This window comes from Moschus berezovskii, chromosome 14 (genome assembly GCF_049115385.1).
Source record: "Moschus berezovskii isolate FMDL1 chromosome 14, NW_MosBer_1.0, whole genome shotgun sequence".
Taxonomy (NCBI): Eukaryota; Metazoa; Chordata; class Mammalia; order Artiodactyla; family Moschidae; genus Moschus; species Moschus berezovskii.
In genome coordinates, this window is record NC_142473.1 from 84,833,890 (window position 1) to 84,905,978 (window position 72,089).

At 38.5% G+C, this 72,089-nt stretch overlaps 5 protein-coding genes and 3 pseudogenes across 5 annotated transcripts in view; 2 read left to right on the plus strand and 6 right to left on the minus strand.

Annotated features, from left to right (window-relative positions):
- Positions 1-8,167: 8,167 nt before the first annotated feature.
- LOC129553688 (olfactory receptor 8K3-like) lies at positions 8,168-9,142 on the minus strand. Its single transcript, XM_055422445.2, has one exon. The coding sequence runs from the start codon at positions 9,140-9,142 to the stop codon at positions 8,168-8,170; it is 975 nt and encodes a 324-aa protein (XP_055278420.2).
- Positions 9,143-25,943: 16,801 nt separating this feature from the next.
- LOC148775761 (olfactory receptor 8J2-like) lies at positions 25,944-26,905 on the minus strand (annotated as a pseudogene).
- Positions 26,906-34,040: 7,135 nt separating this feature from the next.
- LOC148775762 (olfactory receptor 8J2-like) lies at positions 34,041-35,271 on the minus strand (annotated as a pseudogene).
- Positions 35,272-43,542: 8,271 nt separating this feature from the next.
- On the plus strand, positions 43,543-43,971 carry LOC148775763 (olfactory receptor 5T18-like). Its single transcript, XM_088843427.1, has one exon. It carries the CDS (start codon positions 43,543-43,545, stop codon positions 43,969-43,971), a length of 429 nt encoding a protein of 142 aa, XP_088699553.1.
- A 2,219-nt stretch (positions 43,972-46,190) lies between these two features.
- LOC148775764 (olfactory receptor 8J2-like) lies at positions 46,191-46,895 on the minus strand (annotated as a pseudogene).
- A 1,896-nt stretch (positions 46,896-48,791) lies between these two features.
- Positions 48,792-49,751, minus strand: LOC148775765 (olfactory receptor 5T2-like). The gene has a single exon (XM_088843583.1). The coding sequence runs from the start codon at positions 49,710-49,712 to the stop codon at positions 48,792-48,794; it is 921 nt and encodes a 306-aa protein (XP_088699709.1). The 5' UTR covers positions 49,713-49,751.
- An 8,207-nt stretch (positions 49,752-57,958) lies between these two features.
- Positions 57,959-59,033, minus strand: LOC148775766 (olfactory receptor 5T2-like). The gene has a single exon (XM_088843582.1). The coding sequence runs from the start codon at positions 58,913-58,915 to the stop codon at positions 57,959-57,961; it is 957 nt and encodes a 318-aa protein (XP_088699708.1). The 5' UTR covers positions 58,916-59,033.
- A 12,908-nt stretch (positions 59,034-71,941) lies between these two features.
- Positions 71,942-72,089, plus strand: part of LOC148775767 (olfactory receptor 5T3-like) — a 969-nt gene continuing 821 nt past the window's right edge. The window contains exon 1 of the mRNA XM_088843428.1: positions 71,942-72,089. This exon is cut by the window's right edge and continues 531 nt beyond it. Within this exon, the coding sequence (XP_088699554.1) occupies positions 71,942-72,089 (148 nt within the window).

The following is a 72,089-nucleotide window of genomic DNA, read 5'->3' on the forward strand; positions in this document are numbered from 1 at the left end:
AGACTGAGTAGTTTGATCTCCTTGCTGTCCAAGGGACTCTCGGGAGTTTTCTCCAGCACCACAGTTCTAAGGCATCAATTCTTTGGTGTTCTGTCTTCTTTACGGTCCAGCTCTTACAACCATACATGACCACTGGGAAGACCATAGCCTTGACTATATGGACCTGTGTTGGTAGAGTTATATCTCTGCTTTTCAACATACTGTCTAGGTTTCTCATAGGTTTCCTGCCAAGACGCAATCCTCTTCTGATTTCATGGCTGCAGTCACCATCTGCAGTGATCTTAGAGCCCAAAAAGAGGAAATCTTTCATACGTCCACCTTTCCCCTCCTATCTGCCATGTACAATATCATGGACCTCTGCCCATAGCTCTTCAGGCACATCGTTTACTAGATCTAATGCCTTTAATCTACTCATTATCTCCACTGCATATTCACAGAGGATTTGATTTAAGTCACACCTTAAAAATGAACATTCAGGAAAGTAAGATCATGGCATCTGGTCCCATCACTTCATGGCAAATAGATAGGGAAACAATAGAAACAGTGAGAGACTTAATTTTGGGGGGCTCCAAAATCATTGCAGATGGTGACTGTGGCCATGAAATTAAAAGACGCTTGCTCCTTGGAAGAAAAGTTATGACCAACCTAGACAGCATGTTAAAAAGCAGAGACATCACTTTGCCAACAAAAGTCCATCTAGTCAAGGCTATGGTTTTTCCAGTAGTCATGTATGGATGTGAGAGTTGGACTATAAAGAAAACTGAACACAGAAGAATTGATGTTTTTGAACTGTGGCGTTGGAGAAGATAGTTGGGAATCCCTCGGACTGCAAGGAGATCCAACCAGTCCATCCTAAAGGAAATCAGTCCTGAATATTCATTGAAAGGACTGATGCTGAAGCTGAAACTTCAATATTTTGGCCACCTGATGCAAAGAACTGACTGATTGGAAAAGACCCTGATTCTGGGAAAGATTGAGGGCAGGAGGAGAAGGGGATGACAGAGGATTAGATGGTTGGATGGCATCACCGACTTGATGAACATGAGTTTGAACAAGCTCTAGGAGTTGGTGATGGACAGGGAGTCCTGGCGTGTTGCAGTCCATGGGGCTGCAAAGAGTCGGACTTGACTTAGGGACTGAACTGAACTGATACCTGGCTGGCCTAGTGGTTTTCCCAGCTTTCTTTAGTTTAAGCCTGAATTTTGCTATGAGAAGCTGATGATCTGAGTCACAGTCGGTTCCAGGTCTTGTTTTTGCTAACTGTAAACAGCTTCTCCATCTTTGGCTACAAAGAATGTAATCCATTCTAAAACCAAAAAAAAAAAAAAAAAAGATGTTCTACTCATCATTGGGGATTGGAATGCAAAAGTAGTAAGTCAAAAGAACCTGGAGTAACAGGCAAATTTGTCTTTGAAGAATAAAATGAAGCAGGGCAAAGGCTAACTGAATTCTGCCAAAAGAATGCACTGGTCATAGCGAACACCCTTTGTCAACCACACAGGAGACGACTTTACACATGGACATCAACAAATGGTCAATACCAAAATCAAAGATGTTTACAACAGGGTTAGCCCAGAAACTTCAGTTATCAAAACAGACTGTTAAAGCTATGGCTGAATCACCAAGGTGGGGTATTACGAAATAAAGTTCAAGTCATTGATGAGGCCATGAGTCACTGGACTCTTAGAATCAGAAACACATATAATGTAATCTACTCACCTCTAATGAGGAATCTTGTGTTCCCAGTCTGTTCCTAACAACCCAATGAGAAGAATTTATGGGTTTCTTTGCTCCTTTGAGACTCTTCCTGAGGAGAAATGATACAGTCTGATAATTAGATGCAAAGCATTTTAAAGCTTCAAGCAAAGCCAATGGGACAGAATTACGCAGGATATCTTTATATTCCTATACAAATAAAAGTATGTTAGATAACTTTCCACAGTTTTCCCTGGTTAAGTTTCTTCTACTGCAACCCAGAGCTCTGAAATCAAAACATTGTGTTAATAGGGTAGGCATTTTAGATTTTCTTGCAACCCTTAATTTTCTCCTCTTAATACAGCAGCTTTTCATGACTTCATGGCTGAGGATGTAACGGACAAACATTTGAAAAATTCTTATTGCATTGTTTAAAAATTCACAAGGGAAAATAATATTTATGTTATCAACTTTCTCCTTATTTGCGGTGTTTTATTATTGGAGTATAATATACATATTAATGGAGCATGGCCTGATGTCTCGGATAATAATGAATCTGCCTACAATGTGGGAGACCCGGGTTCAGTCCTTGGGTCACGAAGATCCCCTGGAGAAGGGAATGGCAAACCACTCCAGTATTCTTGCATGGAGAATTCCATGGACAAAGTACCTGGTGTTGCAGTCCATGGGGTTGCAAAGAGTCGGACAAAACTGAATGACTAACACTTTCATACATATTAACACATGTGTACAACATAAACTTAAAACTTAACACATTTGCATAATCAGAATCCAGATTAAACAGCAATAACAAAACCTAAACTGAAACATTACCAGGACTCTAAAAGAACCCTTTATTTTTGTTTTTACCATGAACTTTTCCACTAATAAACACACAAACACACTTTCATATAACCATTTCTCTGACTTCTAACAGCATAGATTATTTTCACCTATTTTTGTTATTTTATATAAAAGAAATTCTGTATCTGTCATTCTTGTATGTGTATGTGTATGTGTCTGGCTTTTCTCAATGCTTTATAATATGTAATTATAGATTGCTCATTGTTTATTTCGTGTACAATTCCATCTTGTGAATAAATTACAAATTAGTTAAACATTATTGCATTGTTAAATATAAGGATTGGTTCCAGTTTGGAGGTTTATAATTAGTGACTCATTTGAAAAGACCCCGATGTTGGGAAAGATTGAGGGCAGGAGGAGAAGGGGTTGGATGGCATCACCGACTCCATGGACATGGGTTTGGGTAGACTCTGGGAGTTGGTGATGGACAGGGAGGCCTGGTGTGCTGCGGTTCATGGGGTTGCAAAGAGTCGGACACGACTGAACTGAACTGAACTAGTGATATTGTGAACATACGATTTCATTCTATGTTTCAATAAAAATAAAAACATTTTTCCATATGTCTGAGTCTTTATCAGTTCAGTTCAGTTCAGTCGCTCAGTCGTGTCCAACTCTCCGCGAGCCCATGAATCACAGCACGCCAGGCCTCCCTGTCCATCACCAACTCCCGGAGTTCACTCAAACTCATGTCCACAGAGTCGGTGATGCCATCCAGCCATCTCATTCTCCGTCGTCCCCTTCTCCTCCCGCCCCCAACCTTTCCCAGCATCAGAGTCTTTTCCAGTGAGTCAACTCGTCGCATGAGGTGGCCAAAGTATTGCAGTTTCAGCTTTAGCATAAAATAATGAAAATTAGATTTTTGCCCCATATTTGTTAGATAATCACTTACAGTTTATAAAAATGATGTACTAATGTTATGTAAACGTTTTTTGCTAATGCTAATTAAAAAGTTACTCCCACACTCTTTGTGTCCCTACTATTATTTAATATAGAATGGTTTATTCTTGAACGCATTCCTATTTGGGTACATTCCTTATACTGAAATTGCTGAGTCATAGGAGAGTTATATTCAGCATTATTAAATACTGCACAATGAATCTCCAGAGTGGTTATAATCAATATGAATTCTCACCAGCAAATAGTTATGATTGCTCAATATCCTAGTCAAGACTCAATATTTTCCATTATTTTCTTTTTAGTCATTCTGGATGATGCACACAGGTATCATTAATTTTAATTTACATTACTCTAATATTGAATGAAATTGAAAACACTTTCATGTGTTGAAAGGTTACTTAGGTATTTTTTTTTTCAAAAAGTGCTTTTTCATGTCCTTTGTTAACTTTGTATTGTAACTCATGTGAATTGTTTATTGATTTGTAGGAGTTGTTTTTGTATTTTACACTGAGTCCTCTCTCAGATGCACTCAATGTAAATAACACGTCTGATTATGTATATCTGATGTAAATATTCTTTTTTTTAATTTATTTATTTTAATTGGAGGCTAATTACTTTAACATATTGTATTGGTTTTGCCATACATTGACATGAACCTGCCTTGGGTGTACATGTGTTCCCCATCTTGAACTCCCCTCCCCATATCATCCCTCTGGTTCATCCCCGTGCACCAGCCCCGAGCATCCTGTATTATGCATTGAACCTGGACTGGAGATTTGTTTCACATATGACAAGATATATGTTTCAATGCCATTCTCCCAAATCATCCCACCCTCGCCCTCTCCCACAGAGTCCAAAAGTCTGTTCTATACATCTGTGTCTCTTTTGCTGTCTCGTATACAGGATTATCGTTACCATCTTTCTGAATTCCATATATATACGTTAGTATACTGTATTGGTGTTTTTCTTTCTGGCTTACTTCACTCTGTATAATAGGCTCCAGTTTCATCCACCTCATTAGAACTGATTCAAATGTTTTCTTTTTAATTGCTGAGTAATACTCCATTGTGTATATGTATCACAGGTTTCTTATCCATTCATCTACAAATGGACATCTAGGTTGCTTCCATGTCCTGGCTATTATAAACAGTGCTGCGATGAACATTGGAGTACATGTGTCTCTTTCAATTCTGGTTTCCTTGGTGTGTATGCCCAGGAGTGCGATTGCTGGGTCGTATGGCAGTTCTATTTCAGTTTTTTAAGCAATCTCCACACTGTTCTCCATAGTGGTTGTACTAGTTTGCATTCCCACCAGAGTTTCTTGTTCATACTGTCAATTTTGATGTATAGAATTTCTTTAAATAGTCCAGTTAATCTTTTTAAATCTTATGTAGTTACTTCTTTGTGTGTTCTGTTTAACAATCTGTACCTATTTCAATATCACAAAGACTTCCTACTATGCTTTCCTCTAACATGTTTATTGTTTGCATTTTCACATTTGGATCTTTAATTGATATAGAACTGATTCTACATAGCATATGTGTCGAAGTAGGCAATGGCACCCCACTCCAGAACTCTTGCCTGGAAAATCCCATGGACGGAGGAGCCTGGTGGGCTGCAGTCCATGGGGTCGCGAAGAGTTGGACACGACTAAGCGACTTCACTTTCACTTTTCACTTTCATGCATTGGAGAAGGAAATGGCAACCCACTCCAGTGTTCTTGCCTGGAGAATCCCAGGGACAGGGGAGCCTGGTGGACTGCCATCTATGGGGTCGCACAGATTCGGACAAGACTGAAGTGACAGCAGCAGCAGCATATATGTAGGTATCTGAATCCTTTTATTTTTCCTAAAATAAATATGCAAATGACTCAATAGCATTTACTGAATAGATACTTCCTTCTCCTTTAGAAAGCAGCGATTCCCCTCAGTCAGATAAGAGTAGATGGCTGGACTGTTTCCTTCATCAGTCTCATTTCATTGATCAGTCTGTCCTCAGCAGAATGCTTTCTAAATTTCTGAAGCTTTATAGGAGGCCACAATGTGTGATTGTGTACCTTCTGCTACTTTACTGTCTTTCTTTAAGATCATCTTTGCTATTTTTGGTGTTTTCACTTTCTGAATAAAGTTTAACATACAAAGTGTCAGTATCTTATAAGTACAGACCAGTATCTTTTCTGTTTGTATCTACTGATGTAATTTCTGGAGAGTCTGTCACTTAATATTATATCCATTTATGTTGCATTTACTGTTACGCCCATTTATTTTTTTCCTCATCCGTTCCCTTCCCTTCCCCTCCTTTCCCTTCCCTTTCCCAATCTTCTTGCATTGCTGTGCATAATATATTGCATTAACAGCATAGAAAGTGACCTTTTATGATGACCAATAACATTGGATTGTTTTTATTTAACAGCTGTAATGACTACATTTGCTCAAAACATGCTATCGCTTGCCTTCCCGTCCCCACCATTTCTTAGGAAAGGAACTGCTGCATCACAGAGAAGGCACACGCTCAGATTTTTGCTCACTTATTTTCCCAGCCTTACAGCAACATGCACTTACTTGGGCAACTAAAAGGGGTTTCGTTTCTCCACATTCTCATCAAAAAGAAATTGAGTCTTGGCCACCTTGCCAGATGTGTAGTGATAGGACTGTTTAGTCTTGACTTCCACTTAGCTCATGATCAGCGATGTTTCTGAACACATTTATATGTGTTTGGGTATTTTGATGTACTCTTTTGTGAAGCTAATCTTCAGATACCTTGCTCTCTTTCCCCCCAATAGTTTGTCTAGGACATACTGATTTTAGGAACTAGGACATCTGTTCTATTTTTACTTTTTTTTAAACAAATTATTGATACCAGTACTTTGTAGGGTGCACTTGTTTCAGATGTTCTCTCAAGATTCCCTTTTCACTCTCCTATGGTGTATTTTAATAACTTTGCACAGTGTTATTTTTCTGTCATTTAGAGTTATTATTTTTTTTACTTGCTTAAGTAGTCTTTGTTTATCCCAAATCATGGATCTATTTCTTTATTTTTCATCAAGAAACTGTGATTTTAACATTTCTATTATTTTTTTATAATTAACATTCTTCTTTTTTTATTTTATTATTTTTTTTCTTTACATTATTCTATTGGTTTTGCCATACATTGGCATGAATCTGCCTAATTCAACTAAATCAATTTACTAAAAATATCTTCTTTCCTCACTACATTTCAGTTGAGTTTTTGCTTAAAATCAGGTGAAATTATACACATGAGCTTATTTTTCGATTCTATTTTCATTTAGTTTATTGGTCTTTCTGTTCAAAGTTTTACTGATGGCATACTCTTTAAAAATAATCTGGCTTTAAAAAAGGCATTGATATCTGTTATTGGCAGTCCTCTGGGTTCTTTCTTCACCTAACACACTCTCCTGGCTACTCTAGATCTTGTGCATTTCTATATAAATTTTGATGCCAACTTAAGCTTTAAAAATTGAATTTTGATCGTTCTTGCATTAAATATATAGGAAAATTTAGGGAGAACTGATCTCATCATATTTAGTTATTTCAGCCATTGAACATGGCACATTACTGCTTTTATGTTTATTTTAATATTTTGGTAATGTGTCTGCAGTTCCTAGCAATGAATTCACTCAAATCATTTTCCCTAAGTATTTTACAGACTTTTTCTGATGTAATGAATTGTTGAAAATTTTGCTTTTGCCTGCAGTGGCAAGCCACTCCAGTACTCTTGCCTAGAAAATCCCATGGATGGAGGAGCCTGGTAGGCTGCAGTCTGTGGGGTCGCTAAGGGTCAGACATGACTGAGCGACTTCACTTTCACTTTTCACTTTCACACATTGGAGAAGGAAATGGCAACCCACTCCAGTGTTCTTGCCTGGAGAATCCCAGGGACGGGGGAGCCTGGTGGGCTTCTGACTATGGGGTCACACAGAGTCAGACATGACTAAAGTGACGCAGCAGCAGCAGCATGCTACCATAACTTTGTTTTGTTTTGTATTTTTAATTTATTTATTTTAATTGGAGGCTAATTACTTTACATTATTGTATTGGATTTTGTATGCTGACATTATAGCCATCAACCTGGTAAAATTCACCTTATTTCTTATATTTTAGCTTGAAATTTATTTTTGACTTTTAATTAACATGTATCCACTTGAGAATAACTGCCCTTTTATTTCTTTTCCCCAAGCTTAAAAATGTTTGTTTCATAATTTGACAGAAATTTGGGATGGCAGCAACCACAAAGGGGATATGGCTAATGTTTCATTAAGGCATATATTTTTGATGTATTGCTCATTGTACTTGCCAGCAAAAGAACACTAACTGCCATCTTCTACTTGTCAGGATGCCAGTATGATGGGCACTAGTATTTAAATGTTATGTAACACACACACACACACACACACACACCAAGTCTTTAAAAAAGACACAGAATGTCTTTAAAAAATATTTAATGATAGAAGTACTAAAAAAAGGGGGGGCGGGGCTTCCCTTCAATTGAAACATAAACAATTGGCAAAGTAAGAACACTTGAGTCTCTTGCACTGAAACTTGAAGTTAAACCGAAGTTGACACCAGAAGAATGATCATAACTTGAACATCTACAGTTGACACAAGAAAAACCATTTCTAGTTTGCATGATTTTCACACATTATTGCTTTTGAGTAATTTGTCACATAAACAGTTGTCTACAATCCAGTTTATCATGCATGTATTCTATGTTTACTTTTATAGGGAATTTTGCAGAGATTTCTCCATATTCTATGCAGAGCGCCTTTTACTTCCTTGTTCCTCAAGCTGTAGATCATAGGGTTCAGCATGGGTATGACCAAAGTGAAAAATACAGAGGCCATTTTGTCAGTGTCAAAAGAGTGGCTGGACTTGGGCTGCATGTACATGAAGGCTAGAGTGGCATACAGTACCATTACCACTGTCAGGTGAGAACCGCAGGTGGAGAAAGCCTTCTGCCTGCCCTGGGCACTGTTGATGTTTAGGATGGCCTTAAGGATCAGTGTGTAAGATACAAGGACTATCAGGAGAGATGAAACCAAATTAAACACGGAACAGATCAGTATGAACAGCTCAATTTCCCGTGTGCTTGAGCACAGCAAAGTCAGCAAGGGGAGGCTGTCACAGTAGAAATGACTGATGACGTTATAGCCACAGAAGGGTGAAATAAATATCCTGATGGTAGTTGCCAGAGAAACGGAGGCACTGTAAACATAGGGGACTGCAACCAGCACCCAGCAAGCCCTCGGTGACATAAGGACTGTGTAGAGCAGAGGGCTGCAGATGGCCACGTAACGGTCATAGGCCATTGCCGACAGGATGAAAAGCTCGCTGATGATGAACAGGATGAAGAAAGCCAGCTGCGTAGCACACCAGTGATAGGAGATTGTGTTTTGATCAGCTATGAAATTTACCAGCATTTTGGGTCCCACAGATGTGGAATAGCCAAGATCGATGAAAGCCAGGTTTCTGAGAAAGAAGTACATGGGTGTCTGTAGCTTGGAGTCCACCTTGGTGAGAACGATCAGGCCCGAGTTTCCCACTGCCGACGCTGCATAGATGGTGAGGAACAGCACGAAGAAGGGAGCCCGCAGCTCAGGCCGGTCTGTGATTCCCGTGAGGATGAATGCACCAGGCGCTGTTTGATTCTGTGTGTCCATCCAGGCCATCAAGGAAAACAACTGTGGGAAGAACCATAAGAATAGACGTTGGGGTTCAGAAGATACTATCTGGTAAAAGTTTAATATGCAAAGCCATTAAATATAAGATGAATGTAATTATTTTCAATGGAGTGATTTAAAACAAGACTCACGTCCATCACTGAACCTGGAACCAAATTTAGAAACCATTATAAGGTGAGATGGACTTCCCTGGTGGCTCAGCAATACAGAATCTGCCTGCAGTGCAGGAGAGGTGGTTTGATCCTGGAAGATCCCCTGGAGAAGGAAATGGCAACCCACTCCACTCTCCTTACCTGGGAAATCCCATGGACAGAGGAGCCTGGCAGACTACAGTCTATGTAGTTGCAAAGAGTCAGATAAAACTAAACCGCCACCACCACCATCATAACCTAAGATACATAGTCATTTTATTTTTTGTGTCATGCACTGGTTCTCGTTACAAAATATACACAGTTCCTTTATGGCTCTGTTAACAAACTATCATTATAAACATTTGGCCAGAGTGGGAAACCTGATTTTTTTTTCAAAAATATTTTTCAGGTGAAATACATATAATTGGTAAAAATGTATCAAATTTTAGAAAGAATCGTAATACAAAGTAACAATCCTTTCTTTCTTTCCCTTGGAACTTGAGTCACAGTCTCCGAAGAAAACTATTACTAACTTACTTAATACACTTTGATTTACTTCTCTTTAGTGTAACTCCACATATTCAAACGTTATGTTCATTCCAATATCCATTTTGTAAAAAAGTGTACTAAATCGATTATCTCCATAGAAAATGGTAAATTGAATCTTTAGCTCATCCATATAAAAATCAATCACAGACTGGTCAAGAACTTGGTATTAAAAGAAAAATTTTAAACTCATAGTGTTGAAACTGAAGCTCCAATATTTTGGCCACCTGATGCAAAGAGCCAACTCATTGGGAAAGACCCTGATGCTGGGAAGGATTGAAGGTCAAAAGAGAAGGCAGAGCAAAAGATGGTTAAATGGCATCACATACTCAATGTATGTGAATCTGAGCAAACTATGGGAGATACTGAAGGACAGAGGAGCCTGGCTACAGTCCTTGGGGTTACAAAGAGCAGAACATGACTTAGGGACTGAGCAACAGCAAGTTAAAAGCTAGAACTTCTGGATGTCACTAAGCAAATATAAATTTCAAGAAAATCAGAATATAAATTTGCTTAATTTGGGAGATTAAATCTGCCTCATACAATTCATTCTTTCTAAAAATCTATTCACAATATTAACAAATTATTTACAAAAAAAAGGTAAAAAACAAATATTCATTACCAGCAACCAAACAAGAAGGACGGAAAAATCTAGGGACTTTAGCTACAAAAGTTATACTCAAGGAAAAGAATTTTTCCACAGAAGCTTGTGTATTGTGGCAAACCTTTTCATCCAAATTATGTTGTACTTTACAAATCCTTGGAGTTCTAAAACTCGAGTTGATTTTTTTTTATTTTAAAATTATCTTTATTAAAGGAGTTTGAGATAAAGTCCTATGGTATTGAAAACAAAACAAGCTTTCAATTCATGGGCATATTTATGGCTTGGAGGAGTTTTACTTCCTAACTGTGAAAGTGACACTCAGCCTTATGTGTCTGGGTCTTCGTGTGATGGATGAAAGAGGAGGATGGTTTATTTGTGGTTAGGGGCTCCTCAGGTGTAATCAGAGGAATGTTCACTTCTCTATGTAACAACAAGCTCTCATCTTATTATTATATACTTTGATCAGATTCTCCCCACATCACCCCTACCCAAGTATCAAAGCACCAATCGGAAAAAGAAACAGGAAAATTGAGCAATAAGGCTGACTCTTCTCTGACAGAAGCACAAACTTCAGAGTTTCACCAGGTCTTGGGGAATGAACAGATGTAAAACCCGTTGAAAGTGAAAAGTGAAAGTGAAGTCTCTCAGTTGTGTCTGACTCTTTGTGACCCAATGAACTGCAACACGCTAGGTCTCCCTGTCCATCACCAGCTCCCGGAGTTTACTCAGACTCATGTCCATCCAGTTGGTGATGCCATCCAACCATCTCATCTTCTGTCATTCCCTTCTCCTCCTGCCCTCAATCTTTCCCAGCATCAGGGTCTTTTCAAATGAGTCAGCTCTCCGCATCAGGTGGCCAAAATATTGGAGTTTCAGTTTCAACATCAGTCCCTCCATGAACACCCAGGACTGATCTCCTTTGGGATGGACTGGTTGGATCTCCAACAGGAGGAGGAATCTGGTAGGTATTATACCAAGTGAAGTAAGCCAGTCATGAAAGGACAAGTATGAGTGACATCATTTATATCAAAGAAAGTGAAGTCGCTCAGTCACGTCCAACTCTTTGTGACCCCATGGACTGTAGGCCACCAGGCGACTCCATCCATGGGATTTTCCAGGCAAGAATACTGGAGTGGATTGCCATTTCCTTCTCCAGGGGATCTTTCCAACCCAGGGATCAAACCTGGGTCTCCCACATTGCAGGCAGATGATTTACTGTCTGAGCCACCAGGGAAGCCCATTATCTTATGCAAACTCAAACACCCAGTCTTAGTTATGTATTCTAAAACTTTGCAAGCAGTCTCAACTGAGATACATGGGTTGGTCAGATTGAGAATATTCTCTTTCAAAGGGTAGACAGAAAAAACTAAGGCGGATAAAAAGAAGAAGAATCTTGAATGGGTCTTAAAGTAAGTCAGGGTCAGCAGTCTTTAGGTAAGTTAACATCGGCAGAAATATTTACACACATTATTTTAAAAGTATAAAAGGACAACCATACTTTCTCATTCAATACAGCTAATAAGGCCAAAAGTCCTTATCTTCCCTGTCCTTATTTTGTAAAATACACCACATTTTCTCAATCAGGGAGTGCTAACTCTGCAATTATGTTCCGTTCCGTCGCTCAGTCGTGTCCAACTCTTTGTGACCCCGTGGACTGTAGCCTACCAGGCTTCCCCGTCCATGGGATTCTCCAGGCAAGAATACTGGAGTGGGTTACCGTTTCCTTCTCCAGGGGATCTTCCCGACCCAGGGATCGAACCCGGGTCTCCCGCATTGGAGGCAGACACTTTAACCTCTGAGCCACCAGGGAAGCCCAATGTAGCATTAGTGAAAGGCATAAAATCAGTCTAAATCTTTTCCAATTACAACTTTGGAATTTGACACATTGAGCACTTGGCAACTCCTCCTTAGAGAACACCAACATTTTCTAACTTGAGATGCCCAGCATTATATGCACCAGCTGTGGGGTTCAGTGCCAATCCCTAAGCCACTATTATGTGGCTTATTATAATCCATGAAGATTTTTAAAAACTGCTCCACTTCACTATAATGATATCCCATGATGCTAGATCCTCAAACATGCAGCAATCCTGTGAGCTGAGTAACACAGTTTGTGTCTTGCTTGTGCTGTATATCTGGGAGCTGTGGAGAGGTGTGGGGAGGTCTTCTGCACTCTTCTCGTCCTTCACAAAATAAATCTTCCTATTCAACTCTGATGTGTGCAGTTTGCAACACAAAACACAACAGATGAATAAGAAAGCTTCTCTTAAGGCATTTAGATTAATGAGAGTGAAAAGGCAATGCCCTAGGCTAGATTATGAAGTGTTTAAGGTGTGGCAAATTCACAAATATTAAAACTATAATGCATGCACTAGATTAAAAAATCTTCCAAGGACTGATATTTCTTGACTCTTATTGGTATTGATTTCAGACTCAGTTTTGCTCCACTATATACATAATGCTTCCAAGCCTTCAGCCTCATTATCCATATAAAATTAAATCTGATACAAAGGTGATAGGGTCAAAGACATCCTATCATGGTGGTGTGGAGGACATAGTATCCTAAGTCAAAAAGTCTATTTTGGAAACCAGGGAAAAGCAAAAGTCTCCTTCATGTGGCATGGGTTTGAAAGGGCCAAGTCAGTGTAGCCCACACACTCCATGTTAGCAGAATTTTCTGACATCTGTGTGAGGAGAGAATACCTGCAACAAGAAAGAATAAATTAACAGCTTCATGTTTGTATAGGAGCTGCTTTTTCCTGAATGTTTCTTGAGACAAAGGGCAGAAGAGGTTGGCCTTTTTGGGATCCCAAGGTCCTTCTGCCTGTGGGTGTGGTGAGAGCCTGTGAGGGAGCTGGGACTTTGAAGGCAAATTCTAAAGATGTCAATGCGATTCCTCAGCATACTATTGATGAAGAATGACCGAGAGATGGAGTAAAACAGGAATCAATGGCAGCTTCTCAGAAAAAGTTTTAAAAGTTTATTCTGTATTATTTTGCCTTTTCCATCAACTTACTACTGCAAACATCACTGTACAGACACAGCTGTCTTTCATGCTTTGTGTTTGAGGTCACCTCTGAATTGACCTGGGCTTCTCTGGTGGCTCAGACTGGAAAGAATCTGCCTGCAATGCAGGAGACCCTTGTTCAATCCCTGGATAGGGAGATGTCCTAGAGAAGGGAATGGCAGTGCACTCCAGTATTCATACCTGGAGAATTCCATGGAGAGAGGAGCCTGGAGAGTTTAGTCCATGGAGTTGCAAAGAGTCAGACATGATTACTTGACTAACACTGTCTTTTTCTTTCTGACTTGACCTACAAGCCAAGATAGATTGTTTTCTGACATGCTGGTTGCTTCCCATCTCTAGTGTTTGACTTCGTTTCCTGAGTGCAAAGGGATCTTGCTTGGACCCCACCCACAGCAGTTTGTAAGGGTCTGAGATCTAATGTGTTAAGAGAAATATTGAACAAATAAGTGACAGGACTCAATGGATAAAAACTCAAGCTTTTCTAGCCCTCTTTTATGTAAGAAGCTAAAATGTCTTAAGTAATTGAAATGTAGTTGCATGCAGCCGTAATTTTTCTTTATTGCATACTTTGTTAGCTTTCTCCCTAATCAGGGGAGTCTCATGTTCCTTATCCCTTATTTTTGCTTCCTAAAATCCTCTACCAAATAAACCTTAAAAGTCCAGCTCCTTGCCTCAGAGTCTTCTCTTGAAATTTAATTCTGACTATCACCATCTCTTATATGATGCTAACAGAAAAAGGCAGCAAATATATAGAGAGCACAAATAAAACTCTGTGGAGCCATGATAATAATAATACTATCGTGTTACTGTATAACTGAAAGTTCTGTCAGAAACGGTTGCCATCTGCAGCATAGACGGTCTTGAGTATCAGAAACTCCGGCCTGCCATCAGCATCTTTGCTTTAACGGCATTTTAGGTGGAGGTTTCAAGAAATACCTACACCCCCTTCAGAATGTTTATGGTTTTAGAATCCCAGTATAGAGTTAATAATAAATAGAAAAAAAGTGTTTACTCTTTGCAAAGAATACAGTAACGGAGTAGTAACATATATCATTTCTCCATAAATCAGTTATGATAAGAGAGCATTAATATTCATGGACTAATGTATTGGGTCTGGCATCAGTGACTAAATTCATCTATAATATTAAACTGAAGATAGAAATCAATAATTGTCACTGGAGCAAATCTAATAATAACCATCCACTCACCGAAAACAAGGAATGCCTTCTTGTTCTGCCATGTGGTTAGTAGTCTGACTGAAGTCAGAAGAATTTATGAATGTCCCTCCCCTTTGAGACAGTTCCCTAGAAATCTGAATGCAATTTCTTGATTATTCCCAAAGCATCTAAGAACACGAAATGAAGCCACTGTAGTCTTGGTTAATTATTTTTGATTCCCTATTGAGGAGGCACTCTTTTAGATGCAGTTCACATGCTTTTTTGTTTGTTTTTCTTTTTCTTTATTTTTTTTAATTTATTTATTTTAATTGGAGATAAATTACTTTACATTTTTGTATTGCTTTTCCATACATTGACATGAATCTGCCCCAGTGTACATGTGTTCCCCATTTTGAACCCCCCTCCCACCTCCCTCCCCATCCCATCCCTCTGGTTCATCCCAGTACACTAGCCGCGAGCATCCTGTATCATGCATTGAACCTGGACTGGTGATTCATGCTTTTTTATTATTAATTTTATTGCATTCACTCAAATATCTGGATTTCAGTTTATCATTTGTTGGATAAATCCTTTAATCACCCATAAATTACTTCAATATTCAGTATTTTTCACCACGGCTTCTGCCCAAGTTTATGCCTGAGGATAAAGGTGAAACTCTTTAAACATGGCCTGCTGCTGCTGCTGCTGCTAAGTCACTTCAGTCGTGTCCAACTCTGTGTGACCCCATAGACGGCAGCCCACCAGGCTCCCCCGTCCCTGGGAATCTCCAGGCAAGAACACTGGAGTGGGTTGCCATTTCCTTCTCCAATGTGTGAAAGTGAAAGTGAAGTCAGTCAGTCGTGTCTGACTCGTAGCGACCCCATGGACTGCAGCCTACAAGGCTCCTCCGTCCATGGGATTTTCTAGGCAAGAGTACTGGAGTGTCCTAGAGTGGTTCTAAAGACTCAGAAGGAATACAAATTATGAATATACATGTAACTCATTTTTCATTTTAAGGGACTAAATCGAGTTAATCATATGCTAATTCTGCATCTTATAGTCGTCTTCAATCCTCATTTCCCATCCCTACCCGAGTTCTCCTTCCTCATACAGGCACCTTCTCTATGAGAGTTGCTATACGCTCTTAAAAAGAAATACAGACGTATAATGTAAATATAGCATACATTTTACTGTGCACTCATGCTATCATTCAGAGAAGGCAATTGCACCCCACTCCAGCATATTAGAAAGCAGAGACATTACTTTGCCAACCAAGGTCCATCTAGTCAAGGCTATGGTTTTTCCAGTGGTTATGTATGGATGTGAGAGTTGGACTATGAAGAAAGCTGAGCGCTGAAGAATTGATGGTTTTGAACTGTGGTGCTGGAGAAAACTCCTGAGAGTCCCTTGGACTGCAAGAAGATCCAACCAGTCCATCCTAAAAGATATCAGTCCTGGGTGTTCATTGGAGGGACTGATGCTAAAGCTGAAGCTCCAATACTTTGGCCACCTCATGCAAAGAGTTGACTCACTGGAAAAGACTCTGATGCTGGGAGGGATGGGGGCAGGAGGAGACGGGGATGACAGAGAATGAGATGGCTGGATGGCATCACCGATTCGATGGAGATGAGTTTGAGTAACTCCGGGAGTTGGTGATGGACAGGAAGGCCTGGCGGGCTGTGATCATGAGGTCGCAAAGAGTCAGACACGACTGAGCGACTGAACTGAACTGAACCAGTACTCTTGCCTGGAAAATCCCATGGACGGAGGAGCCTGGTAGGCTGCAGTCCATGGGGTCGCAAACAGTCGGACACGACTGAGCAACTTCACCTTCACGCTTTGGAGAAGGAAATGGCAACCCACTCCAGTGTTCTTGCCTGGAGAGTCCCAGGGATGGGGGAGTCTGGTGGGCTGCCATCTATGGGGTCACACAGATTCAGAAACGACTGAAGTGACTTAGCAGCAGCAGCAGCATGTTGTCATTTAACTTGCTTTGATGCTTAAAGAATCTCATTCAACTCTACATTTTTGAAGCACATTCATTTTACTCTGTGTGTGGGTGTGGGTGTGTGTATGTTTGTGTGTGTGTGTGTGTGTTAGTTGCTCAGTTGTGTTCAATTCTTTGCAACTCCTCTATCTGTGGAATTTTCTAGGCAAGATTACTAGAGTGGGCATCCATTCCCTTCTCCAGGGGATTTTCGTAACCCAGGGACCGAACCCAGGTCTCCTGCATTGCAGGCAGATTCTTTATCATCTGAGCCACCAGAGAAGCCCCGTTTTAGTGAGTGAGTGAGTGAAGTCACTCAGTCGTGTCCGACTCTTTGCGACCCTGTGGACTGTAGCCTACTAGGCTCCTCCTCCATGGGATTTTCCAGGCAATAGTACTGGAGTGGGTTGTCATTTCCTTCTCCAGGGACCATTTTAGTACAAACACACCATTATTTCTCTCTATTCTGTTTTGTAAAATTACTATGAGCTGGGTCTCCTTTAATTTGAAATATTTGCTTCCATAGTAGTGGGATGCAGCTAGTTACCAACTCTGGAATTTTATCTGTGTCCCCACAGTTAATGACTTTGTGTGTGTGGTCCCCATAGATCCATGAATGAACTTTTCTGTGATATATTGGATTAGTCAAAAAGTTTGTTTGCTTTTATCCCATAAAATGACTCTAATAGCACTTATTTATCTTTAATTTCATTTGAAACAATTTAGTTAGATTGTATCCTAACAGTTTTCATATTAACATGCATTTAAAAATTATCAAAACTGGTGGATGTTTGTATAGCCATTTTAATATTGAAGATGGAAGCAAAAAGCAACATTTTGGCATATTATGCTTTATTATTTCAAGAAAAATAAAAGCACAACTGAACCCACCCAAGAAAGATTTGTGCAGAGTATGGAGAAGGTGCTGTGACTGATCAAATGTGTCAAAAACGATTTGTCAAGTTTTGTGCTAGAGATTTCTTGCTGGACAATGCTCCACGGTCAGATGGACCAGTTGAAGTTGATAGCGAACAACTCGAGACATTGAAAACAATCAACATTATACCACATGAGAGATAGTATTTTGGATACTCAAAATATCAAAATCAAGCACTGAACATCTTTTGCACCAGCTTGGTCTTATCAATCACTTTCCACATAAGTTAAGTGTAAAAAACTTTCATGATCATATTTCCGCAAGCTATTCTCTACTTAAACCAATAAAAACAGTCTGTTTCTTTAAAAAAATTTGTGGTGGGTGATGAATAATGGATACTGTACACTACTGAGATATGGAAGAAATCACAGTGCAAGTGAAATGAACCACCATCAACCACACCAAAGGCTGTTCTTCATTCAAAGATGATGTTGTGTATATGGTGGGATTAGAAGGCAGTCTCTCTTATGAGTCCCTATTGGAAAACTCTCAATTAGGTCAACTAAAAGCAACACTCAATGAGAAGCATCCAGAATTAGTTAACAGAAAAAATTTAATCTTCCATCAGGATAACGTAAGGCCACATATTTCTTTGATGACCAGGCAAAAACTGTTACAGCTTGGCTGGGAAATTCTCATTTAACTATTGTATTCACCAGATATTGCACCTTCAGATTTCCGTTTATTCTGCTCTTTATAAAATTATCATAATGGAAAACATTTTCAATTCCCTGGAAGACTATAAAAGGCACCTGGAACAGGTCTTTGCTCAAAAACAAAGACAAAAGTTGTTGGGAAGATGGAAATATGAAGCTACCTAAAAAGTGGCAGAAGCTAGTGGAATGAAATGGTGAAAATAAATAAATAAATAATGTTCTTGGACAAAATTAAAAATATTTAATGTATTTTCACATAAGAACTGAGGAAACTTTTTGACCAACTCAATATCTCCCGGAGTGAGTCCCTGATAAGAGAAATATAAGCAAAATTAATTTATTTAAATTAATATGAATCTATGCCAAGATTTATCAATATACATTCTGTCATCACTACACAAAATTTTATACTGTGGACATCCAACTTATGAATATGTACAATTTCTTCACATGATAAAGGACTGTAAAAAATAATTAAACCAGATGCAAATTTTTAGAGCTAAAATTGCTTTCTTATTTTAATACATTATTTTTTTAAATAATCATCCAAATAATTTGGAATAGAATGATATACTAAGCACTATCCATGCCAACTGATACAGATAACACATATTTTAAAATAGTTTTAATATTCAAATGTCTGTAATAGTGATAAGACTGGCAATTTTGGATAAAGCTGAGGAAACAATCATTGAAGTGACACAAAATTTGCCACATACATCCTGTAGCAGAGATTGACTGATCATCAAATCTTTTTTGTTTTCATTTTGACCACTTCTACCTATATATCCAATTTTCAGTTCAGCCTACTTATCTTTTGAATGATTTCTTTGAATGGACTTTTTCATTTCCATAGAAGTGGCTTGTGGAAACAGCTCTTTGGAAAGTAGAGATGCAGGTATGACAATTAGACAAATGGAGTCAATGTGGACTTCCACGGTGGGAGCGATAGTTGCTCAAAATAAACTTATCCAGAAATAGCTTATAAAGTATTCTGTTTTCAATCATTAGTAACCTCTTCTGACCTAGAGACAAGAAAATCTTCACTGAAAACCTTAAAACTCAAGTTTGCTTTTATTTTATTTTTTATTTTTTTAGTTTTCTTCATGTTGAGTTTTTTTTTTAATTTTTTAAAATTTATTTATTTTAATTGGAGGCTAATTACTTTACATTATTGTATTGGTGTTGCCATACATTGACATGAATCTGCCCCTGGTGTACATGTGTTCCCCATCTTGAACCCCCCTCCCACCTCCCTCCCCATCCCAACCCAATGGGTCATCCCAGTGCACCAGCCCCGAGGATCCTGTATCATGCATCGAACATGGACTGGCGATTCTTTTCAGATATGATAATATACATGTTTCAGTGCCATTCTCCCAGATCATCTCGCCCTCTCCCAGAGTCCAAAAGACTGTCCTATACATCTGTGTCTCTTTTGCTGTCTTGCATACAGGGTTATCATTATCACCTTTCTAAATTCCATATATATGCGTTAGTATACTGTATTGGTGTTTTTCTTTCTGGCTTACTTCACTCTGTATAATAGGCTCCAGTTTCATCCACCTCATTAGAACTGATTCAAATGTATTCTTTTTAATTGCTGAGTAAGGCAAACCATTCAATATTACAGTAATCCAGGTCTATGCCCCAACCAGTAATGCTGAAGAAGCCGAAGTTAATCGGTTCTATGAAGACCTACAAGACCTTTTAGAACTAACACCCAAAAAAGATGTCCTTTTCATTATAGGGGACTGGAATGCAAAAGTAGGAAGTCAAGAAACACCTGGAGTAACTGGCAAATTTGGCCTTGGAGCACGGAATGAAGCAGGGCAAAGGCTAATAGAGTTTTGTCAAGAGAATGCACTGGTCATAGCAAACACCCTCTTCCAACAACACAAGAGAAGACTCTACACATGGACATCACCAGATGGTCAACACCGAAATCAGATTGATTATATTCTTTGCAACCAAAGATGGAGAAGCTGTATACAGTTAGCGAAAACAAGACCAGGAGCTGACTGTGGCTCAGATCATGAACTCCTTATTGCGAAGTTCAGACTTAAATTGAAGAAAGTAGGGAAAACCACTAGACCATTCAGATATGACCTCAATCAAATCCCTTATGATTATGCAGTGGAAGTGAGAAATAGATTTAAGGGACTAGATCTGATTGATAGAGTGCCTGATGAACTCTGGACGGAGGTTCGTGACATTGTACAGGAGACAGGGACCAAGACCATCCCCATGGAAAAGAAATGCAAAAGAGCGAAATGGCTGTCTGAGGAGGCCTTACAAATAGCTGTAAAAAGAAGAGAGGCGAAAAGCAAAGGAGAAAAGGAAAGATATAAGCATCTGAATGCAGAGTTCCAAAGAATAGCAAGGAGAGATAAGAAAGCCTTCCTCAGTGATCAATGCAAAGAAATAGAGGAAAACAACAGAATAGGAAAAACAAGAGACCTCTTCAAGAAAATTAGAGATTCCAAGGGAACTTTTCATGCAAAGATGGGCTCGATAAAGGACAGAAATGGTATGGACCTAACAGAAGCAGAAGATATTAAGAAGAGGTGGCAGGAATACACAGAAGAACTGTACAAAAAAGATCTTCACGACCAAGATAGTCACGATAATGTGATCACTGACCTAGAGCCAGACATCTTGGAATGTGAAGTCAAGTGGGCCTTAGAAAGCATCACTACGAACAAAGCTAGTGGTGGTGATGGAATTCCAGTTGAGCTAATTCAAGTCTTGAAAGATGATGCTGTGAAAGTGCTGCACTCAATATGCCAACAGATTTGGAAAACTCAGCAGTGGCCACAGGACTGGAAGAGGTCAGTCTTCATTCCAATCCCAAAGAAAGGCAATGCCAAAGAATGCTCAAACTACCGCACAATTGCACTCATCTCCCACGCTAGTAAAGTCATGCTCAAAATTCTCCAAGCCAGGCTTCAGCAGTATGTAAACCGTGAACTCCCAGATGTTCAAGCAGGTTTTAGAAAAGGCAGAGGCACCAGAGATCCAATTGCCAACATCCGCTGGATCATGGAGAAAGCAAGAGAGTTTCAGAAAAACATCTATTTCTGCTTCATTGACTATGCCAAAGCCTTTGACTGTGTGGATCACAATAAATTGTGGAACATTCTGAAAGAGATGGGAATCCCAGACCACCTGACCTGCCTCTTGAGAAACCTGTATGCAGGTCAGGAAGCAACAGTTAGAACCGGTCATGGAACAACAGACTGGTTCCAAATAGGAAAAGGAGTGCGTCAAGGTTGTATATTGTCACCTTGCTTATTTAACTTCTATGCAGAGTACATCATGAGGAACGCTGGGCTGGAAGAAGCACAAGCTGGAATCAAGATTGCTGGGAGAAATATCAATAACCTCAGATATGCAGATGACACTACCCTTATGGCAGAAAGTGAAGAGGAACTCAAAAGCCTCTTGATGAAAGTGAAAGAGGAGAGTGAAAAGGTTGGCTTGAAGCTCAACATTCAGAAAACAAAGATCATGGCATCTGGTCCCATCACTTCATGGGAAATAGATGGAAAAACAGTGGAAACAGTGTCAGACTTTGTTTTTTTGGGCTCCAAAATCACTGCAGATGCTGATTGCAGCCATGAAATTAAAAGACGCTTGCTCCTTGGCAGGAAAGTTATGACCAACCTTGATAGTATATTAAAAAGCAGAGACATTACTTTGCTGACCAAGGTCCGTCTAGTCAAGGCAATGGTTTTTCCCGTGGTCATGTATGGATGTGAGAGTTGGACTGTGAAGAAAGCTGATCGCCGAAGAATCGATGCTTTTGAACTGTGGTGTTGGAGAAGACTCTTGAGAGTCCCTTATACTACAAGGAGATACAACCAGTCCATTCTAAAGGAGATCAATCCTGGATGTTCATTGGAGGGACTGATGCTAAAGCTGAAACTCCAATACTTTGGCCACCTCATGAGACGAGTTGACTCACTGGAAAAGACTCTGATGCTGGGAAAGGTTGGGGGCGGGAGGAGAAGGGGACGACGGAGAATGAGATGGCTGGATGGCATCACCGACTCTGTGGACATGAGTTTGAGTGTACTCCGGGAGTTGGTGATGGACAGGGAGGCCTGGCATGCTGTGATTCATGGGGTCGCGGAGAGTCGGACACGACTGAGCGACTGAACTGAACTGAACTGAACTAATACTCCATTATGTATATGTACCACAGCTTTCTTATCCATTCATCTGCAGATGGACATCTAGGTTGCTTCCATGTCCTGGCTATTATAAACAGTGCTGCGAGGAACATTGGAGTACACATGTCTCTTTCAATTCTCGTTTTCTCAGTGTGTATGCCCAGGAGTGGGATCAAATTTGCTTTTAAATGAAAAAGAAAAGAAAAAATAAAAAACATAAGTGGGACCAGTTTCTATTATCTTTTTTGGTTATTGAACTAGAAACATCTTTTAAACCTGAGTGTTTTGAGACATACGTAAAATAATGGAGATACATGATCACAGTCTTTTAAAATAAAAGTGGTTACTGGGAAAATGGCAGGGCCTTCTAGTAGCTTTTTGGATTTAAATTTGTAAAATGGCATTTGCTTTTCTGAAGTTGGGAAATTTGAATGGCTTTTCTTATTTTCATGATCTTGAAAGGATTTATTTATGACCTCCACTCCAAGATTAACACACTTGCAGTGCTTTCTGCCTAGGGTATCCTCACATTACAGAGCTGGGCTGAGGATATGATACTTACTGTCTCTATTGCAGCTAAAGAATGAGAGGTCCTTCTGGTTGCTGTTTCAAGTCTTTCCTAACTTTCAGCGGTATTCCCAAACCCTGTTTCATGACTGTGCCCTGAGTTTCCTGTCTCCCCCTGACCACCAGAAAGATTTTGCTGTCACTGTTTAGATACAATGACCGTGGAATCTTGTAAGCACTCAGGTAGGCATAACCTGGAAGTACAGGTGACTTAACGTCCAGAGGGCAAACTTTGGACAATCCGAGATGAGAGCTGGCAAGTTTTTTTTTTTTTTTTCTTTCTGACTTCATTGAAAACCAGTGCTTGGCTGATGTGCCTGTATGGTTAGTTGACTGAGTTGATTCATCATTTTTGATAAATGGGAAATAAGCAGCATGTGAGTACATGTGTATCTGTGTAACACATTTGGAAACTGAACACTATACCTTTGTTTATCTTTCATTCTAAGAAGGCATTATGTATAGTTTGTTTAGAACAGATTTTGGAGCTAAGTAATATAGAAAGAGTGTATAGTGTAAGCTTTCATGAGACTATCTTACTGAACACTAGTGAATAAGAGGTGAAAAATTTTAGATTGTGCAGTTTCACAAACTCTATCAATATAGCTACAGAGGTTTTGACAGCTATGTCAATAAATGGTGACGCGCTCCTCCCCTCACCCTGACAAAGATGCCTGTGTCTGAATCCTCAAAGCCTGTGACCATGTTGCCATGGAACACACAATGAAGAGATTTGTCACAAGTCTGTTTTCTGTGTCTGCGTCTTCACTGGGAGAGGCAGAGGGTGGGATGAACTGAAAGAGTAGCACGGAAGCGTGTGCATTGCCGTGTAAAGAGACAGCCAGGTAGGAGTTCACTAATTAATGTTGCAAGGAGCCCACCCAGCGCTCTGTGACAACCTAGAGGGCTGGGCGACGGGGGACGGGAGGGAGGTTCAGGAGTGAGGGGCCATATGTATACCTGTGGCTGATTCATGTGACACAATATTGTAAAGCAATTCTCCTCCAATGGAAATTTCAAAGCAAAACAGAGATTTGCCAGTGTGATTAAGCAAAGGGCCTTATGTGAGTGAGTCCAAAGTTGTCACAGGGAGAGAAAGATGCAAAAGTAGGAATCAGAGGAGATGTGTCAGTGAAAACAGAGGTTAGCATGATGGCTTTGTTGGATGGAAGGCAAATGCCAGGCAAGGTATATGGAACCTGCAGGAGCTGGGAGACGCAAGGAGACAGATTGAACCCTATTTGGGTCCTGAAAGGAATGCAATCTTCTGATACCTTGATTTTAGGTCTGGATGACTCATTGTGAACTTCTGACCTCCAAAATTTTGGGACAAGAAGTTCACATTGCTTCAAGCCACCAAATTGGTGATGATTTGTTTTGGCACCATTAGGAAGCTAATATAAGTGACAACATAATTATTTTAGAAAATACATGTATGTCAACCAAATTAAGAATTAGGAACCACTACAGTTTTCATTCTTTATTCCAGTTCAGTTCAGTTGCTCAGTTGTGTCCAACACTCTGTGACCCCATGCACTGTAGCATGCCAGGCCTCTCTGTCACCAGCTCCTGGTCCTTGCTCAAACTCATATCCACTGAATCAGTGATGCCATCAAACCATCTCATCCTCTGCCGTCCCCTTCTCTTCTCCTCCTGCCTTCAATCTTTCCCAACATCCCTTTCCAATGAGTCAACCGTGCATCAGGCGGCCAAGTATTGGAGCTTCAGCTGCAGCATCAGTTCTTCCGACGAATATTCAGGACTGATTTCCTTAACTTAAATTCCTAACTGAAATTAATCGAATAGATTGCAGATAACTGGTAGAAACACAAGTGTGAGTTGAGTCCTGTTGCTCTGCTTCTGTTGACCTAACCAGACTCAAAGAGAATTGTTTTCTGCTAGAAAGAAGACTTCTCTGATTGCAAAAGTTGATGGAGCTAAATAAAACTGCAATAAAGGAAGACAAACATTCCCTATGGACTTTTCCATATTTATAAATAACAAAATATAAAATCCTAAAGGCTAATGGTACCAAGTTATTACTGGCTTTGTCCCTGAAGACCAGAAATGTACATTACGTACTAGAGCTTTTCTGTTTTCAAATAATCTACTTATTTGTAAGTAAAGTTGAAAATTAACTCATGAATTTGACTCTCACTAAAAGAAGTGGTTGCTGTTATGATTTTATAACAAAAACGTTTTAATATGAGACTATGGCTGGATGGCATCACCGACTCTGTGGACATGAGTTTGAGTGTACTCCGGGAGTTGGTGATAGACAGGGAGGCCTGGCGTGCTGTGATTCATGGGGTCGCGGAGAGTCGGACACGACTGAGCGACTGAACTGAACTGAACTGATGTTAGAAAAAACAATTGTATACTTTATATTTGAATGACCATTGATATTTTGCTTTATGTATATGTAGGAAATATAAAGGGTGAAAAAATGGAATAAACTTTCATATGTATTTTTAGTCGGTTTTGCCAAATGTCTTATTTTCAGGTATATCTAAGCATTTTGTATTCAACCTTTATTTTCCCGTACAAGCTTATTTTTTTCTGTGACACAAATTTATTTTAAATTCCAAATAACAATTGGCTGAAAATCTCAATAAACTAATGGGTATACACTACAAAAAATTATGAAACTTTTAGTAGTTGAAGAAAAGATATTTGTGACAAGAAGATAATCTAACTCATAACAAACATCCAAAAAAAATCTCTTACAGGCATTCATTTTTTCTTCCATATTTAGAAATTCTGAAAACCCTTTATTTACTTGCATTTTATTTTTTTAGAAGTAATTATTTCCTAATTCTTTTGTATTATTTACATTAGTATACTTTTTCAGTCACTTAATGCAAGTTTGTATGGAAAATTGAGTATTTAAAGATGAGATTAAAAGGATTAAACTTTTTCCTTAAATTAGAGCAACTTGTATTTATTGCTTCATCACTTTGCAAAATTTTCAGGAACAAATAAAACCTCTAACTGGAGATAGTTACAGTTTTAAATTTGCATTAATCTGAGTGACTGACATGGGTTGTCCAGGCGTCTCTTCAATGCATCCTTCACGTCTTTGTTCCTTAGGCTGTAAATGAGGGGGTTCAGCATTGGAATCACAAGGGTATAGAAGACTGAGGCCATCTTATCAGTATCTAGTAAGTGGTTGGTCCTTGGCTGCAAATACATGAAGAGGAGAGTCCCATAGAAGACAGTGACAGCCATCATGTGAGAAGCACAGGTGGAAAACGCTTTCTGTCGCCCTTCTGAAGAACGTATCCTCAAAATGGCAAGGATGATGTTGAAGTAGGATGTTAGAACAATAATCATAGAGAAGAACAAATTGGTCCCCGAAAAGGCAAATACTGCTGTTTCTGGAATGTAGGTGTCAGAACAGGACAACGCTAACAAAGGGACATTATCACAGTAGAAATGGTTGATCACATTGGAAGAACAGTAGGACACGGAAAACACACAGGAAGAGACCGTCAGCGCTGTGGTCAGACTGTAGATGTAAGTAAGGGCCGCCAGGAGAAGGCAGATCCGTGGGGAAACCACCGCCAGGTATAGCAGGGGGTTGCAAATAGCCACAGAGCGGTCATAGGCCATGGCAGCCAGCATGAAAATCTCAGCCACAATGAAAACTAAGAATCCACCGAGTTGGGCTGCACATCCATAATAAGATATGGTTTTCTTTGTAAGCAAGAAGTTAACCAACATTTTGGGGGCAATGACAGAAGAATTGCCCAAATTGATGATAGCCAAGTGCTTGAGGAAAAAGTACATGGGGGTTTGAAGCTGAGAGTCCACGCTGGTGAGGATGATGATTCCCAGGTTCCCTGCCAGGGTCAGTCCATAGATGACCAGGAACACACAGAAAAGAGGAATCTGGAGTTCTGGATGGTCAGAGACTCCCATTAGAATGAATTCAATCACTTGAGTGTGATTCCCTGGAGCCATGTATTTTGCTGATTTCCTCTTTTAATGGGGAATAAGGAAAGAGATTAACAGAGGATAAAATCATTTTTTTTCTGTTAGGTGTCAGACTGTTAAATGTTTCATTTAAAATCAGTTTACTTCTGTTCAAAAATACTTAAAAGTCTCAGATCTTCCTTGTTTTCCTATCTTTTCATAAAATTCAGGTATACTAACTTTGCAGAGACCTGTTTCAGGATCTTATAACTATTTGACCAAAATATTAATATATTATTCACTGCAGGATATGGTTTATATTTAGTAAATGCACATTATTTTATCATACCATTACATGTATTACTATGAATTTGAATATATTAATTATATTAGCACATATTTAATGAATATTTAATTAATACAAATTTTATACAAATACACTTGCCTTGGTGTCGGTATTTCCAGTGATTAACAAAAGGTACCTATAAGATGTTGATGAGTTAGAGAAACATCCAGTTATTTTTCCTTAGCTCCTACAGGTCATCACCTCAGACCAGGCCTTGCCATCATTTCTGGGAATTTCCATTTTCCTATGGGGAACACTTTCAGTAACGCAGTTTTATCTTTAATAATCATTACCACTTTTGCTTCAGTTGCCCACAGGCAGTCTTATATTTCAATAATGTTCCTTAGCATCAGGGAGAAATTCCTCTGAATCTTCTTTCCTTTATCTCATTTCCTTTCTTCTGCCAAATAAAACAAACCAGTCCTGTCTTATCATTCTGACTTCTAATTGCTCACTCTTCCCTAATGTTTTATTCTGACAGCCTTTTTTTTTGTTCTTTCCAACATATACCCCTTTTCCTTAAATTGTTTAAAGTCCATTTGGATTTTTAAAAAGTGTACTGTGGGCAGTTTTGATTTTGTGAAAATTTGATCCATTTGTTTATTTATATAGATAATGAGTAGAAAGTTTAACATTACTTAGTATGTAGCATACACTTCCCTGTTATCTCAGATGATAAAGAGTCTGCCTGCAATGCAGGAGACCCAGGTTCAATTCCCTCTGGAGAAGGAAATGGCAACCCACTCCAGGATGCTTGCCTGGAAAATCCCACGGATGGAGAAGACTGACGTGTGTCCATGGGGTCACAAAGAGTTGGACGTGACTGAGTGAGTTCACTCCGTCTTCTTTCTTTGTTTCTATACTCTGTGCCCAGAAGGATGTGAAGTATTTTGAAATAATCATTTCATTATTTTGCAGGAGCGTCCTGGAAGATGGGTATAATTTTTCTTTTTATCTGATGAGACAATTTAGGCTCAGTGAAATTAAGTTACTCAGTGTCTGTATAGGATATCAGTTAATAACATGGTTTTATAATTTTTTTATGTATATTTGTTTGCTTATTTGGTCTATTAGTCTTTTGGTTATTTGTTAGTCCACCAATTATTATCTGTGTGATTTTTACCAGGTAATTGTGTCTTCGTGTTTTATAAATTAAATGAGATATTGTACATGTAAACTCAGCTCTCACAAAGTGGAAATAATGAACCTCACATAACTAGTCGTGCGGCCGTCAGTACTTGCAGCATGCGGGCTCGGTGGTTGGGGCTTGCAGGCTCCAGAGCACGGGCTAAGTAGTTTTGGTTCACGGGCTTAGTTGCAGCATGGCATGTGGATCTTACAGACCAGGAGCTGAACCTGTGTTCCCAGTATTGACAAGCAGATTTTTAACCACTGACACAACCAGGGAAGTCCCTTGAATAACTTTTTAAATGTGGTTTCTTATTTCAGCCCTAGTAACTCATTCTCCCTTACTGGAAATTTTATAGTTGAGATGAAAATATGTGAAACAAATCGCCAGTTCAGGTTCGATGCATGATACAGGAGGCTCGGGGCTGGTGCACCGGGATGAACCAGAGGGATGGGATGGGGAGGGAGGTGGGAGGGGGGTTCAAGATGGGGAACACATGTACACCCGGGGCGGATTCATGTCAATGTATGGCAAAACCAATACAGTAATGTAATTAGCCTCCAATTAAAATAAATAAATTTTTAAAAAAAGAAAATATTAAGTGAATGATAATTTTGCATATTCAAAACACAGGGACAGATGGTATCTAGCTCTACAGTTAAACAAATCCTACAACCTGACTCTCTGACATCTGCCTTTTTCGTTTCTATTAAGAAAGATTCTCTGTTCCATACATCTAATAGGCACCGACTGAGTGGACCTGATGTTGTTGCACCTTCTATGCCAGACTGCTTGCTTTCTACCTCTGCATTTAAAATATGTGCATAAGTAAGCTTTTGATGGGAAACAGTGGCAACGCTCAAAGCAAAATGTTCGTTTGCTCTACATAAAGCAAGTCAGTGCATGTTTCACTAAGAGATAATTTATTCAATAAACTTCCTTAATTTAACAAGAATAAAAAGAGTGCCAACAACAGGAAATACTGTGCAGTCTCAATTTGTGCTGTTAGCTTTTAAAATGGAGACCATGATATGCATCGTGGTCTATTATTGGTTACCACTTATCATAATATAAAGGATGCAAAGCTTTTTCATTAGGTAAGTACTCGTCAGTGAAATAAAATTTCTATAAAAGAGCTCCAGTTTTCATCTATGTATTTACAATCTTGTCTGACTTAGAATCTACTACTGATGATAGCTATTTTAATTTATGAAAAATAGTTTTCTCAAATTTATTTTCAAAATAAACTATTTTGTAGATTTTCTGAAATAACAGATTCTCAGTGAATAAAATTTAAAAACTGTAAATGTTAATCATTTATCTCAAAATGTGAATGAAAAATAACATTGCAAGTTATTTTTTAAATAGATGTTGATGTGATTTCAAGAGTATGTTCCATTGGTCTCTGACTATGGAATTTATCCTAAATGGGTTGTTTTAGGGACAGATGCTGCAACTCAACATGAGCTCTCAGTGTCCACCAGCAACAGAATGACTGCTAACACCAAAACTCTTTCCATCTGAAGGTTCATCACATTGGGCAGCACAGAAAACAGGAAGGGAAGAAAAACTTGTTTTTATCGGCATTAAGTAAGAATAGATTTTATTTGGAGACATAGAGTCTTGTATAGACATAGAGTTTCCTATGCGGTATAGTGTGCCCTCTAATACATCCATCAGTTCTGCAGAAAACATTTCTTTATAAATTACAGTAAAATATAATTCCTTAGTCAGATTTTGTCATTCTGTGCAAAAGATCAGTCTGTTGGAGGAAATGCTGAAAAATACTGCTACACTGTATCACCAGCACTTCCACTGTGCAATCATTCAGCAGGTAGAGAAGTGAATGACTTGAAAAGAGAACAAAGTGGATATGACTTCAATTAAGATCGCAGTTTTTTTCTCCCCTTGGCCATGCTCTGAAAAGTATGCAGGATAGATATGACTCCCCCAAACACGAATTGGACCCATGCCTTCTGCACTGCAGTGTGGAATCTTAACTACTGGACAAGTGCCAGTTCTGATTTGAATTGATTACGTTTTCAATACCCTTGCTTGTCTCTTCCAGAATTTGTAATAAACAAGATTTTTAAATCTTCCTACCTGAAAAGAGAGGTCTGCTGAGACCCGCTCCTGAGGCCTTGGTATGCAGTGCACTAACTGGCTTGTGTCCTGTGCTCGGTGGCTTCAGTCATGTCTGATTCTTTGTGACTGGAGACTGTGACCTGCCAGGCTGCTCTGTCTGTGGCATTTTCCAGGCAAGAAAAATGGAGTGGGTTGCAATGCCTTCCTCCCGGGGATCTTCACAACCCAGGGATAGAACCTGCATCTCCTGTGTCTCCTCCCTGGCAGGAGAATTCTTTCCTGTTGAGCCACAAGTGACTGAATTATACAAGATTCTGAAGTCCCTGAAGACCTTCATAATGAAATCTCTGTTCATGGCCCAGTTCCTGAACAGGGGAACCAGAATCCCCTGGCTCAGGCCAGATTCCCCAGGGAAAGAATGACAAACTGAATATTCATTAGTCAAGTCTCTGTGCAAAACTGTCCCCCAGAGTGAAAATTGGAGACAGCTTAGGGGCACGCTTGAATAACCACATTCAATGACTTTCACACACAGTGATTCCATCCTTTGACTGGTTTGAAATGTACCATCTTCTGACATTTTCTGAGAGTGTTGCCTCTGGCCCTGGGATGGAGAAAATCCAATGGCTAGAAAGCACAGAATTCTGATCCCAACGTTCTACTTAATGTGAATATTGGAAGTAGAACCAACTGGAAAGACTCTATTTTGGTGTCAAGAATAAACCCTGCTGTATTTGCTGCATATATATATATATATATATATATATATATAAAGAGAATTTCAGCATAAAGTCAAAATGGGAATGGTTGTCAAGACAGTGAATATCAGTTTTTTAACTGAAATTCTTACAGTAGCTCTCATACATGTTATTGCTGCTGTTCAGTTAACTACTTCTTTTACAGCTTTTCACTTTCATTGGTGCTTTATTTGACAACTTGATCTCCCATTTTAGCCTGCTCTTTATTGTATAAGAGGTATTTTTTATCACAGAACCACAAAATTTCACTTTCAAACTATTTATAAGAAGCACACACATATAAATAAGCAGAAAAATGACATTATGGACACTATAATTTGATCACTCACATTAAACCATAGTTTTATCTTACTGGGTTCATTATTTTAAAGTAACACATAGTTACATGTGAAGAAGGAAATGGCAACCCACTCCAGTGTTCTTGCCTAGAGAATCCTGTGGACAGAGGAGCCTTGTGGGCTTCTGTCCATGGGGTCACACAGAGTCAGACATGACTGCAGCGACTTAGCATGCATGTATGCATTGGAGAAGGAAACGGCAACCCACTCCAGTGTTCTTGCCTGGAGAATCCCAGGGATGGAGGAGCCTGGTGGGCTGCTGTCTATGGGGTCACACAGAGTCGGACACGACTGAAGTGACTTAGCAGCAGCAACAATTACATGTAAGCCTAACTTCCATCAGTCCAGCCTCTCTCAATCTCATTCCATCCACCTCATCTAGAGGAAATAACTATTGACTAATACAACATGTCCGACTCTTTTGCACTGAAGAGGATTCTTTACCACTGAGCCACCAGGAAAGCACTATATACATATGTGAAAAGTGAAGTCGCTCAGTCGGGTCCGACTCTTTGCAACCCCATGGACTGTAGCCTACCAAGCTCTTCCATCCATGGGATTTTCCAGGCAAGTGTACTGGAGTGGGCTGCCATTCCCTCCTGCAGGGAATCTTTCTGACCCAGGGATCGAACCCAGGTCTCCTGTATTGCAGGCAGACGCTTTACCGTCTGAGCCCTCAGGGAAGCCCCATATCCATATTACATATATACATATATATAATTGCTAGTTATGTGGTTTTAAAATTGATGTGAGTGAATTTAAGTTATTTATATATTTTTGTGATTGGTTATATACATATGCAGTTGTATGCATCTATATATATGTAGCCTGTGATTGGTGTTACATATATGTATGTATATGTATGCCTTTTTCTTGCTCAACCTTAAAAGTTTGAGATTAACTCTCTTGATTGTTATGGATTTGATTCACACATTTGAGCTACATAGACATTGTAGTTCCTTTTGAATAGTCTTTATTACAGATAATGATGCAGGTCGCGTATTTCTATTCCTCCTGTTACCCATACATAATAACATGTCTAGTCTATGTACTTGGATAATACTTGAAAATTATTAGGTCATGGTGTATAAATACTTTTACATATAATAGATACATCGGAGATGTTTCATAGTGATTCTGTCAGTTTATATATTGAGGAAATTGGGGGATCATTTATTTACTAACACCTGTAGCCCTGGTAAGGTAAACTCCGGGAGTTGGTGATGGACAGGGAGGCCTGGTGTGGTGCAGTCCACGGGGTCGCAAAGAGTTGGACAAGACAGTTGACTGAACTGAACTGAACTGTACTGTAGCCCTGGTGGCTCAGTGGTAAAGAATCCACCAGCCAATGCAGGAGACTTGGTTTCAGTCCCTGGATTGGAAATAGCCCCTGGAGAAAGAAAATGGCAATGTACTCCAGTATTTTTGCCTGGAAAACTCCATAGGCAGAAGAGACTGGGAGACTACAGTCTATGGGATCGCAGTAGAGTCAGATATGACTTTGCTACTAAACAACAACAAGAACAACACCTCTAACAGCTTTTTATAATGTCATGTAAGTTAAACTTTGCTAGCTGAAAGGAGGCAATGGTATATGGTTGTAGTTTAATTATGAAATCTAAAAATGAATTACAGGATGTCTGCATGCAAATTTATGAAGCTCTTAATAATTAATTCTGTTGTAGCTGCAGAATAAGAGACGCTGTAGTTCTTTCCTCGTTCCTAACTTTCCCAGGTATTGTCAGACCTTGCTTCATGACTATGTCCTGTGTTTCATGTGTCCCCTAACCACCAACATGGTTTTGCTATAATGGTTTGGACATGAATGTTTTGGAACCACTTGAGCACTCAAGTAAGCATAACTTCGAATTACAGGTGACAATGTCCCACAGGGTAAGCTTTGACTAATAAAAATGAGAGCGGGCAGACAAATTCCTTTTTCTATCTTGCTTCCTTGAAAACTGGTGCTTGGTTGATGTGCTTTCCTATTTGCTTCAACAAATTTTTTGTGAAAAAATATATTTTTTATTAGGTTTCATTACTCCTGCAAGCTTTATTTTTTGTGATATAAATTTGGTTAGATGCAAGACATCAATGAGTTCAGAAGGGTTGATAACTTAATAGGTAAAATGCTGCAAAAAATAATAAAACTTTTAGTAGCCAAACAAAATGTCAACATGTCCATGGCAAGGAAGATAATCTGACTCTTAACAACCATCCAAGAATGGATTCCAACATAAATCCACCTTAACTATCAGGATGTTTCTTTCTTGTTAAAAAATTATAAAAATATTTTTAACACATTTACTTTATTTTGGATTGTATTTATTTTCAAATTATTGTGTATTACTTACATTAGTATGTTTTCTCTGAACTTCATTAATGGCTTTTAAAATAGGGAAAATTGGGTACTTGAAGTTGGAATGAAAATGATTAAGCTTTCTATATTGATATTAATGGAATTTTTAACAATTTACTTCCTCTTCACTTAGCAGGACTTAATTCTTAAATGAAGACAGCTGTAGTTTTAAATTTGCATTAATCTGAGTGACTCCCATGGGTTGTCCAGGCGTCTCTTCAATGCATCCTTCACGTCTCTGTTAGGCTGTAAATGAGGGGGTTCAGCATTGGAATCACAAGGGTATAGAAGACCGAGGCCATCTTATCAGTATCTAAAGAGTGGTTGGTCCTTGGCTGCAAATACATAAAGAGGAGAGTCCCATAGAAGACAGTGACAGCCATCATGTGAGAAGCACAGGTGGAAAACGCTTTCTGTCGCCCTTCTGAAGAACGTATCCTCAAAATGGCAAGGATGATGTTGAAGTAGGATGTTAGAACAATAATCATAGAGAAGAACAAATTGGTCCCCGAAAAGGCAAATACTGCTGTTTCTGGAATGTAGGTGTCAGAACAGGACAACGCTAACAAAGGGACATTATCACAGTAGAAATGGTTGATCACATTGGATGAACAGTAGGACATGGAAAACACACAGGAAGAGACCGTCAGTGCTGTGGTCAGACTGTAGATGTAAGTAAGGGCCGCCAGGAGAAGGCAGATCCATGGGGAAACCACCACCAGGTATAGCTGCTGCTGCTAAGTCACTTCAGTCGTGTCCGACTCTGTGTGACCCCATAGACGGCAGCCCACCAGGCTCCCTCATCCCTGGGATTCTCCAGGCAAGAACACTGGAGTGGGTTGCCATTTCCTTCTCCAATGTGTGAAAGTGGAAAGTGAAAGTGAAGTCGCTCAGTCGTGTCCGACCCTTAGCGACCCCACGGACTGCAGCCTACCAGGCTCCTCCACCCATGGGATTTTCTAGGCAATAGTACTGGAGTGGCTTGCCTTTGCCTTCTCTGCCAGGTATAGCAGGGGGTTGCAAATAGCCACAGAGCGGTCATAGGCCATGGCAGCCAGCATGAAAATCTCAGCCACAATGAAAACTAAGAATCCACCGAGTTGGGCTGCACATCCATATAAGATATGGTTTTCTTTGTAAGCAAGAAGTTAACCAACATTTTGGGGGCAATGACAGAAGAATTGCCCAAATTGATGATAGCCAAGTGCTTGAGGAAAAAGTACATGGGGGTTTGAAGCTGAGAGTCCACGCTGGTGAGGATGATGATTCCCAGGTTCCCTGCCAGGGTCAGTCCATAGATGACCAGGAACACACAGAAAAGAGGAATCTGGAGTTCTGGACGGTCAGAGACTCCCATTAGAATGAATTCAGTCACTTGAGTGTGATTCCCTGGAGCCATGTATTTTTCTGATTTGGGCTTAGTGGGGAAAATGGAAAATGATTAATAGACTGTAAAGTGGTCTCTGTGTTTGATGTATGCCATATTGCTAACTATTTCACTTAAAATCAGTTCACTGCTGTTGTCAAACACTTAATAGTTTCAGAACTTTCTTAATTGTCTTTTCTCTTCATCTTTTCATCAAATTCACCAATACAAACTCTACAGAGTTCCATTTCAGGATCTTAGAACTGTTTGACCAAGCAATTAATGTATTTATGTACTATAGGATATGATTTTTATTGGATTCAGTTCAGTTCAGTTCAGTCACTCAGTGGTGTCTGACTCTCCGCGACCCCGATAAACATACATAAATTGCATGATGAGATGTATTTATATTTACATGCATATGTAAATTATATTAATGTCTTATGCAAATGTGCTGCAAATATATGTATGTTGGAGAAGGAAATGGCACTCCAGTAACCTCACCTGGAGAATCCGTGGACAGAGGAGCCTGGCAGTTTACAGTCCATAGTGTCGCAGAGTTGGTCATGACTGAAGTGACTTAGCGCGTGTGAAAATACACGGCATCCATATGTGAGGTACTTATTTATATCCACACACATGTCTCTCGGTGTGTTTGTGTCTCTTGAGATAAAAGAGGTATCTATAAGAAGTTGATGAGCTCGAGTGACGTCTAGTTATATTTTTCTCAGCTGCTACAGGCCTTCTTGCCCTCTCATGCATTGTCATCATACTGGTTATTTTACTATTTCTGTGGAAAACTTATTCAATAGCCTGTGTTTTCCTTAACAATAATTACAATACTCCTTGGATTCAGCTGCCCACAAGCAAATTTACACTTTGCTACTGTTCATTCTTAGTACATTCAGACATTCTGAATCTGCTTTCTGAAAATCACATTTCCTTTCTTTTGTAAAATAAATTGCTCTTATCTCATCTCTGTCTTTTAGCAGCTCAGACTTCTTATTTTGTTCTGGCAACCCTTTCTTTCTTTTCCTATTTAAAGAAAAGCTGTATGTTTTTCCTTTAAATAACTTAAGGCCCTTTTTTATTTTTTTACATAAATAATGCATAGTTTTGATTTGTTCAAGGTTGATCGGTTTGTTTGCTTCTATACAGAAATCATAGAGTTTAACATTATTTATAGTACTGTAGTCCACGCCCAGCACATACAGAGGCACTTTGAATAATGATTTCTTTGTTCTGCAAGAGTGTCCCAGAATGTGTGTATAATTAATTATTTCTATGTCTGATGAGATAATTTAGGCTCAGTGAGATTCAGTTACTCAAAGAGCCTCTTATGTGTGTATGTGTGTGTGTGCGTGCGTGCATGTGTGTTCAGTTGCTCAGTGGTGTCCAGATCTTTGCGACTCTATGGACAGCAGCCCACCAGGCTTCTCTGTCAGTGGGACTTTCCTGGTGTAAATACTGGAGTAGGTTGCCATTTCCGCCTCCAGGGGATCTTTTCAACCCAGGGAACAGAACCTGTATATCCTGAGTCTCCAGCATTGCAGGCGGATTCTTTACCAGTGAGCCACCAGGGAAGTCCAAGAGCCTTTACAGGATATTTATCAGTATCATGTTTTTATGATATTTTGGGTGTGATTTTGTTTGTTTAGTTGGTGGTTAGTAGTACACCAACTAATGAAAAAGTAAAAGTCACTCAGTCACAACCAACTCTTTGCGACCCCATGGACTGCAGCCTGCCAGGATCATCTCTCCAAGTAATTCCCCAGGCAAGAATACTGGAGTGAGTAGCCTTTCCCTTCTCCGCTGCGTTGGCAGGCAGATTCATTACCACTGCGCCACTTGGGAAGTGCCTTAGGATATCTATTCCATACATCAACCTGAACCCAGGTCTCCCACATTGTAGGTGGATTATTTACCATCTGAGCTAACAGGGAAGCACTTCACTAATAGCCATATGATTTTTCCAGGTATTTATAGTCTTGTGTGGTATGGATTAAATGAGATATTGTACATTTATATGTTATTTAGCACATAGACTTGTGACAATGAAAGCAAAATAATTTGTACCAGAAGTTAATTGATATTAACATGTTTTGAATGATTTTTTAAATGTGGTTTATTATTTCTATTTCAGTGACTTATTCTACCTTACTGAGAGTTTTCATAGTTGAGATAGAAATAGCAAGTGAATTATAATTTTGCATATACAAAATACTGGGACACATGATATCTAACTATATATTTAGCAACAACAGCAACAACAAAAACCCAATGTACTCTCCCACAAGCTGATTCCCTCTTAAATCAGTGGTGTTTTTTTTGTTGTTGATTGCTTCTCTTGTGAATACCTATCCTGCATCCGCTGTGTTGGCAGGCAGATTCATTACCACTGCGCCACTTGGGAAATGCCTCAGGATATCTATTCCATACATTAACTCTATGTTTGATGAGCTGATCCAATGGCGTTGCAACAACTGTCCCTTATTTCTTGCCTTCTAACACTGCATCTAGTTCAATGTATGATATAGGATGCTCGGGGCTGGTGCACTGGGATGAATCAGAGGGATGGATGGGGAGGGAGGTGGGAGGGGGGTTCAAGATGGGGAACATATGGACACCCGGGACAGATTCATGTCAGTGTATGGCAAAACCAATACAATAATGTAAAGTAATTAGCCTCCAATTAAAATAAATAAATTAAATAAAAAGAACCTTAAGGATTAAAAAAATAAGAGAGTGATGCATAAGTAAGCTCCTGATGGAAAGCACAGTGGCAGCACTCACTCTAATCAAAGTATTTGTTTGCTATAAATAAAGCAAATCCGTGCATGTTTCACTCAGAGACAACATATATAAGTCTATTAATTTAACAAGAAAAAAGGCTTTAACAACAATCATTGTCTACTCTGAATGTGTGTAATCAGCTTTTTAAAAGGAGAGCATTTTTACATAGGAGAGAACTACATAAGGAGAGAATCTTATATTTCAAAGACACTTAGGTTTCTTCTCTAGTGTAATGTGTCCTCTAAAATATCCACCAGTTTCGCCAGTTCTATGGCAGAAAACATTCCCATATAGTTCAAAGTAAAATATACTTAATGGACTATTCATTATTCTGTACAAATGCTCAGAGTTTAATATATCAATAGGGGTTAGTTGTTCAGTCGTGTCCAACTCTCTGATCCCATGGACTGTAGACCGCCAGGCTTGTCTGTCCATGGGGTTCTCCAGAAAAGAATACTGGAGTAGGTTGCCATTTCCTTCTCCATCATCTATCAAAAGGGTTTTAAAAATCATTATATTTATATGTATCGCCATCACTTCCATTTAGCAATCATTGGGCAGAGACGTGAGTGACTTGGCAAGAGAATGGAACAGATATCATCAGTTCTGAGTTTAATTTGAACTGATGAAATTTCCAGTATCCTTGCTTTCTTCTTCTGGAATTTGAAATAAATAAGGTATTTGATTTACCTACCTGAGCAGAGTGATCCGCCTAGACCTCCTCCGGAGGCCTTTGCATGAATTGTGCTAATTGGTTTATACAAGTGCTTGAAGTCTCTGAAGACCTTCACACTGAAATCTGTGTCATGGCCCTAGTCTCTAAACAGGAGAATCAAAATTCCCAGTACAGATCAGGTCCCCCAGGGAAGTAAAGAAAAACTGAATGTTTATTAGTTAAGCCTCTACGCACAAATGTCACGCAAGGTGCAAATCTGTAGATAGCCAGGGAGTATTCTAGAAAACCATTGATTAACTGTTGCATCCATTGATTCCACCCTTTTTTGTTTTGAATTTTACCCCTACATTGTTTGGAAGTGTTGCCTCTGGCTCTTGAATGGAGAAAAGCACAGGATTCTGGCTCCAATGTTGAATTTTAATATACATATTGAAAATAGAACCAAATGTAAAGCCTCCATTCTTGTGTCAAGATAAACCCTGGTGTATTTACAACAAGAACCAGACGATGTACAACATAAAAGCAAAAATCTTGCTATGTGTGCTTACTTACTTCCATTTTTACAATTATGAATGTAAAAAGGCATTTCAAGCACCTTGTAGCAAAGCTAGCATGTAGTTGTATACTTTTCACAATAACAGTTCAATATTGAAAGAGCTACATTTATTTATATCTGTGGATTTTAAAATATGAAAACATGATAAAGAATGTAACAAAAAATAAACTGTAAAATAAACCACTTTCGTTGACATGGTATTTTAACATGATTAATTTAGCCAACAACTGAATGTAACAACTTGTAATGTAATCCCATTTTAGGGATAAATTTTTAGCTTAGACTCTATTTAAGGAGGTAGCCCTATTGAAACTAAATCAGGTGGCCAAAGTATTGGAGCTTCAGCTTCAGAATCAGTCCTTCCAATGAATATTCAGGGCTGCTGTCCTTTAGGATTGACTGGCTTAATCTCCTTGCTGTCTGGGGGACTCTCAAGAGTCTTCTACAACTTATTTAAATGCATGCAAACATTCGATTCTCACACAGTGAATTGCTAGGTTTCAGTGTCGTAGCTCATGTTAATACCTTCCTTTTCATGTGACTCTTGTGCTTGGAGAAAAAGTGTTGATTCCAATAACAGGCCAATGTTTTAAAGTGTCCTAACATTTCAGAGATACTCATTGTGGGATTAATAGAGTAATTTTGTGATTGTCAAATTATCATCTATTCGTCTTTCACTGCTTTCTTTATTTTAGCTTGTTTATTGCTGTTTCTATGCTTTATTTCAGGAAGTATTTTGGAGGATATTCTGGCTTATTAATGAGAATTTTCTTCTGCCTGATGCATAATTTTCATTCAATTTTTTAATGACTTTATAAAGAGAAGTAATAGGTTCACAGCAAAATTAAGAGGGAGGTACAGATATTTTACATGCATGCCCATTATTAATATTCTCCATCAAAGTGGTCTATTTTTTACATTTGATAAGCCCACATTGACACATCATAATCACTCAAAGTCCATTGTTTACATTAGACTTCACTCTTGGGGCTGTATGTCCTATGAGTTTCAAAAACACATATAATGACATTAATCCATCATCATATTCTTATATAGAATTGTTTCAATGCCCTAAAAGTGCTCTGTGCTCTGTTTCTTTATCCTCCTGCTCCCAAACCTTTGGCAACCACTGATAATTTTATTCCTTGTGTTCTCTCATGGTCATGTTTTTCTTCTTTAATCATAATCTAACAGGTGTGAGGTGATATGCAATTGCACTTTTGATTTGCATTTGATAAAATTTCTGTACTATCCAAGGCAATAAAAAATTTAATGCAATGCTTATCAAATAACATTGGTATTTTTTAAAATAGAAAAAAAAAACATTCTAAATTTATGTGATGCCAAAGAAGATTTCAAATATCCAAAGAAATCTTGTGCTAAAGTACAAAGCTGGTGTCATCACGCATCTTGGTTTCAAAAATGTATTACAAAGCTACAGTACTTGAACCATACAGCACTGCTATAAAAACAGACGTATAGACCAATGGATCAGAATAAGGAGCTCACAAATCAATTCACATGTATTTCGTCAACTGATCTTCAACGAGGCTGTCGACAAAAGCCAGTGGGAAAAGGACAATGACTTCAACAAGCTGTGTTGGCAAAGCTGGATATGCACATGCAAATCAACAAAACTCAACCCTCAGCTTAAACCATGAACAAAAGTCGACTTAAAGACTTAAACGCAATACATGACACTATAAAACTCTTGGAAGAAATATAAAGGAAAAGCCTCATGACAGTAGATTGGTGATAATTTAATAGATCACAAGACCAGGCCCAAAAGAAAAATTAGATAAGTGTGGATCAGTTCAGTTCAGTTCAGTCGCTCAGTCGTGTCCGACTCTTTGCGACCCCACGAATCACAGCACGCCAGGCCTCCCTGTCCAGCACCAACTCCCGGAGTTCACTCAAACTCATGTCCATCAAGTTGGTGATGCCATCCATCCATCTCATTCTCTGTCGTCCCCGTCTCCTCCCACCCCTAATCCCTCCCAGCATCAGGGTCTTTTCCAGTGAGTCAACTCGTCGCATGAGGTGGCCAAAGTATTGGAGTTTCAGCTTCAACATCAGTCCTTCCAAACAACACCCAGGACTGATCTCCTTTAGAATGGACTGGTTGGATCTCCTTGCAGTCCAAGGGACTCTCAAGAGTCTTCTCCAGCACCACAGTTCAAAAGCATCAATTCTTCGGTGATCAGCTTTCTTCACAGTCCAACTCTCATATCCATACATGACCACGGGAAAAACCATAGCCTTGACTAGACGGACCTTGATTGGCAAAGTAATGTCTCTGCTTTTTAATATGCTATCTAGGTTGGTCATAACTTTCCTTCCAAGGAGTAAGCGTCTTTTAATTTCCTGGCTGCAATCAGCATCTAAGTGTGGATACATCACACTAAAAGTGTGTATAGCAAAGAAAACAATCAACAGAGTAAGGGAGGCCTCCTACAGAATGTGAGAAAATGCTTGCAAACCACTCGAATAGAATCTTCTCCAAGGAAGACACACAAATGGACAACAGGTTAGTATGAAAAAGTACATAAAACCACTAGTTATTAGGGAAATACAAATATAAAGCATTATTATAAATCAGAGGCTGAATGACTCTATTTATTCAACAAATATTACTAGGTCATGAATTATTCCAAGACTATTTTCTTTTTATTGAGTGAATCATCATGTTGCTATTTTGAACCAGATCATAATTGGAGTGTATTCCCCTTGGGGACTCTCCTGTGGTTTGATCAGCAGTTGAGGAGGCAGATATAAGCAGTTTGAGTTAATTACATTCAGAGTATATCAAAACCTGCTTTTGCCAGTCCACAGGTAAGAGAAACTTTCAGGCATTTGCTGAGTACTTTAGGAGTTTGGACCTAACAATAGCAGATATGTTGTATAACCCTTTCATTAATACCTGTTGTCTCTCGTATAGATGAATAAATACAGCAAGGAAAATAAAGTATTACATTTTTGTTGGTTAATTATTGCTGTCATAGTTTAGTTACAATTTTTCACAAGTGACTTTACTTGTGATTCAGATTATCCAGCTGATAATTCACTGGATCCACAGTAAAAAAAAATACCTAAACAAGTATAATAATTTGGAAAGAAACGTGTGTGCTTTTTTTTTTTTTTTACCAGAAAAATTCTTTCCATTTTCACCACAGGTCTTGAGACAGCTGAAAATCAAAGACTTTAGATATCCAAAAGTAATAAATATGACTGATTATTTAGTAAAAGAAAAAACACAATGTAATGCAAAATAATGGAGAAATACATTTGAATAAAAGATGTTGTCATATAATAATTTAATGATGGCCCATCATCTTAAAAAAAAACTTCATTATTCTTTTGGATACACCTAAGAAGGGCTAAAAGAGTTAGAAAGAATTTTGGAATAGCTCATAAAATATTACAGTCTGAGAGGCTGCTACTCTGTTCAGTTCAGTTCAGTTCAGTCTCTCAGTCGTGTCCGACTCTCTGCGACCCCATGAATCACAGCACGCCAGGCCTCCCTGTCCATCACCAACTCCCGGAGTTCACTCAAACTCATGTCCATCGAGTCAGTGATGCCATTCAGCCATCTCATTCTCTGTCATCCCCGTCTCCTCCCACCCCCAAATCCTCCCAGCATCAGACTCTTTTCCATTGAGTCAATTCATTGCATGAGGTGGCCAAAGTAGGACCAGCCTAATTTAGCATTTTCGATTTAACATCATTTTGAATATTCAGTTTTATTAGTGCATTTTATGTTAAATATTTTTAAATCAATTTTGATTTACTCCACTATGTAAAATCAATATTAATGTTTCATTCTATAGCTAAACAAATTATAGCAAATCATTTTACACAGTTCCTGAAAGTAACTAGATTGCTGATACCCTATTCCAGGTATCTGCACCTGATACACTAGATCATGTTATTGATTGACAGAAGGAAATTGATTTTAGCCAATGATTTGGTGTTTTAAGCTAATTTAATATGGAAACAGCTAATAGAATTCAGTGGCAAATTAGCTGGTTTATCTAACGGATTTAGATGGCATGAATTTAGCCCGTGAGTGAATACACATATTTTCCCATTTGAGTCTTCAGTGAGTGGCATGAACTCTTGACCCACAGTTCTGAACTACACCTGGGAAATTGTACTCTGGCAAAAAATAAATATGAGGACACAAATCCCATTCCATTGAGTCACAATGTTGTTCATTCTTTTGGTAGGAAATGAGCTGCAATTTTTTGAAGATCTTTGAGTTTGTTCATGAGGTATCAAGATGAAGAATGTCACCCAAGTAACGTCCTTTTTACTGAAAGGCTTCACAGACCATCGTGAACTGCAAGTCATCTTATTCTTCCTGTTTCTGGCAATTTACCTCTTCACGCTGATTGGAAATTTAGGACTGGTTGTGTTGGTCACTGGGGATGGCCGGCTCCACAACCCCATGTACTATTTTCTGAGTGTGCTTTCATCTGTGGACGCCTGCTATTCCTCAGTAATCACCCCCAGAATGTTAGTAGGTTTTATGTCAAAGAACAAAGCCATTTCTTTCCTTGAGTGTGCAGCACAGATGTTTCTTGCTGTTACTTTTGGGACCACAGAATGCTTTCTTCTGGCTGCAATGGCTTATGATCGCTATGCGGCCATCTACGACCCCCTCCGGTATTCAGTCAGCATGGCGCCCAGAGTCTACGTGAAGAGATGAAGAGAGTGTTTGGAAAAATGCTTTATCAATAAAGTATATGTTCACAGTAAGAATTAACCAAAAATATACCATAATGCCAAAAAGATATGATGAAATTGATTTGTTTTACCTTATTAATGTATATCTCTTCTTCTGGGATATTTTAATATAAACATCATACCTAACCCTCTATCTAAGTTATTTTTATATGCAGAAAAATCATATCATCCATTTGTGCCTTAATATTATCCTATTGATAGAGGTGCCCCAACACACACACTCACACACACAGGCACACACACCTATACACATTTGTATGTAAAAGCATGCTGATTGATATAACACAAACACACACAGGCATATGTAGATGCAACTTTTCTTTAGCATATTATGTATTCTTCTCTTCTTTCATCTTGATATAACTTGAATGTATAGTCCCCAATATTCACAATTGTTATTAACATTATATGTGACTAGCTTGATTTAATACCAGCTAATCAATAGCAAAACCATAGTTCATATGATCCCATACCATGGAGTCACTGGTATCTGAATTCATTTCAAAGCATTCTGATCTATCCTTAGATTTATTCATTGGCAGCTATCTAATCCCAGTCTGTGATATGGGACCATAGATAACATGTTCAGATTCCTGGTGTTAACTACCATGCTGATTGGTAAGGATGCATTTCTTCCATTTTTGTTATTTCATTCAGAGCTTGAGCGCTAAACAAATCTTCAATTTCTCACAGAAAATGCAGTCCAGGCATTGACATCTATCAAGATCACACATTAAAAAAAGACAAACACAGTTCAGAGAGTAGTGTATAACTGGCCTGTGTATTTGGCTCTTTCCACAGCTGAGCCCCAATCCACCTTGATGGATTTGATTACAGGTCTGGCGCTGACTCAGATTTTAGCTCTCTTTTCCTTGGAACCTTTCAACTCTGATATGCCCCTGCAGAAACCCCCACTCCTCATGCTCAGGCCCAAGAACCTCGTTACAGAAGGATCTCTCCTACATGCATGTTGAAGCCTTGTTTCCAACAGACCTCATTTTCATTGCGAGGACGTGTCCTTCAGAGATAACTTTAAGATGGAGTGTTCTCCTCTCCTGCTTTTGCTCATTTGTATTTATTAACTTTTAATCACAGTTTTTCAAAAACTCATTCTTTTCATAAAGGAGCATCCTTATTTTTAAATCCAAGACAATCGTCTGAGATTTAGAGTCCAACCTAATGATACTTCTCTGAATTTGGATTTAAATTATAATCCAATGGTTCTTGTGCAGAACCTCTCACCTATATTACCTGTATTTGAAAGTGCTGGTAGCTCAGTTGTCTCCATCTCTTTGCGACCCCCTGGACTATAGACTGCCAGGCTCCTCTGTCCATGGAATTTTCCAGACAAGAATACTGGAGTGGGTTGCCATTGCCTACTTTAGGGGGTCTCCCTGACCCAGGGATTGAACCTGGGTCTCCTGCACTCCAGGCAGGTTCTTCTTCACCGTTTGAGCCATCAGGGAAGCCCTTATTGTACTTATTCCTATGCAATGTCTCTGCTCTTATTTCTCCTGTTGGGGTACTCTCCTCACTGCTATTCATATGGTTTCTTCTACTAAATGTCAAAACTAAGTCATGTTCCCTGATATTAGTTACAGTTGCATCTCCAAACTATGAAAATATATTGTTGAATAGTGTGCCTGTATGCGTGTGTGTGTATCATTCAGCATTGAAGAGATTCTTAAACATAATTCAATATCACAAAAATAAATTTTATGCTTTAAAATTGTAGTTTTAAAGAAAAATAAACACTAATATAGGAAAAAACTAGCCATAAACAAGAGAAAATAGACACAGTTATGCATCTGTTAAATTTATAAATAATAGACTAGAAGTACATAGAATTATGGTTTCTCACATGGTGCTATGGTAAAGAATTAGCCTGCCAATGCAGGAGACACTGGAAATGTGGGTCCGATCCCTGATTCAGAAAGATTCCTTAGAGAAGGCAATGGCACCCCACTGCAGTACTCTTGCCTGGAAATTCCCATGGACGGAGGAGCCTGATGAGCTGCAGTCCATGGGGTCGCAAAGAGTCGGATAGGACAGAGAGACTTCACTTTCACTCTTCACTTTCATGCACTGGAGAAGGAAATGGCAACCCACTCCAGTGTTCTTGCCTGGAGAATCCCAGGGACGGGGGAGCCTGGTGGGCTGTCCTCTATGGGGTTGCACAGATCAGACACGACTGAAGCGACTTAGCAGCAGCAAAGGGACATAATCACAACAAAAATGGCTGATCACATTGGATGAACAATATGACATGACAAACACACAGGAAGAGACCGTCAGCGCTGTGGTCAGACTGTAGATGTAAGTAAGGGCCGCCAGGAGAAGGCAGATCCGTGGGGAAACCACCACCAGGTATAGCAGGGGATTGCAAATAGCCACAGAGTGGTCATAGGCCATGGCAGCCAGCATGAAAATCTCAGCCACAATGAAAACTAAGAATCCACATAGCTGGGCTGCACATCCATAATAAGATATGGTTTTCTTTGTAACCAAGAAGTTAACCAACATTTGGGGGGCAATGACAGAAGAACTGCCAAAACTGATGATAGCCAAGTGCTTGAGGAAAAAGTACATGGTGGTTTGAAGCTAAGAGTCCACCGCTGGTGAGGATGACCGTTCCCTGTCAGAGTCAGTCCATATATGACCAGGAACACCCAGAGAAGAGGAATCTGGGGTTCTGGATGATCTGACATCCTGATTAGAATGAATTTAATCACTTGAGTGCAGTTGCCTGGAGCTATCTATATTGCTGATTTCTGCCTAGTGAGGAAAAAAAGCAATAGAGCTACAGAAAAAAATATCTATTTCTGCTTTATTGAACATGCCAAAGCCTTTGACTGTGTGGATAACATCACACTGTGGAAATTTCATAGTGAGATGGGAATACCAGACCACCTGACCTGCCTCCTGAGAAATCTATATGAAGGTCAGGAAGCAACAGTTAGAATTGGACATGGAACAGATTGCTTCCAAATCAAGAAAGGAGTACATCAAGGCTGTATACTCTCACCCTGCTTATTTAACTTATATGCAGAGTACATCATGCGGAATGCTGGGCTGGAAGAAGCACAAGCTGGAATCAAGATTGCTGGGAGAAATATCAATAACCTCAGATATGCAGATGACACCACCCTTATGGCAGAAAGTGAAGAAGAACTAAAGAGCCTCTTGATGAAAGTGAAAGAGGAGACTGAAAAAGTTGGCTTAAAACTCAATATTCAGAAAACTAAGATTATGGCATCTAGTCTCATCACTTAGTGGCAAATAGATGGGAAAACAATGGAAATAAACAGACTTTATTTTGGGGGGCTCCAAAATCACTGCAGATGGTGGCTGTAGCCATGAAATTAAAAGATGTTTATTCCTTGGAAGAAAAGTTATGACCAACCTAGACAGAATATTAAAAAGCAGAGACATTACTTTGTCAACAAAGGTCCGTCTAGTCAAGGCTAAGGTTTTTCCAGTGGTCATGTATGGATGTGAGAGTTGCATTATAAAGAAAGCTGAGCACCAAAGATTGATGCTTTTGAACTGTAGTGTTGGAGAAGATTTGAGAGCCCCTTGGACTGCAAGGAGATCCAACCAGTCCATCGTAAAGGAAATCAGTCCAGAATATTCATTGGAAGGACTGATGCTAAAGCTGAAACTTCCATGCTTGGACACCTGAGGCGAAGAACTGACTCATTTGAAGAGACCCTGATGCTGAGAAAGATTGAAGGTGGGAGAAGGGGACGACAGAGGATGAGATGGTTGGATGGCATCACTGACTCAATGGATATGATTTTGTGTAAACTCTGGGAGTTCATGATGGACAGGGAGGCCTGGCGTGCTGTGATTCACGGGGTCACGGAGAGTCGGACACGACTGAGCGACTGAACTGAACTGAACTGAACTGTTGTCACAGAGCCAGAAACTACTGAACACTCACACACATAACATTGTTAAGATTCTTTAATTATTTTTTAAACAATTTCCATTGTTACTGATGTGTTATTTTGCAACCTGATCTCTCATTTGAAGCTTATTATATATTGTACATGGAGAAGGCAATGGCACCCCACTCCAGTACTCTTGCCTGGAAAATCCCATGGATGGAGGAGCCTGGTAGCCTGCAGTCCATGGCATCGCTAAGAGTCGGACACGACTGATTGACTTCACTTTCACTTTTCACTTTCATGCTTTGGAGAAGGAAATGGCAACCTACTCCAGTGTTCTTGCCTGGAGAATCCCAGGGACGGGGGAGCCTGGTGGGCTTCCGTCTATGGGGTCACACAGAGTCGGACACGACAGAAGCAACTGAGCGGCAGAAGCAGCAGAGGGTTGATTGCAATCTTTGTTTTAAAAAGAGGGTGATGGTGGGATCATTTGGGAGAATGGCATTGAAACTTGTATATTATCACATGCCAAACGAATCACCAGTCCAGGTTCGATGCATGATACAGGATGCTCGGAGCTGGTGCACTGGGATGACCCAGAGGGATGGGATGGGGAGGGAGGTGGGAGGGGGGGTTCAAGATGGGGAACACATGTACACCCAGGTCAGATTCATGTCAATGTATGGCAAAACAAATACAATAATGTAAAGTAATTAGCCTCCAATTAAAATAAGTAAATTAAAACAAAAAGAAAAAAAATCCAGGGAGAAAGGAAATGCATTCATGATGTAAAAGTATTTTCAGCGTATCTTCTGATATTGAGGCATAGAAGAACCTTACCCTCAATTTTATTAACTTTAACTTCTCTGTGAAAATGTGCTTTACAGCTAAATCAGTTTTTCCAGAACACTCTCTTCATCGCCTCTTTTACACCTTTGTTCCTCAAACTATAGATGATGGGATTCAGCATGGGAATGACCATGCTGTAAAATACAGACACAATCATGTCATGATCTGAGGCATAGCTGGGACTTGGCCTCACGTACATGAAGAGGATGGTCCCATGAAAAACAGACACTCCAGTTAGGTGAGAGCCACAAGTAGAAAAGACTTTCCTTCTCCCTTCAGCGGAACGCATCCTCAGAATGGCCAACAGGATGAAGCCATAGGAGATCAGGACAATCAGGATGGTGGCTGTCTCAATAGAGCCCGCCAAGTAGAAGAGTAGAAGCTGGTTTGTGTGAGTGTCAGAGCAAGAAATAGCGAGGAGGGGAGGGATGTCACAGAAGACATGTCTGATCTCCTTGGAGGCGCAGAAGGAGAGGCTGAAAGTAGCCGCTGTGTGGACGGAAGCGTGCAAGATGCCCCCAGCACAGGAAGCAGTGATGAGTGACACGTAGACTCTGGGCGCCATGCTGACTGAATACCGGAGGGGGTCGTAGATGGCCGCATAGCGATCATAAGCCATTGCAGCCAAGAGAAAGCATTCTGTGGTCCCAAAAGTAGTGAAGAGAAACATCTGTGCTGCACACTCAGGCAACAAAATGGTTTTATTTTTTGACATAAAATCTACTAACATTTTTGGTGTAATTACTGAAGAATAGCAGGCATCAATAGATGATAATACACTCAGAAAACAGTACATAGGGTTGTGGAGCCGGGAATCCCCAATGACCAATACAACCGGTCCTAAATTTCCAATCAAAGTAAAGAGATAAATTGCCAGAAACAAGAAGAATAAGATAAACTGTATTGCAGGATTATCTGTGAGACCTTTCATTACAAATATAGTAACTTCAGTAGTATTCTTCATGGTGACTCCTCATGGAACAAATTTAAACAGAAAATTACAATTCAGTTCAGTTCAGTTCAGTAGCTCAGTCGTGTCCGACTCTTTGCGACCCCATGAATCACAGCACGCCAGGCCTCCCTGTCCATCACCAACTCCCGGAGTTCACTCAAACTCATGTTGGTGATGCCATCCAGCCATTTCATTCTCTGTCGTCCCATTCTCCTCCTGCCCCCAATCCTTCCCAGCAGCAGAGTCTTTTCCAGTGAGTCAACTCATCGCATGAGGTGGCCAAAGTATTGGATTTTCAGCTTTAGCAGCAGTCCTTCCAATGAACACCCAGGATTGATCTCCTTTAGAATGGACTGGTTGGATCTCCTTGCAGTCCAAGGGACTCTCAAGAGTCCTCTCCAACACCACAGTTCCAAAGCATCAATTCTTCGGTGATCAGCTTTCTTCACAGTCCAACTCTCACATCCGTACATGACCATGGGAAAAACCATAGCCTTGACTAGACGGACCTTTGTTGGCAAAGTAATGTCTCTGCTTTTTAATACACTATCTAGGTTGGTCATAACTTTCCTTCCAAACAGAAAATTACAATTAATTTATTACAAAATAATGAACATATTGTGACTCAGTAATGTGGCTTAAAGGATTGTGACATATACTCTCATATTTATTTGGGGGATGTTTCATTTCCTAGTTGCTGATCAGGAGACAGTGACAAAGCAGTGAGTCAATGTCCATGCTGCTCACTGGAGAATCAAATGCCAATATTCATGTGTTCACTTACTTCTTGAATCCATGTAATTTATAAAACCATCAGGTTCACTGGTTAATGTGTCACTGCATTCTATTAGCTGTTCTCATACTTAATCACATTAAAACACACCAAGTGATTGAATAAACAATAAGTTCCCCCTGATATACAAACACATAAGATAACATATCGGTGTACAGATCACTGGAACAGAATAGCAGCATTCCCGAACTTTCAGTTATTGTGTAAAATGGCTTTCAATTACTATCTAGTCAACTGCAGAATCAGAACATTAGTATATCTGATAATATTAGAATGATTATGTTTAAATAAGAGTTTGATTCAAAAGATGATTAGCCCCATTATGAGTCTAACATCATTTCAATGATATAGTTCGTTCAAGACAAATAACACGGGATTTAGAAACTGAAAATATTTGTTCACAGGCCAGGTTCATGATGAAAAGCCATGGGCAATGTTAATATTGCTCTTTAAATTTTTCTCTCTTCAAAGTACTAATATATATACATGCTCAAGCAGATAAAATAATACACAGCCAAGGAGATTAATTAAATATGCAAAGCAACAAATATAAATGTGTAAAACAATTTCCTTTAAATATGTCTTGTTTGGTTACACATTTAGGATGACCATGTAACTGAACTTTGATCACCAGATGTATATATTTTTACAACACTAGCAAATACTGGATTATAAAATTAATACTATGACTAATAATTTTAAAATATATGTGATCAGATCCTTGATCCAGATATTCTGTCCCTTATCTACTTGTCATGTATTTGTTTTGTGATTTTTAATACACACCAAAACGTTATTCTGCTAGGAAGAAATGCAATGCATCATAACTTGATTTTGATTTTTATTCCCTATTCAATCTTCATGCCTCTGGTTTATTCTTTAGAGAGTAAGGAAGCTTTGTAAATTTTGTATTCTGATAATACCAACACACACACACACATCACATAATTCTATTTTCTATGTTACAGTGAGTTTAGTGAAAGACTTATGATGTTGAATGTGTGTGTGTGTGTGTGCACTCAGTCATGTCCAGCTCTTTGGGACCTAATGGACTGCAGGTTCCCAGGTTTGTCTCTCCATGGAATTTTCCAGGCAAGAATACTGGAGTGGGTTGCCATTTCCATTTCTAGATTTCCCTGCAGACAGGCTTTTCTACTGGATGCCAAAATGAAAATTTTACTGAGTATAACTGAGTCAGTATTAGAATATATTGAAAGGACTCAGAATTTTAAAGAGGAAATGACTATGATTCTCAAAGATTTTAATAATATAGGATCAACTTCCAAAATAATGTAAAGCTTCTTCTAAAAATGCAATGCTAATAGAAGGCAAATATTCCAAATGTATTGATCAAATCTTGAAACACAAAGCTTGCAAAGAAGAGGAAAAATAGTGACAGCCATGCACCGAGCTCACGTGACAGTAATGGGCTATTGTACATGTGACTCTGTTTCCCCTTTACAGAAGCTCTCACAGCTAAGTGTCAGAGCCAAGGTCCAAGCCCAGGTGTCCCCCGTGATGCATCCGCTGTTCATCATTCCTCGCCGCCTCCTGTAATACCATGGCTTCACTCTGAAACTGACCTCCCACTTGCTCTTCTCAGTGAAATAAAACGTGCCATTTCCGGGACTTTTTATTTATTTTCTTATTTAGCTTTTTATTTTTTATAAGCATATAGCTGATTAAGGTTGCCGTGATAGTTTCAGGGGGACAGCAAAGGGACTCGGCCATACATACATACATGTATTGTTCCCCTCCCATGCAGGCAGCCACGTAACTTTGAGTTGAATCCCATGTGCTCCACAGTAGGTCCCTGTTGATCATGCATTTTAAACATCGGTGTGTTTACATGTCCATTCTAAACTCCCTGTCCTTTCCCTCATTCTTCAGCCCTCCAGCAAATAAAACAAGCTTTTTGATGTGCATTTTTCAAAGATTTTTCTAAATGTTAAATCTAGAGAAGTATTCTGAACCAGTAGTAATCTGATGTAGCTTGTACATCACAAAGGCAAAAATAAAAGGATAATTGTTTTCCTCATTATATTGAAAGATAATCCCTGAGATAGTTTGATAGGACGAATGTTTTTTGAATAAGACATTTTCATGATCGTTTCTGGCTTAAACTGATCTGTCATCTATCAAGTAAATAAAAGAATACACTTAGGTGGTGCAGCAGTAAAAAAAACCTGACTGCCAGTGTAGGCGGTGCCAGAGATGCATGCTCCATCCCTTGTTGGGAAGATCCCTTGGAGGAGGAAATGGCAACACTCCAGTACTCTTGCCTGGGAAATTCCGTGGACAGAGGAGCCTGGTGGATTACAGTCCATGGGGTTGCAAGAGTTGGACACAACTGAGCACAAATACACAATCTTTATTTAACTAAAACCATATAATGGCATCTATTTTCTCTGCTGTATTTATTCACCTATGGGATAGGCAACCACTAACAGGATTGCACGCCATATCTGATATTGGTATTATGTCTTATTATTATTCTGCAAACGACCTGATGTTTCCTGTTACCTGTGGATCAGCAAAGGCAGGTTTAGGTACAGTGTGAATAAAAGTAGCTCGAAATGCTTATATTCACTTACTCAATTATTGATGAAACCACAGGAGATTCTCCAAGAATATGTCCTAATTATCTCCTGGATCAAAACAGCAACATGATAATTTACTTAATAAAAAAGAAAAGAGTCCTGGAATGATTGAATGCATGTTAATATTTGTTGAATAAATAAAGTCCTTTGGTCCTTGATTTATAACAAAATTTTAGATTTGCATTTCCATGATTGGTGTTCATTATTTTTTTGTACTAGCCTGTTGTCTGTGTATCTGCCTTGAAGAAAACATCTGTTCAAGGGGGTTGCAAATATTTTCTCCCATTCTGAAGGTTGCCTTCTTACTCTGTTTGACTCTTTGCTGTATATATTTTTAGCTTGATGTATTCTCAGTTATCTAATTTTGCTTTTATTGCCTATGCTTATCTTGTCATATCCATGAAATCATTAATGAGTACAGTGTCATGAAGTTTTACCCTTATATATACTTCTGTGAGTTTTTTTTAATCCAAGATTTTTTTTAATTTATTTATTTTAATTGGAGGCTAATTACTTTACATTATTGTATTGGTTTTGCCATACAATGACATGAATCAGCCCCGGGTGTACATGTGTTCCCCATCTTGAACCCCTTCCCACCTCCTTCCCCATATCATCCCTCTGGGTCACCCCAGTGTGTTTTTGACTGAAATATATTTCAAAAACATTTCCAAGGACTTTGCAGAGATAATAAGACCATGAACTGCGAAGCACCTCACATGTTACTGAGATAAAATTTGAAAATCAGTACCCATGTGATAAGCTGCAGAGGTCAAAATGAACAATTTAGTAACATGCATTTTAGAAAAAAAAAAAGTAAAATCATATTGTTATTTTTTGCAAAAAGAGTACATCTCCAAAATAATGTATGCTCTTCAATTCAGCACTGGAAGCTAATGGAATAGGATGATGATATCAAATGATTTTACTTAGGCAGCTCTGCACAATAAGTTGAAATAAGTTTCATTTATGCCATTTTCTAATTATCTAGAAGCACTTAAATAATTTTTAAATTATTTTCTTATTTAAAGCAAATCCAAATCTTGCTATGTGTGCTTCCTTACTGCCATGTTTACAATTGTGAAAGTAAAAAGGCGCTTCAAGCACCTCGTAGCAAAGCTAGTATGTAGTTGTATACTTTCCACAATAACATTTCAATATGAAAGAGCTACATTTATTCATATCTGTGGACTTTAAAATAGGAAAACATGATAAAGAATGTAACAAAAAATAAACTGTAAAATAAACCACTTTAACTGACATGGTATTTTAACATGATTAATTTAGCCAACAACTAAATGTAGTAACTTGTAATGTAATCCCATTTTAGGGAAAAATTTTCAGCTTAGACTATTTAAGGAGGTAGCCCTATTAAAACTAAAATGATTTTACACCCCAGAAATATTAATGATAATGAAAGACTTGATAGAAGGAAGGGAAAATGCATGTACTATTGACGCAATTAACTTTGAAAGACATGCCCTTGCAAAGAAAAGGAAGTCTGTTGGAAGCAGGGTTTAATATGAGCACAGTAGGGATGATTTTTTCTTTTATGGTATAGTGCTTATTTATTTATTTTATTTTATTTTTTACAGGGTTATCGTTACCATCGTTCTAAATTCCACATATATGCATTAGTATATTGTATTGATGTTTTTCTTTCTGGCTTACTTCACTCTGCATAATAGGCTCTTTGTACCTTGTTCATTGTCCCGGACACTGAGGAATGGTGGCATCTACCAGGGCTCACGGAGTGGAAAGAGTCAGAAGAAAACAGGCAAAGCTGAGTCAGGACCAGGCCTGCAGGGAAAGCCAGGAAGATGTGGTGGAGCTCAGCTTGGGACGAGTTCCCATACTCTGGATGAAATGATAAGAGGCAGAGAAATGCATGGACGTGAAGAGCATAAAAACACAACAGGCGTTTGAACACACATGTGTGGTCTCTGAATCACAGACTGGGGATAGACTGCTGCCAGGGCAGAGATCTGAGGTTGGAGCAGAGTGATTAGAACTGGAATCCAGTGATTCCATGGAACACGATACGGGAGGAAGTGAGCTGTGGTTTTCCTATTGATTAGATTGTGCTTGCTTAAGCTAGTCAGATATAATTATCAAATCACTGGTAATTGCCGCTACAGTAGCATAGCCATTTTGGATTATATGAGAAGAAAGTTGATACTACATACTTTAAGGTAAAGAGTTCACGCCTATGGGACTGTGTAGACACGACTGAGCGACCTCACTTTCACTTTTCACTTTCACACATTGGAGAAGGAAATGGCAGCCCACTCTGGTGTTCTTGCCTGGAGAATCCCAGGGACGGGGGAGCCTGGTGGGCTTCCGTCTATGGGGTCACACAGAGTTGGACACGACTGAAGTGTAAATATAAGTAGAGTATATACTAATATACATAAATTGAAATCCTAACCCTCTGTACTTCAGAATGTGACTATTATAGCAATAAGATTTTCATAGAGGTAATTAACTTGAAGTCTTTAGTTGTTGTTTGTAAATCACTAAATCACTTCTGACTGTTGCAGTCCCGTGAACAGGGGAGCTTGATGGACCCCATTGACTGTAACCCACCAGACTTCTCTGTCCATGGGCTTTCCGAGGCAAGAATACCAGAGTGTGTTGCCATTTCCTTCTCTAGGGAAGCTTCCTGACCCAGGGATCGAACCCAAATCTCTAGTGTCTCCTGCATTGGCAGGCAATTCTTTACCACAGCACCATCAGAGAAACCATAATTCTATTTACTTCTTCTGTATGTACATGCTATGTACATGCTTCCTATGTAGCCTATTATTTATAAATTTAACAGATGCATAACTGTATCTATTTTCTCTTGTTTATGGCTAGTTTTTTTTCCTATATTTGTGTTTATTTTTCTTTAAAGCATAAAATGTATTCTTGTGATATTGAAACATGTTTAAGAATCGCTTCAATGCTGAATGATACATACACACGCATAGAGGCACACTATTCAACAACATATTTTCATAGTTTGGAGAGGCAACTGTAATTAATATCAGTGAACATGGCTTAGTTTTGACATTTAGTAGAAGAAACCGTATGAATAGCAGCGAGGAGAGTATCCCAAACAGGAGAAATAAGAGCAGAGACATTACATAGGAATAAATACAATAAGGGATTCCCTGATGGCTCAAATGGTGAAGAAGATCCTGCCTGGAGTGCAGGAGACCCAGGTTCAATCCCTGGGTCAGGAAGACCCCCTGAAGTAGGCAATGGCAACCCACTCCAGTATTCTTGCCTGGAGAATTCCATGGACAGAGGAGTCTGGCGGGCTACTGTCCACAGGGTCGCAAAGAGATGGAGACGACTGAGTTACCAGCACTTTCAAATACAGGTAATATAGGTGAGAGATTCTGCACAAGAACCGTTGAATTATAATTTAAACTAAATCCCAATTCAGAGAAGTATCATTAGGTTGGACCCTAAACCTCAGACGATTGCCTTGGATTTAAAAATAAGGATGCTCCTTTAAAAAGAGAATGATTTTTTGCAAAATTGTGGTGAAAAGTTAATAAATCTTTTAGACTCTGTGGGAGAGGGTGAGGGTGGGATGATTTGGGAGAATGGCATTGAAACATGAATATTAACATGTGAAACGAATCGCCAGTCCAGGTTCGAAGCATGATACAGGATGCTCAGGGCTGGTGCACTGGGATGAACCAGAGGGATGGGATGGGGAGGGAGGTGGGAGATTCATGTCAGTGCATGGCAAAACCAATACAATAATGTAAAGCAATTAGCCTCCAATTAAAATAAATAAATTAAAAAATAAATACAAATGAGTGAAAGCAGGAAAGGAGAACACTCCATCTTAAAGTTATCTCTGAAGGACACGTCCTCGCAATGAAAATGAGGTGTATTGGAAACAAGGCTTAAACATGCATGTAGGAGAGATCCTTCTGTAACGAGGTTCTTGGGCCTGAGCATGAGGAGTGGGGGTTTCTGCAGGGGCATATCAGAGTTGAAAGGTTCCAAGGAAAAGAGAGCTAAAATCTGAGTCAGCGCCAGACCTGTAATCAAATCCATCAAGGTGGATTGGGGCTCAGCTGTGGAAAGAGCCAAATACACAGGCCAGTTATACACTACTCTCTGAACTGTGTTTGTCTTTTTTTAATGTGTGATCTTGATAGATGTCAATGCCTGGACTGCATTTTCTGTGAGAAATTGAAGATTTGTTTAGCACTCAAGCTCTGAATGAAATAACAAAAATGGAAGAAATGCATTCTTACCAATCAGCATGGTAGTTAACACCAGGAATCTGAACATGTTATCTATGGTCCCCAAACCACAGACTGGGATTAGATAGCTGCCAATGAATAAATCTAAGGATAGACCAGAATGCTTTGAAATGAATTCACATACCAATGACTCCATGGTATGGGATCATATGAACTATGGTTTTGCTATTGATTAGTTGGCATTTGATCAAGCTAGTCAGATATAATGTTAATAACAATTGTGAATATTGGGGACTATACATTCAAGTTATATCAAGATGAAAGAAGAGAAGAATACATAATATGCTAAAGAAAAGTTACATCTACATATGCCTGTGTGTGTTTGTGTTATATCAATCAGCATGCTTTTACATAAAAGCATTTATATGTGTGTGTACGTGTGTGTGTGAGTGTGTGTGTGAATATATCTGTCAGTAAGAAAATATAAAGGCACAGATGGATGATACATTTTTTTCTGCATATAAAATAGCGTAGATTGAAGTTTAAGTATGATCTTTATATTAAAATATCCAGGAAGAAGAGAAATATATTAATAAACAAAACATTTTTATCATGTCTCCTTGATATTATGTACAGTACGTCACTTTCAATTTTTTAATATTTACTGTGAAAATACACTTTATTGTTAAGCCAATTTTTCCCAAACACTCTCTTCATCGCCTCTTTTACATCTTTATTCCTCAAACTATAGATGATGGGGTTCAGCATGGGAATGACAATGCTGTAAAATACAGACACAATCATGTCATGATCTGAGGCATAGCTGGGACTTGGCCTCACGTACATGAAGAGGATGGTCCCATGAAAAACGGACACTCCAGTTAGGTGAGAGCCACATGTAGAAAAGACTTTCCTTCTCCCTTCAGCGGAACGCATCCTCAGAATGGCCAACAGGATGAAGCCATAGGAGATCAGGACAATCAGGATAGTGACTATCTCAATAGAGCCCGCCAAGTAGAAGAGTAGAAGCTGGTTTGTGTGAGTGTCAGAGCAAGAAATAGCGAGGAGGGGAGGGATGTCACAGAAGACATGTCTGATCTCCTTGGAGGCGCAGAAGGAGAGGCTGAAAGTAGCCACTGTGTGGACGGAAGCGTGCAAGATGCCCCCAGCACAGGAAGCAGTGATGAGTGACACGTAGACTCTGGGCGCCATGCTGACTGAATACAGGAGGGGGTCGTAGATGGCCGCATAGCGATCATAAGCCATTGCAGCCAGAAGAAAGCATTCTGTGGTCCCAAAAGTAACAGCAAGAAACATCTGTGCTGCACATTCAAGGAAAGAAATGGCTTTGTTCTTTGACATAAAATCTACTAACATTCTGGGGGTGATTACTGAGGAATAGCAGGCGTCCACAGATGAAAGCACACTCAGAAAATAGTACATGGGGTTGTGGAGCCGGCCATCCCCAGTGACCAACACAACCAGTCCTAAATTTCCAATCAGCGTGAAGAGGTAAATTGCCAGAAACAGGAAGAATAAGATGACTTGCAGTTCACAATTGTCTGTGAAGCCTTTCAGTAAAAAGGATGTTACTTCGGTGACATTCTTCATCTTGATACCTTGTGAACAAACTCAAAGATTTTCAAAAAATTGCAACTCATTTCCTACCAAAAGAATGAACAACATTGTGACTCAGTGGAATGGGATTTGTGTCCTCATATTTATTTTTTGCCAGAGTATAATTTCCCACTGGAGAAGGGAATGGCAAACCACTTCAGTATACTTGCCTTGAGAACCCCATGAACAGTATCAAAGGGCAAAAGCGTTCATGCCACTCACTGAAGACTCAAATGGGAAAATACGTGTATTCACTCACGGGCTGAATTCATGCCATGAAGTGAACTGAACTGAAATCCGTTAGATAAACTGGTTAATTTGCCTTGAATTCTATTAGCTGTTTCCATATTAAATTAGCTTAAAACACCAAATCATTGGCTAAAATCAGTTTCCTTCTGCCATTCAATAAAATGATCTAATGTATCAGGTACAGATACCTGGAATAGGATATCAGCAATCTAGTTACTTTCAGTAACTGTGTAAAATGTTTTCTTACATTTTGCTTATCTGTAGAATGAAACATTAATATTGATTTTACAAAGTGGAGCAAATACTGTACTATTAAATACATTAATAAAACTGAATCTTCAAAATATTTTTAAATGGTAAGGCTAAATTAGGTTCATCTTGCAAAGTAGCAACCTCTCAGACTGGAACGTTTTATGTGCTATTCCCAAATTCTTTGTAACTCTATTAGCCCTTATTAGGTATCCAAAGGAAATAATCAAGATTTTTAAGATGATGGACCATGATTGAATTAAACAATTATATTGCAACTTATAGTTCATTTAAATGTATTTCTGGGATATTTAGCATTTATTTTGTTTTTTTTTTTTTTTGTTTACTAAATAATGTCATATTTATTATTTTCAGATATCTAAAGTCTTTGATTTTCAACAGTCTCAAGACCTGTGGTGAAAATGTGAATTTTTCTGAAAACAAAATCAATTTTTTAAATTTATTTATTTTAATTGGAGGCTAATTGCTTTACATTATTGTATTGGTTTTACCCCACGTTGACATGAATCCGCCCTGGTGTAATTATACTTGTTTAGACACTATTTCCTGTAGTTCCAGTGAATTATCATCTAGACATCTGAGTCACAATTAAAGTCACATAAAAATTATTCCTAAATTATGACAATAATAAATAGAGACATAAATTTAATCCTTTGTATTTTCTTTGTTGTATTTATTCACCTATGTGATAGGAAACAACTATTAATAAAAGGATTACACAGCATATCTGATCCTGTTAGGTCCAAACTCCTAAAATATTCAGCAAATGCCCTGAAATTCTCCCTTACCTCAGCAAAAGCAGGTTTTGATGTCCTACAAATACAATTAACTCAAACTGTTTATATCTACCTACTCAACTGTTGATGAAACCACAGGAGAGTCCCCAATAGGCTCCAATTATGATCTAGTTCAAAATAGCAACATGATGACTCACTCAATAAAAAAGAAAATGGTCCTGGAATAATTCGTGACCCACTAATGTTTGCTGAATAAATAGTCATTCAATCTCAGATTTATTAACCTGTTGTCCATTTGTATGTCTTCTTTGGGAAAAAGTCTGTTCAAGTGATCTGCAAACGTTCTTTCCTACTCCAGAGGAGGCCTCCTTACTCTATGGATTCTTTCCTTTGCTGTATATAATTGTAGTGCTTTTGTTGCCTGTCCTTATGGTGCCATATCCATGAAATTATCACTAAACTTAATGTCACCCATGACATGAGGCTTTTCACTTATATTTCTTCTGAGAGTTTTATAGTTTCATGTCTTATGTTTAAGCCTAAGTTGACTTTTATTCATGGTTTAAGATGAGGGTTGATTTTCATTCTTTTGCATGTGAATATCCAGTTTTTCCAACAGTGACTATCCTTTTCCCACTGTATACTGCTAACACCCTTGTTGAAGATCAGTTGACTAAATATGTGTGAATTGATTCATGAGCTCCTTATTCTGCTCCATTGGTCTATGTGTCTGTCTTTATACCAATACTGTCTGGTTCAAGTACTGCAGCTTTGTAATACATTTTTGAAACCAGGATGTGTGATGATTCCAGCTTTGTACTTTTGCACACTCTTTCTTTGGATATTTGAAATTGTGGTGTCACACAAAATTTATGCTTTTTCTACTTCAAAAAATACCAAAGTTATTTGATAAACATTGCATTGGATCTTTTATTGCCATGGGTAATAAATACATTTTATCAAATGAAAATCTAAAGTGCAATTGCATATCACCTTATATCTGTTAGGCTATTATTAAAGAAAAAAAATGTTGACAAAGATATGAAAAAAGAACCCCTCGGGCACTGATGATACAAATGTAAATTGGCATAGCCATTGTAGAAGTATAGCGTTTCCTCAAAACATAAAAAAAAAAAAACACTACTTTTTAAGCTACCAATTATTTCTGGGTATTTGCACAAATTAATTGATATTAGAATCTTGGTGAGATATTGCACTCCCATGTTCTTTGCAGCATCACTCCCAACAGCCAAGGTATGAGAACCACTTAAATATCTTTCATGGGAAAGTATATTTTAAAAATCTGGTGGATAAATATACAATGAAATGCTATTCAGTCTTAATAATGGAGAAAGTGCTGTCGCTGTGATAATGTGGACGGGCGGGGAGGACTTTTGCTAAGTGAAATAACTCAGACACACAAACACTGGGTCAGCTCATTTATATGAATGATCTAAAGTAGACAACCTCATAGAAGCAGAGGGTGGAATGGCAGTTTCCAGGAACCGGGGGAAGGGGGAAATTGGAAGTTGATGGTCAAACATAAAACATTTCAACTGTTCAAATTAAATAAGTTCAGGAGATCTACTATATAGTGTAGTGCCTATAATTAGCAAAACTGTTTTGTATACTCAAAATTTCTTAGAAGGTAGATCTTGTGTTCTTATATAAACATTATAACAGCAATGAAAGAAACAAAAGAAACTTTAGGAGGTAAGGATTTGCTTTTGGCTTTGATAGTGGTGATGTTTTCATGGGTGTACTCATCCCCAAGCACTTTAAGTGAATTACATACATATATATAATTTTATACTTCAGTTAGACCCCAGTGGTGTTCTTCTCCAGCAGCTCACTGGAGCTGCTTCAGGTAATGAATCCACCTGAAATACGGGAAACTCAGAAGACACTGGTTTGATTCCTGGGTCAGGAAGATCCCCTGGGGGAGGAAAATGCAGCTTACTCCAGCATTCTTCTCATGAAAATTCCATGGACCAAGGAGTCTGGTGGGCCTCAGTTCTTGGGATCACAAAGTCATGCTCAGGCATGACTGAGCACAAGAACTATATTTCAAGAAGTTGATTGTATTCAGATATACAGGTATATTGTATACAGATATATAAACATATATATTATATATATATATACATAATTGTAACACTAGATAACCCTAATAAAGAACCAAAATGAAATGCTAGAAGTCAAAAATGCTATACCCAAAATGAGGAATATCTTTAATGAATTTACCATTAGACTAGAATTGCCAGAAGAAAGAATCTGTGAACTTGAGGATACATTAATCGAAACCTAGAACAATGACAACCAGAGAACACGAGGAATAAAATGATCAACGGTTGCCAGAGACTTGGAAGCAGGAGGATAAAGAGACAGAGCACAGAGGACTTTCAGGGCATTGAAAACAATTCTATGTAAGAATATGGTGATGGATTCATGTAACTATATGGGTTTTTCAAACTCACTGAACACACAACACCAAGAGTGAATCCTAAGGTAAATAATGGACTTTGAAGGGTTGTGATGTGTCACTGTGAGCTTACCAAGTGTAGAAAGTTACCACTTTGATGGAGAGTATTTATAATGGGCATATATGTAAGATATCTGTACCTCCCTCTTAATTTTGCTGTGAAACAATAACTTCTCTTTATAAAGTCATAAAAAATGGAATGAAAATGACATGTCAGGCAGAAGAAAATTCTCATTAATAAGCCCAGAATATCCACCAGAATACTTCCTAAAAACGAAGCATACAAACAACTTGTTTAACAAATGAACAAGTCAAATATAAAGAAAGTAGTGAAAGAAAAACAGATGACAACCTTGGAAAAATAATATCAAAACTTTCTCTATTAGTCCCACAATAAGGATTTCTGAGATGTCACTCTAAAAATCAGCATATTATTGGAATCAACAAGTTTCCTCCTAGCACAGGATTCACATGAAAAAGAAAGGATTAACATGAGCTATGACACTGAAACCTAGCAATTTACAAACTCACCACTAAAAGAAGCAGAAGATCTACTATGTGGGAATTGCAGAAAGATTAAGCTAGCTTGATGGAAAAGTCTTTGCACCTTTCAAGTTGCAGATGGAGAATTTCCCCCACCCCCATGAAGACGCAATCACTGGATCACAAAGTGAGTGCAGGAGACCAAAATCGCTGATACTCTGGGTCACTGCATATATCAGAAATTCACAGAAGACACTCTCTTCCAAAAGGGCTGAGCTTCACCTTTAGGAAGCTGAGAAATGAATGTCAGTGACTAGGCCAAGACATTGGGGAGGGAAGCTTGAAATAAGGGAGGAATTTCTGTAAGAAGTAGGTCTCAGAAAGTACTATCACAGCAACAGACACTGTCAAAAGTGTAGACACCAGTTTGAAAGGTAACGTCTATCTAGCTATGGGGCTCAAGAAGCTCTAGGTAGAAGCTATAATGAATTAGCCTTCAGTTTAGTTGCTCAGTCGTGTCTGACACTTTGAGACCCCTACTGAAAGTTAAAGTAGTTAGAAAATGACAGTATTTTAAGATTATAAAATCATATGAGACATCATTTGAGCATGAAATTTACAATGCTAACTTCACCAATTCAACATAAATGTGTGTCAGGTCAGTTCAGTTCAGTTCAGTTCAGTCGCTCAGTCGTGTCCGACTCTCCGTGACCCCATGAATCACAGCACGCCAGGCCTCCCTGTCCATCACCAACTCCCAGAGTTCACTCAAACTCATGTCCACAGAGTCGATGATGCCATCCAGCCATCTCATTCTCCGTCGTCCCCTTCTCCTCCCGCCCCCAACCTTTCCCAGCATCAGAGTCTTTTCCAGTGAGTCAACTCGTCGCATGAGGTGGCCAAAGTATTGCAGTTTCAGCTTTAGCATCAGTCCCTCCAATGAACATCCAGGATTGATCTCCTTTAGAATCGACTGGTTGGATCTCCTTGCAGTGTAAGGGACATATATATAACTATATATATGCTTCACCAGTGGCTCAGTGGTAAATAATCTGCAATGCAGGAGATGTGAGTTTGAAATCAAAGTTCAGAAGATTTTCAGAGGAGAAAATAAAAACCTACTCCAGTATTCTTGCCAGAAGTCCCACGGACCTGGTGGACTACAGTCCATAGAGTCACAAAGAGTTGGTCATGAGTGACTGAGCAGTGTATTTATATTATGATATATTACATTATAATATAATACATATTATGTATTATAAATATATATATTTCCTTATGATACCCAAAATGTCCAATTCATTTAAACATAGAGGGAGGAGTAGTTGGAAAAAGTGTATATTATATTAATAGTGTATATAATAATATACTTTTTCTAACTACTAATTACTAATTAAGGATCAACCTAATCAATATAATAGTATATAACTTACAAATGAATAAAAAGAAAAATTTTGTTCCCTTTTTCTAGCTTTTTTTAATGACTGACATCTCGCTATTTCTACTTTACTATTCTTTCTCAAAATTCTTTGCTTTTTCATGTAAATTGTAGAGTCAGAAGATCTATTTCTACAAAAGATTTGTTTAATTTTATTTGGAGTTGTATTAATCTGTATATAGGTCAATTTAGAGTTGCATTTAATTGATGGATCCTCTCTTCATAGTTGGGCTACCTGTCAGTATTATTTTTTTTATTATTATTCTGTTTATTTACATTCAGATTTTAAAACCAACATTCCTTTTTACTAGCTTGTAATCTCTTAATTTAGGAGCTTTGATATCTGTGTATTTGCCACAAATAACTTATGTACAAAGTGTTACTAACTGGTTTTAGGAAGTGGAATCTTTACATTCCACAGATATAAAACCCTATACACTCAAAATATTTGACCTTTCTCTCTTCCATTTCTCTCACATTCTAATGCTCTATCACACAGAATATTATACTGTGTGCCATCACGTCTCTCCTTCAGTCCTTCCTACCTATGTATTCACATCTTATCCTTCTTATTAAACTTTTTTTATATAATTGTATTTGTTTGTTTTCGCTGTGCTGGATCTTCATCGCTGCAGGGGCTTTGCTCTAATTTAGGTGTGTGGTGGCTGCTCTCCAGGTGCAGTGCCTGGGCTTCTCTTGTTATGGAGCAGAAAGTGAACGTGGAAGTTGCTCTGCCGTGTTCAGCTCTTTGTGACCCCATGGACTGTAGCTTTCCAGCCTCCTCTGTCGTGGAATTCTCCAAGCATGAATACTGGAGTGGGTAGCCATTCCCTTATCCAGGGGATCTTCCCAACCCAGAGGTTGAACCTAGGTTGTGGAGCAGAGCACAGACTCAGTAGTTGTGGGACACGGACACGGGCTTAGCTTCTCTGAGGCAAGTGGAATCTTCCCAGACCAGGGATCAAGCCCATGTACCCTGCACTGGCAGGAGAACTCCTTACCACTGAGGCACCAGGGAAGTCTACTCTTGTTAAACTGTTAATGAACTCTATCTCATATCACTTAGAAGTGTAGTATGTTAAAATTTACCAAAAAAATATAATTATCCTTATTTAAGAACAGACACCACTCTGTTGACAAAAGTCCGTATAGTCAAGGGTCAAGGGTATGATCTTCCTAGTGGTCACGTACAGTTGTGAGAGTTGGATCTTAAAAAAGGCAGAATGCCAAAGAATTGATGCCTTTGAACTGTGGTGCTGAGAATTCTCCTGAGGGAGATCAAACCAGTCAATCTTAAGGGAAATCAACCCTGAAAACTCGTTGGAAGGACTGATACGGAAGCTGATGCTCCAGTATTTTGGTTATCTGATGTGAACAGCCAACTCATTGGAAAAGTCCCTGATGTGGGAAAGATTGAGGGCAAAAGTAGAAGACAGCATCAGAGGATGAGATGTCTGGATGGCATCAAGATGCAATGGACATGAACTTGGGCAAACTTTGGGAGATGTTGAGGGACAGGGAGGCCTGACGTGCTGCAGTCCATGTGGTCACAAAGAATCTCTGACATGACCTGACCACCGAACAACAACAAAGAATTTTAAATTTTGTCATATGTTATGATTTCATTATCTTCATGTTTTAGAGAAGAGAATTAGAAAGGCTTTATTTCCAGAAAGAGACAACTGGACTTTGCAGAATTGTGGTTATCAACCTCACTTGTTATTGTCATTTAGACCTAAGTGTTGTCCTGTTCTTTTGTGACTCCATGGATGGTGGCCTGTCAGGCTCCTCTGTCCATGGGATTTCCCAGGAAGAGTGGGTTACCATTTCCTGCTCCAGGGGATCAACCTAATAGAATATAGCTATTTAGGACCAAAGCTTAGAATAGTCTTATAGTAGTAGATTTTTTTCCCCTGAGGGACTGTTTTAAATTCAAGTATGTTATGTAATCATTCTCATCAAGTAGTTCATTATCCAGAAACATCCACTTGTTTACAGTGAAACAAGTTCATCTTGAAACTTTTCTGTCCCAGAAAACAGAGTGCTTTCCTCTAGAGACTTCACTGTAGACTTTAAGAACTTGAAAAGATGGTGGAGTATAAGAATATAAATACACAATATTCACAGAGTATCTTGAGTGAAGAGTTCATTTCCACAGGTAAGAAGAAAGTGTTTTCATAATTTGCAATATATTTTAGAAAATATGCCTTTGAATTTGAAACTGGAATAAGCGTCTTAATATTTGTATTCAAGAGAGGAGATTTGAGTTAAATCGAAGTTTTATTAAAAATCGAATATACTCCTTTCAGGAAACATAGCAAAGAAAATAAGAAGGATTCCATACATATTTTTAGTCAATAGAATTGTAAATTAGAAATTTTCATTCATTTCCTTGATGAAAGATAATGTTCTGTATGGGGGCAGAACAATTAAGGGGTTACATTTAAATTTTAAGAAAATTGTTAAATGGAGAAAAATTAACTATTAACCAACCCTTGGGTATGTGACACTTGGGAACCACAAATTTTTGACAGAATACAAACTAATTTTAAATGCATTTTATAGCTAGTTAATTGATCTAGAAGCCACTTGTATGTGTGTGTATGTGTTTTAACTTCTTGACTTAATAAACTTAATTGCTTAAAAAAAAAAGAATTAAACTATTCAAAGTTTCTATCTCATACAGTTTCTAGGTTGTAAAATTTCCTGAATTATGCCAAGTCATAATGAAATTTTAATGCAATCATGTAGAAATAGTACAGAGTCTGAAGTCCGAGAAATCTAAGCTTCAGTCCTGGTTCTCCTAGGAACTGCATGACTCTGGTCAAGTTATATGTCTAGTTGACCCTTGGTTTCTCATCTGTTAACATAAAATTATCTTGAATTATATACCTTGTAGGTTGCTATGTAGATTACATTAGGTAATATTCATAAAATTCCTAACCCCCTAGTAGCCACTCAGTAATACATAATAGCTGCCCTCCTAACTTTCCTTCTCATTGAGCTGACTATCTGTAATACTGCTTCCAAGGACACCTGGTACTTTAAACTGCTTATCATGAGTGTTGGGAAACATTTTGTTTTGTCTTTTAGATTCATTATATTTTGCCAAAAAATAACAATTTCCAGTTCCCATCCATTAAAGTGAAATAGTAAGACATAAACTCAACCAGTTCTAATTTTTTCAAATATCACTTAACAAAAAAGCCTGTTTGAAAAACTGGATGCAGTAGCTAAATATCATATTTTTTCTCTGTCACACTGTTCCAGTGCCCTTTAATGAAATAAATAAATTCTCTAATGGGACATAATTTTGAATAAAGCATACCTTCTTTAATAAACTCATCTTTTAGCTCTGCAGGTAAGAACAGAGACATCAAAGATGATTATAAATTTATACTGGCCAGAGGAACAGGAGAATGTAAATAAATACAACATTATTTTAAATTGACATGCCACATTTTCTTTTTAACATTCTATATTTTTTATTTTGAAAAATGATACTAATCCTTATCTTTTCCTTTTCTGAGCTTAAAAAGTCCATAAGCCAAGCTTTTTGTATGCTTTTGTTTTTTAGACTGGATCATAGAATGCCATTTATAAATTCTAATTTTAAGCACACCATTAATGGGAGGGCTAGTTTTTAGAGGAGATGATTCACCATTCTAATTTCAGAACAGACAGATTTCAGTGAGTGGAATGTATTTTAATGCATTTAATGCAGTTTCTTATAAGATAGAATATTGGTATTTACTGGGTTTAATTTCAATAGAATAGTATTTTGATATCTATCTAGTGCCATATAACAAATATGTGTATTATTTTTAAAATAAGTTTTTTGTTTCTGTCTGGGACCTAGCTAAATGCTGTTATTTTTCAATTTGATTTAAATTTTTCACTTTATTGGAGTTAAAGTTTGGAAGCTATATTTCATGTATATGCATCATTCACAAATGCTTAATACTTTAACCTAATAAAACATATTTTAATGCAGCTGATTAAAAAAAAAGTTCCCTCCTATGACACCATATTCGGGTAGTAGAACAAGATATGCCTGAAAATTATGGTCAATTAGTTTTTCTTTTTTTTTGGTGGTGGTTCAAAAATAACTTTCCCAAGCTTATGCTGTCAGTAAGCACTAAATCTGAGACTTTAATACAAGGTTTTAGCTCCCAATAAAGTTCTTAACTTCTAATAGTTGTCTTATTATAAGCATATCAGTTAAGCAAATCTTGAATTGCAACGTCACTGACATTTCTCCCGTACGTATCCATAACATGCATTTTGTGATGGCTTCCTTAGAGGACCACATGCTGGTGAGTCTTCAAAGTTTGTTTTCATATCTGTATCTATTTTCTCTGTGCTTATTTCTATCTGCCTAATTCCTGTTTTTTTATCTTACTCTCTATAGTAAATATTTCTATATATAGTTCATGGATTTGAGAGAGAAGAAATAGGAAAAGAAAGAAAGAAGGAGATCGCAAAAAAGAGAACACACAATTTTTTAAAGTAATGTAATTTTGATGATGCCCCAAATTTATTAATACATATTTGTATATTAATTTATGTTCTATAAATGATTTTATTATGGTGGCTTAAAAGTCAACATTTAAAAAAAAAAAAAACTAGATCATAGCATCCAGTCCCATCACTTCATGGCAAATAGAAGGGGAAAAATGGAAGCAGTGACAGATTTTCTCTTCTTGGGCTCCAAAATCATAGTGGATGGTGACTGCAGCCATGAAATTAGAAGACGTCTGCTTCTTGGAGCAAAGGCAATGACAAACCCAGACAGCGTATTAAAAACCAGAGACATCACTTTGCTGAGAAAGCTTCATAGAGTCAAAGCTGCAGTCCTTCCAGTAGTCACGTACAGAGGTGAGATTTAGTCCAGAAAGAAGGCTGTTACTGTTAGTCGCTCAGTCATGCCTGACCCTTTGCAACCCCATGGACTGCAGCCCACCAGGCTCCTCTGTCCATGGGATTTTCCAGGCAGGGACAGTGGAGTGGGTTGCCATAGTCTTCTGCAGGGGATCTTCCAGACCCAGGGATCGAACCCGGGTCTCCTGCAGTGCAGGCAGATTCTTTACCATCTGAGCTAGGAGGGAAACCCTGAGGGCTGAAGAATTGATGCTTTTGAACTGTGGCAGGGAGGTCTGGCATGCTGCAGTCCATGGGGTAGCAGAGTCAGATACTACTTAGTGACTGAACAACAATTTTCTTAATATGACAACTCAAACTTCATTACACTTTATTATTTTTGTCACTTTGTGTTCTTATAATTATTCTGTGAGTTGTATGGATTTATACAGAAATCAGAACTTATTATTATTTTTTTGCTCTAGACTTCTCTGAGAATTAAATGAGCATTGTTTGGTGGTGTAAATTCACACTGCTGCTGCTGCTGCTGCTGCTAAGTCGCTTCAGTTGTGTCCGACTCTGTGCAACCCCATAGATGGCAGCCCACCAGGCTCCCCCGTCTCTGGGATTCTCCAGGCAAGAACACTGGAGTGGCTTGCCATTGCCTTCTCCACAACTGACACAAGTCTTTGTTGTTTTGTTACTAATTCGTGTCTGGCTCTTTTGCAACCCCGGACTGTAGCCTGCCAGGCTTTTCTGTCCATGGAATATCCCAGGTAAGAATATGGAAGTAGCTTGCCATTTCCTTCTCCAGGGGATCTTCCAGACCCAGGGATCAAACCCGTGTCTCCTGCATTGGTTGGCAGATTATTTACCACTGAGCCACCAGGGAAGTCCTTAAATTTACACTTATCAATCTATTTATTCTTTGCACTAGAAATAGCCTCTAAATGGATCTATGAGAACGTTTCTGGGAAAATAAAGACGTGGCTTTCTTCTAACAGCAAGCTGAAGATTTTTATTTATTCTCTTCTTGCTGTGTGGCATCTAAATGCAATAAAAACATAATATGTTTAACATCATAAATATAAAGTACTTATAAGTTGTTGAATTCAGCCTAGTCCTGTATATGGCAGGTTTTTCATTACTTTTTAATGCTTCTTAATTATGACATGCTGAGGGAAAAATAAAAGCTAACATTCCAAAGACCTGCCCGTTAACGTGATGAGCAGGGAGGCCTGGCATTATGCAGTCCACACAGTTGCAAAGAGTCAGACAGGACTGAGCAACTGAACTGAACGATTGAACGTGATGAACCAGTAATTAATTGTGTTTCAGTAATTAACCGAGATTTCAGTTCAGATGCGATTGACTCCTTAACTTTAAATATATACATATACGTATAATTTATGTACTTCCCTTTTTTCGTATGCCACCAAATGAGAAACAGTGCGATGGTTTGGGGAAAAAAATAAATCAAACACAATTTTGTGGCAAATAGAGTGATTGCATTCTCTCAGCAAAAAAGCTTCTAAAAAGCTATTTTTTGTCTATGGTCAGGTGACATTAATTTCACAAATATTTAAAAAACCCCATAAAGAACTTTGATATAGTAAAAGATTTGTTTTTGACAGACATATATCTCAAAAATACATCCAAGAACTTTGCAGAGTTAATAGTATATGACAATAGAAACACCTCACATTACTACTAAAATAAAATTTGAAAATCAATAACAGTATGATAAGCTGCAGAGGCCAACATGAACACCTTAATGACACCTATTTTTAGAAAAACAAGTAACATTCATATTGTTATTCTTTGCAAAATGGGTACATAATCTCCAAAATACTGTCTGCTGTTCAGTGTATCACTGTTCTTGAATGGAAATTAATGGGACAATATAATTGCCAGAAAAATGGATATAAAATGATTTTGTTTAAACAAACAACTCTGCACAAAAAGTTGAAATACAGGTTTCATTTTTGTCATTTCTTACTTATACGGAAACATTTAATATTAAATAATTTTAAATTGTTTTCTTACTTAAATCGAACTCAATCTTATGATGTGTGATTACTTCCATTTTTACAACTGTGAACATAAAAAGACACTTCATGCGCCTTATAGCAAAGCTAGTATTGAATCGCATACTTTCCACTATAATATTTCATGATTGAAATAGTCCTATGGTTATTCATATTTGTTGATTTTAAAGCTATGCAGTATGAAAACAGATGGTAAAAAATATAACAAAAAATAAACTGGAAAATCACTTAAATTGACATGATACTTTTAACATGAATCTAGTCAACAATTGAATGTAATAACTTCTTTTATTAACAGCAAAATGCATCCATTTGAATCCATCTTCATCACTGACCATTCCATGACTACAAAGGAAATCATTAGATCCTGCTAAGAAACAAATAGGAAGATATAGTTGGGTGGATTCTATTTTCACAAAATACTGCCTTTAGAACCTATAGAGAAAAACTAAAATGGTACAGTTGTCATCAGATTTAGAGTCATACCAGATCCGGATGAAAAATGTGACTGAATTAGACATGTTTATACTCACGGGCTTTACGGATGATTTAGAGGTGCAAGTCTACCTATTTTTACTTTTTCTGGCAATTTATCTTTTTA

Coding starts and splice junctions, on each gene's coding strand:
- LOC148775763 (XM_088843427.1), top strand. CDS start 43,543: ATGAAGAATGTCACCCAAGTAACGTCCTTTTTACTGAAAGGCTTCACA.
- LOC148775765 (XM_088843583.1), bottom strand. CDS start 49,712: ATGAAGAATACTACTGAAGTTACTATATTTGTAATGAAAGGTCTCACA.
- LOC129553688 (XM_055422445.2), bottom strand. CDS start 9,142: ATGGCCTGGATGGACACACAGAATCAAACAGCGCCTGGTGCATTCATC.
- LOC148775766 (XM_088843582.1), bottom strand. CDS start 58,915: ATGAAGAATGTCACCGAAGTAACATCCTTTTTACTGAAAGGCTTCACA.